The sequence below is a fragment of the Mytilus galloprovincialis genome, chromosome 5, assembly GCF_965363235.1.
Source record: "Mytilus galloprovincialis chromosome 5, xbMytGall1.hap1.1, whole genome shotgun sequence".
Taxonomy (NCBI): Eukaryota; Metazoa; Mollusca; class Bivalvia; order Mytilida; family Mytilidae; genus Mytilus; species Mytilus galloprovincialis.
In genome coordinates, this window is record NC_134842.1 from 37,038,312 (window position 1) to 37,110,400 (window position 72,089).

The window sequence follows — 72,089 nt, forward strand, 5'->3', positions numbered from 1 at the left end:
TATGTGCAAAATAAAGAATGAAAAACAATGTGTCTGTCTTGCAGGGTTTATCTGGTTTGATGGGATGATTGTTACAGAGTCCGACATAGGTTGCGGACTCATTGGTTGATTATATTGCGAATAGCTGAAGACGGCCCCGCTTTGGCAGTTAGTATTGGAATAAGTCCTAATAGTTGACAGCGTTATATTTTTAAGAAAACTTATTTCCATATTTTTTTTTACAGCTATAGTGGTTGAAATCAATATCGTTGTCATCCCAACAAATCTGTCTACTCACCATTGGTATTGCAGAAACATGTATATTACAACTGCAATGCTCAGGTTCCTCAACTAAAACTTTCCACCATGAAATAAATATTTTGTCTTTGGAAAATTTTATCACAGTAAAATTTATTTTCAAAGGCTGGAAAGATGTGTAAAATATTAAAACAAAATTAAAGAACCTTAGTGAGCGCCTCAGATACCCCACGTCTCCACATTGTCACTGGAGAAATAAAATAACTGTCAGATAAAAAATGGTATAAGAAAAAAAAATGAATCATAATTTCCTGTCGATGTGCACATCTTCATAGTATGTCCTTATTATCTACAAAGTTTCATGAAATTCTGTTGTTTGGTTTCAGAGGAGTTGCGATTACAAGCTGTTGCAGTAGTATACTACAGCAAATATGTTCATAGGGGCGTAACTCCTAGAAAAAAAAAGAAACGTAGTTTCCTGTCGATATGCACCCATACCAAATAGTCAAGCAAATAAAGTTAAAGGCCCAGAAACTACGTTTTTATACGATCGCAAACAAATTTTTTGAGACGTATAATGGTATCATGTCGTCTGCGTCGTCGTCCGAAGACGCATTTTGTTTCCAGACAATAACTTTTGTTTTAGTGAATGGGTCTTTTTTTACCAGAAGGTCCAATACCAATAAAGGAAGGTTGGGATTGATTTTTAGGGTAATGGTCCCAATAGTTTAGGAATAAGGGGCCAAAAGGGGTGCCCAAAATAAGCATTTTTGTAGTTTTCAAACAATAACTTGAGTTTAACTGTATGAATCTCTTTGAAATTATACCACAAGTTTCCATATCATGAAGGGATGGTTAGTATTGACTTTGGGGGTTATCGCTCATATTTTTTTAGAATTAGGGGCAAAAGGGAATAAAAAAAGGGGGAAAACTAGGTTTTTCTGGTCAATGGACAATTAAGACAATTTAAAAGCAGTGTAAGGGAGGTAATTCAAAAACATTTAACATGCAATGTTGGGTATGTTCTGATTTACCTCCCTTACACTTCTTATAAATTATGTATAAAGAAATGTCAGGTTTTGGACTAATTGCCAAAAACAAGTGGGGGGTATTCCAAATTTTTAAAAAGTTTGAAGAAGAAATCTTTAATCGCACAATTTTGCGCATTAGATTTGCAAGATCTTTACATTTATTTTGTATCAGAAACTCATATTATGTCAAAAACTTGATCACAATCCAAATTTAGAGCTGTATCAAGCTTGAATGGTGTGTCGATACTTGCCCCAACTGTTCAGGCTTCGACCGCTGCGGTCGTATAAAGCTGAGCCCCGCGGAGCACCTAGTTTGTGTATATTGCACATAATGAAAATTTAATTTGTGCATGCTGAATGGTCACTATCAAAAATTTCAAGCATATTACGGATGAGAACATACAGATAAGTATCAATTATGAAAGTTATGCATCGTATATATATACATCCAGCTGTATGAACACCCTGTATAAGCAACACTGTGTATCATCGCCACCGGAAATTGGGTACTAACGAAGCGGAGAGAAATAGAAAAAAAAGTAAACAAGTTGAAAATTCATTCAATTTAAAGCAATTCCACTCATTTGATGAGGGTGCCGCTTAAGAAATGACTTTCTGATATATAATTCTTTAAATTATTAGGCCGATAAGTACAAAATTAATACAAGATTTTGTGTAATACTCCAAAACTTGCCACTTAGTACCGGAAAATTTCGAGGTCGGTCGTCCTCTGTCGCCCCATTCTCAAGATATTGAACTGTTTTTCATTATTTTTCTAGACACGTTTTTAGATTATTATAGTGTGGCATCATATTTACTGAAATTTGTTGTCCAAAACATGTTTTTTAAAGAATATGGACAAAAATATTGTTTGTTTGTTGTACGGCGAATTGCATGACGTTGTACGGCGAATTGCAAAATAACAACTTTTGTCTGTACGGCGTCTTGCAATATATTATAATTTTAAGAGGAAATTAATCACTGTTTAGATAAAATCAAGTGACGATATTTTGTTCATATTAAAGCTTTATAGGCTCACAAATATACAAAATGTCTAACTTATCAAATATTATTAAATATATGCCGTTAATTTAGTTCAGAAGGCCTCTGTTGCGTACCGCTTTTCGATTTTGTACAAAAAGTTTTTTTCAACCATATTATCCTAAATACATTTATATATCGTTATACTACTAACGACTGTTGTCTTATTTGTTGTTAGGTTGAAATTGTGTAAGTTCAATAAAATAAACCGTCCATTCATCTTTGGTTGGTGCTAGCTTGGTGTTTTTTTTTAGATAAAAACAGTGGAGATGTGGTATGATAGCAAATTTAAGATAACTATCCATCAGGATAAAATAAAGTGGATGCAAGCAATTATATGCTATCGTACGGCCTTCAACAACGAAAACTCGTACCTTATAGGCGGATATAAAAAGCACCGACAGAAAAATGTGGAAGGACTCAACAAGAAAACTAACGGCCCAACTCATATACAGTGTAACACTGAAACAATTTATGAAAACAGCAAATAAGATCGAGATGAAGCAACGAAAATCACCGAACCACAGGATCGAAAATTCGGACAGAATAAATTAAGAAAATACTTTGTTTTCGTCGAAAGTAAGGAGAAACAAATCGTGAATTGCATTTCTAATTAATTTTCTTGTCAGTTTCTTTTTGAAAATATATAATTTGTATACATCTTAAATACTGTCAAGCAAATGGTATTTCTATCTAATGCATTTTATCTAATGCATAATTAAATTGGGAAGGGGGAGGGGTCCGTTAACATGTTAACAACACCTCGATTTTGGCAAAAACTGTTAACAACAAATTTTAAATGCTGATAAGAGTTAACAGCAACTTTAATTTACCTTTTTTTCCAAACGAACTCAAAAGCAATGAAAAGAGGAAGTGCATATATCTTCAATGTATTCAAAAGTTTGAAAACCACTGTACAAAGTCGCAGAAAGGCCAAGCTCCATAAGGAATCTTATATAAAGCTGACTAATTTTCAGAAGACACACGCAAGTACCATATTTTTTTATTGACACGTGGACAGACAATTAAACAGATGGAAAAGCAGACGGAGTGATTGACTCCAAGAAAAAGGACTATGTCATGAATAATCGAAAATGCTTCAAACAGTAAAAGGGAGGCGTCTTCTGGTTATGTATATTGTTGATGCCCGCGTCACACTGTCCCGATTTTTACGCCGATGGCAACACGATAATGGAAATTTTCAAAATCGGGGCTGATCGTATCCAGATCGGGCTATTCGTAGTGCCATCTTTAACCATCTTTAACCATCGGCCACTTTTTCTAGCTTTCGGGGACAACTTCGGGAAGGGTTCTAAATTTTTTAACATGTTAAAAAATCCCCGAAGGTGCGCCCGATGTTGAGGGTTCGTATTGAGTTCGTATCACCATCCTCAATATCGTAATGTCACCGGGAATGCATCTTTGCACATCGTATTGCATTCGTGTTTCAATCGTTTCCATCGGGCAGTTTCGACATTACGATGTCTACACGAATGAATCACGAAGGTACCCGAAGGTCTTACGATGGCAACACGACTTCGTGAAGACCTCGTAATCCCGTCGTGTTGCCATCGAATAAAAGTACGAAGGCGACAAGATGGAACTACGAGGGCAATAAATCCAGCTAAATGTAAGTTAAGCTATTACAGGCTCAGGATTTACAATTACAAGTAAAATATTATTTTTTGTCATTTTTTTATATCAAGTAACATAATTAAAGGTGACAAAGAATTTAGAGTTTTTAATTTATATTAGACAATGTCGGAACATATTCAATTTCTTCTATTCACAACAACAACAACACGAAAAGACAAAAACGTTAGTTATGATAAGAACGATATGTTCAGGCCTTTTCCATCTGGATTGTTTCATATCATTACATGCTGGGGTTCCTTTAAATAAAAGCGCCTCGTACACCAACACTGCAGGTACACGTATATAGGGAAACCAACTTTTTATTCATTATTCTGATTTTTTATGTATCGTCTGAGTTGTTGTCACACGAATGTTTACTCCATAACCATTTTGTTTTCTATATGTCATATTTTGCCGCCTTTGTTGCTTTCCCCACATCCTTCCTTTTGTCTATATTATTGTGATATTCTCCTGGAAAGAGCTCTTTTTGAATAAAAGGGATCAACGAACCCATTACCTTACCTTTAAGATAGATCAGTAAACATGGGCATAATTATGGGTGATTATTCAGACTAGTGCACACATTTTTCAAACAAGGCAATGCCGAGCGTGGCATCCCCTCGTATGTAACATATTGGGGACAAATATGGACACTATATTTGTATATGACACATGCAGAAAATGGTAAATTGAATATGCATATTTGATACATAAACTATTTTTTTAGAAATCAACCAAAACATTTAGTAACTGGAAATACCTTTAATATTGTCGTTAGAACCAGCAGGTAAAAAAATGAGCAACCAATTTCCTGTGTATTATACTATTTCAAGGAGAAAAAACAAGTCCATCTGCATGACCTTGACCTTTGGCCTTGAACGTAAAAAATGTCAGATCATAACAAGGAGGAACAGTATACCAAATATGGTTAAAATCTTTTGAAGCATATTGGTTTTAGAGTGTCCACAATGGTGATATTGCCTTGTATTACAACTGCCACTGTGACCTTGACCTTTGAACTTTAAAGTCAATAGCGCTTAAGATATTCTTAACGAGTAACACCATACCAAGTTTTGAGCATTTTGGTTCTAGAGTGTCCATAACAATTTTATTTACACGCAACTTACATGAAGTAGGCGAATAATAAACTAAGTTTTATAAGAATTAGACAAAAAGATAGATTACCCGCCATGCATGGCAGACTTGTACAGAAACGATATGTTGTCGAAATTCTGTTTGTATTTTTTAGACATCGTATGGCCATCGCGCCATCATCGTAATCCATCGTGTAGCCTTCGTAATCCATCGTGTAGCCTTCGTGATCCATCGTGTAGGCTACGGCTGAGATATGAAGCTTAAATACCCTCTTCGGTTAACCTTCGTATGTCCATCTTTTGCTATCGTATACAATTTCGGCACCATCGTATATACTTCGTTATTCATCGTACTTACTTCGGTCACTTATTGGTATTTTAACGAGATCGGGACCAACTTCGTACGAACTTACAATTTTAGCATTCGGGTGTCCATCGTATATAAAAATCGGGACAGTGTGACGCGGGCATTAGTAAATGTTTTATGTCAATCAGTCGTAGCAAACTTGGGTTATCGTCATGACGTAGGAAAGTGTAACAAACAGAATAAGTGAATAATATAGGGCGGGGGCTTTTATAAATTATGGTTACATCTTAGACCCCGTTCACACTAGCATTTGTTTTAATCGATCTAATTTGAATCGATCTAAATAAAACCAGTTAGCGTTCACATTATCTTTAATCATAACGATCTCTATCGGTCTAAACCGATCCACTACGTTCACACTACAATTAAAAACGCAATCGATCTAACCTTTTTACCCGTGAAACTGTAAACATTGTGTATAAATAGAACTGATTTATTAAATTCATCTATTGATACGCTGACACACACACTTGAAAAAAAATGGATAAAGTTATTGTTTCTCCTGAATCAGAAGTTAACATTTTGGTATAGGTGTTATTGCCGTTTTCTTTAATTTTGAAAAAAAATATCTGTAGTAACGAAGTTACAACACGACGAAGTATTGCGGTTCCTGAAATGAAAAAAAAGGTCATCATAAGAAAAGAAGACACAGATTTCGCAAATCTATGCGATGGCGAAGACAAAATGTTTTCAGTTTTTTTTCAATGTCTGTAAACAGAGAAATATGGGTTAAACAATGAACCTCTGAGATAGTTTTGGCGCTGTACATGCGCATACGTTATTTTCGATTCAATCGTACTAGTTTAAACCGATCTCTGCGTTCACATTTAAAGTAAGATCGGTTTACTTAAGATCGATTCAAACTAAACTACCTGTTTTGGTGTTTTAGTTTAGACCGATTGAAGATCGATTCAAAGCGTTCACATTGGCCTTTAAATCGATCTTAATTGAACCGGTCTAGTTTAAATCGATAAAAATGTCCTAGTGTGAACGGGGTCTTAGTCAGGGTATTCATACGACTCATTTCTTACATGATTTTATTAAAAGGAATTACGAAGGTTTACTGATTTTTATTTTAAATCATTTAAACAAGTGTATAAATCAGAAGTAATATGTAAGGTGTCACAAGTTGAAGCGCTCTTTCATCTTCAAGTCCCAATTAAGAACTCTGAGCTTGGTCCATCTTTAAATTTCTGAAGTCTTAGACTATCAAATTTGACATCAATTTGAGAACCAAGTCCTCATTTTTCGGCCTCTTCTATCAGGCCACACTATTCAGTTATTTTACGAATTGCAAATTGAAAAGGTACTTTCTTTTTCACCATTCCGTCCAGGTACTCTGGGTCAATATAACTTATCAAACATTCCATATACATCTGAATTATTTTCATCATAGGACTGACCAGGGTTTCAGCTGGATAAGAAGTGGCCTTTCCTTTTAACGTTTTGGATACATTACAAATAGAAGGCAGATGTAACTACATTGGTTATACGTATAAAGAGGGGCATGAGATACCCCTTAACATGTTTAACACTGTCGCATTTGTTGCACCTGCATGACATCAACTTGAGTCCGTAACCTTTGCTACATTTGTATATAGTTTTGTATTTATTTCATTTTTTAAATTTTGGTTCATTTAAATGTTTCAAGAAACAAACATTGAACTTCTATCCCCTTTTTGTAGTTAAATGATTGCTCACTTAGGAGACAGCTTCAGGTATATCAATACACAGTTACAAGTTTAGTTTCGCATTATAGTCATGGTGAATTTTCTAAATATGAAAGTTTTTGTTCAATTGAATTGGTTTTTAGATATTTGGATAATAATATAGCCTTCCTAGTGGGTTTATATGAACATTTAGATTGTTTTTAGCATGTTTTAGAAGCCATTTTTCAGTTTGAACGTCCATACGTTCCTATCCGTACCGCCATAGATTTAGAAATTTTGTATTGTTTTTTCACAAAGATTTGACGCTCGATCTTTTCAATTCAATTTTATGGGGAAAAACAGCAGAAATGCATATGATTTTTTTTTTACCTTTTGATACTGATAGATATATGTCTATGGTTTCAGGAAAGGTATCACTCTTATTGATTGACATTTTCCTTTGGATCAAATTTTTGAGATCTTTGTGACATGTTCAACCCCCTATTTTGCAATATTTGGTATCAAATAAATGCTGATTGTTGCCATGGTTACAAAAAAAATAATTATATATTTCACCATTATTACTATAGGAAATCAAATCTATGGACGATTCTCTTTCCATAAATATACACATGTATAACTCAAATAGTAAGCCTTATTTATTAGGAAGGAAGGGAAAGAGGGTGTTAAAAAATTATGAGTGTCAATTCTAAGTTTTTTTCCTATCTGTGAATTGACACCCCACCCTAGTGCATAATTTTCTCGTTGCGTTGGGTTGCTTCTTCTATTTGGTCGGGCTTCTGTTTCTCTGACATTTTCTTCATTTCCATTCTCAATTTTATCAAGGATTTACTATACTCAAAGATTTTTTTAAAGACATGTACAGTTACATACAAATGTATATGCTGTTTATGTCACTCCTTTGCGGAAGCAACGTAAAGAAAGAGATGGACAGCAAATTTTAATGTGCTTTTTGCAAATAACAGTTAAGATCAGTTAACAGAGAAAATAATGTCAAAAGCAGTGAACACTTTAAGTATTAAATAACAGATAACAGGAATCTCAATTTCAAATAAACAGTTAACAACATTGCAAATTTTAACAAAACAGATTACAGACAGTGGGTCGAAAACAGTTAACAGTTTTTAAAATTTATCAGTCAAATAACAGTTTTAAACAAATTAAAACCTTGAAATGGACAAAAACAGTTTAACATAAAAGGGTACTTTTAGATATTTGAATTTAATACTTTATTTTCTTTGAAAGGACGGTAAATAACTATTCTAAAATTAGCAAGTTGCCATACAGTTGAAAACAAGTTGCCATACAGTAAATTTGTCAACACGAGCAAGTTGCCGTACACTAGACTTTATTTTTTATGGTCTATATTCTTTAAAATACATCTGTTTGACAACAAATTTCAGTAAATATGATGCCACACTATAATAATCTAAAAACGTGTCTGGAAAAATAATGAAAACCAGTTCAATATCTTGAGAATGAGGCGACAGAGGACGCCTCGAAATTTTCCGGTACTAAGTGGCAAGTTTTGGAGTATTACACAAAATCTTGTATTAATTTTGTACTTATCGGCCTAATAATTTAAAGAATTATATATCAGAAAATCATTTCTTAAGAGGCACCCTCATCAAATGAGTGGAAATGCTTTAAATTGAATGAATTCTTAACTTGTTTACTTTTTTTTCTATTTCTCTCCGCTTCGTTAGTACCCAATTTCCGGTGGCGATGATACACAGTGAGCAAGGGATCATCTTTCAGATTAGTCATATTTCTATGTTAACCATACGATATGAAAATAAGTAGATGTGGTATGATTGCCAATAAAACAACTATCCACCAAAGTTCAAATTTCAAATTCAATATGATAAATAAAAACATCATCTCCTTTTATCACCACCCATAGATTGATGATAAGTTATACATTTATTTGCCACGGTAAGATCAAATCAGTGTTCACAAACAAAATTGTCATTCACATTTTTTGCCGCAATGACGTCACTCTCCTATATTGTTTTAATCAAGAACTCCTTATTAGCTTACCTTTTGAAAAAGCATGTCAAAAAGTAATACAGAAGTTAAAGTTTGCCAACATCACCGGCTAATATAGCGTACCTGTGTACTGGGCGGAGTTTTAAAATTATAATCCAAACTTTTTCTTAACCTAGTAGTAGTATAGATTTTTTTATATATAAAGTCTTTAGTAATGTTTGAGACTGCCCGGCACGCTGCGGTGTGTGTCCTAGAAAAATCCCGACATGGTGAAACCAAATTTTTTCCGGTCCTCCGCAAAACATGCAGTATTAAGGAATTATATCATACACCGATATATAAGGTCGGACTACTAGGCCAGTCCCGATTACTTTTGACAGTGGTGTATCTAGGGGTGAGGGTCCAGGAGTTGGAACCCCCTTTCGTGAACGATCAACACTTTTGAATGGGGAAATATAGTTGGATCACCCCTCCCCCTTTTTTCTGCTGGGTTGGGAACACCTTTTTAAAATGGCTGGATCCGCCCCAGATTGATTAATTTTTATCTTCATGGAAAGGCGGAAAACCGTGAGCAAATTATTGAAGTTAGTGTCGTTTTATTTCTGCGTGAAACAAATAATCATTTTAGTGAAATAAGTTGCTACTATAATAACACTTTCTCTGATTCAATTGTTTTAGTTTGTATGCTGATGTTTCCTTTTTTTTTATATATAAATTCGGTTAACATATTACTAGATACAACAGAAAATTGCAAATTAACAAAATAACAATTAGCAAAATAAGTAATAGAAAAATATCATAAAAATAGAAAACTGTTTAATATAAAAATTGGAGGGGAAAAATATATCGCATACTCGGGAATAAACCCCTAAGAATACTAGGAAATAAAGATATTTCAAAAAGAGATTCATGACCCGTTAATCTTAATATCCCAATATTAAGTTAATAATTTTGACAATATAAACAGTAGTATTCTTACTACAGTCATGGAAAAAAACATGTTTACATTTTTTATTGTTTAAACGGAGCAGAAAGCACACACGTTCGTTAAGTATTGTTTCTATGTAAAATGAACTGAATGTACTTTTCAGCCATTGTAGACGGCAGCTCGAGTAACTGCTTCGCTATACGTTTCGAAGATGTGTCATCGAGCATTATAAACGGCAACTGTTTATTTTCAGCATTTAACCCCATGCGGTAATATTCTTCAGCGTCTGTTTTGTTTCTATAAAACAAAATATAAATCTCTGCTAGGGCATAATATGCATCAAAATACTTTTTATCGCAGTCTGGTGCAGCATCTAAGTACCTATGAAACAATTTAACAGCCTTTTCTGGATGTTTATAACGTTGACTATATGCAATGCCGAAGAGAGAATCATGTTGATCATTGTCAATATCATATGATTTCTGGAAAGAGTCCATAGCACGAACTCCTTGTTGTGTGATAGTATACAATGAACCTAATCTATTATACAAAGTAGAAAGAATTTGACGTTTTAAATTGGAGTTAGCACTGGCTTTGCTTACTTTGGCAGCTAGTATTTCCTTTGAGCGAATGGATATTTGCAGACTTTCAAATGTGGATACAAGTAATTCATTCCTGTTGTGTTCTAAAATATTTTTAAAATATTCGGATAATATGTCATCCGGTCTCCGTGTAAGGTACTGACTTATGAGGTCAAACGTATTTCCAGGAGGCCTATATGAGTTATACAAATGGCTTTCGCACATCTCTGCTTCAGCATAGCCATGGAAAGCTGGTTCCAAGAAATCACAGTCGTTATCTGTTTCAACCTTTGATTTTGCATATCGACATAGCAATGAATTTGCTTCACGAAACATATTAAACGCTTTCTTGTATTTCATAGCGGTAGGAGAGTTTGGAAAGGCGGATACTGTAGAATTTGAGAAATCAGAAAGAGGACTTTTGTATACAACAGCTGGATCATGGCCTTGTCGAACTTTTTCGTCCATTAACTGAAACATTTCCATTCTTTGGTGTAATGTTGATATTGATCGATGTTAGGCACTGGAAATAAATGAAATTTTAGTACCAAGCAGTCTAATTTCATGAACACAATGATTTAGAATAATAGACTGATATGTGTGTCCAGAATTTAAAAAAAAGTGAGTGCGAAAATTGCTTTCCCGTGTGTTGTCATATTTTTCGTCTGCAAAGTTTGAAATCTTTGGTAAAAACAAGAATAATTGGTTGGAATATTCGTTCAAAAAAAGTTCAAGTTCTGATAAAGAACGTTCTCCTATACTTTTTAATATGTTTTAATGCCCTTTGGATTGTGTTGCCTAATTGCAAGCTTTACACTTTTAGTCGAATGACTTACTATTTTTCTATATCTCGGATGCTTACTTCTTGATATACTTATTATATAACGTTGTCTTTCGTCGTCATTGGTTGCAAATTAAAATTTAACCGCAGCGCTGTGACTAGATGAAAACACAATTCTAATGGGTCATGGTTGTATAACGTCACGTGGCAAATATTTCATGCATGCTCAGGACGAGAATAAATTAACAATAAATTATGGAACGCCACGACTGCCTTATGTTAATAATCAGCATTATACGCAGTGTTCACAGCATTATATGAAGTGATCACAGCATTATATGTAGTGCTCACAACATTATATGAAGTGATCACAACATTATATGAAGTGCTCACAACATTATATGCAGTGTTCACAACATTATATGCAGTGCTCACAACATTATATGCAGTGTTCACAACATTATATGCAGTGCTCACAACATTATATGCAGTGTTCACAACATTATATGCAGTGCTCACAGCATTATATGCAGTGTTCACAACATTATATGAAGTGCTCACAGCATTATATGCAGTGTTCACAACATTATATGTAGTGTTCACAACATTATATGAAGTGATCACAGCATTATATGCAGTGCTCACAGCATTATATGCAGTGTTCACAACATTATATGAAGTGCTCACAACATTATATTAAGTGCTCACAACATTATATTAAGTGCTCACAACATTATATTAAGTGTTCACAACATTATACGTTTTTTGTTGTATGATGAGATTGATGTATGATGAGATTTATGAATGATGAGATCATTCGGTAAACTTCGTTTTTTAGCGGAAATTACCGAATCCATATTTGGTAAATTACGGTAATGCCCAGCAAACAAATTTAAAAAGTTATTAAAATCATGTTATCATAAGGTAGCATACAATATTTAAAACTGATTGAAATAAGAAAGGAAAAGACGAAACTGAGAGGTGAATGATTGAAGTAGTTCTGTTCGTCGTAAGAAATACGAATGGCAAAATGATAGTTAAATAATAAAAAGTTTATTTAATGAAATATCGTAGTAAAATTTGTATGATATATTCTCGAGTTCATTTCCTACTGAAGAAATTTAGCAAGGTGCCATTTTATAGTCCGTACTCAGTTTTAAAAAGCTTAATTACCTTTTAAATAAAACAGTCAGCCTTCTATAACACATAGGTGCCATATTACCCTAGCTTATATATGTCATGATAGAGTCATTTTTGGCATCGATTTTCAGAATTTGGCATTTTTACATGAATAAGTATCTAACAGATATGGAAAATGCAGTTTAAAGCATTTCACTGTAGGTGTTAAACATAACTTTACATCAATTATTCCATTTTTTTTTACAAGCTTTTTAGCACGGCAAGTACTAAGATTGTCTTCTAAATATGATCAGCAGTCTTATATAGAAATTTAAACTCTCATAGAAAAATTTACCCTTTTAAGACCCTGTTTAACATTTTCATTTAAAGTTATCATCTGTTATGAAAATTGAGTTTGTGGGGATGCATAAAACATTTACTACGTTTGTTCGTCAGTTTGCACGGTACATACATGTATATATATAAAAGTGGTATGCTTGCCAATGAAACAACTTTCCACAAGAGACAAAATGACATCACAGAAATTTTAAACAGCTAAACGGCCACAGTACGACCTTCAACAATGAAGAAAGCCCATACCGGATAGTCAGCTATAGAAGGCCCCGAAATGATAAACGAAAAATATTCCTAATTTATGTACAAACAAACGATCGAAAAACTAACATGTATATAACACATTAATTAACAAACGACAACCACTGAAATAAAGGCTCCTCCTGACTTGGGACGGCCACATATATGCAAAATGTGGCGGGTTTTAACATGTTAGCGGGATGTTGGTATCCTCCCTCTAACCTGGGACAGTGGCGTAACAGAACAACATAAGAACGAACTATGAAAATCAGTTGTAAAAGGCTTGTTAGTTTTCTCGTTTGAATTGTTTTACATGGTCGTATCGGGGCCTTTTATAGCTGACTATGCGGTATGGGCTTTGCTCATTGTTGAAGGCCGTACAGTGACCTATAGTTGTTAATGTTTGTGTCATTTTGGTATTTTGTGGATAGTTGTCTCATTGGCAATCATACCACATCTTCTTTTTTATATTAACTCGTTAGATGGGTACAAATATAAATACATTTGATCTAACAAGAAAATAGAGTGAACGTGCATGTTGGCGGGTACTTGTATATCCCAACAATAAAAAGACACTATAAGTACTGATCTGAAAGTATATATAACTAATATAGTACCATGCTGTTGATTAAAAATAACATCACTCCAGACCCTTTTGTTTTCCACATAATTAATATTGCCAATAATTAAGAAGTTCCGGGTCGAATCGATACCAATAATATATTCACCTGTTAACTATTACATTATCTGTACGTTCCGCATCTGACAAGAGTACCACGAAACGCTGTATTTAAGATTTTGCTATATACACGGGTCGTAATCACAGGGTTGAAACTACTTAATTCAATCATTGTCACATTGTTCCCGATTGTTGTACTTTAATCAGTATGACTTTCTAAGATGACAATACGAATAATAAAAATCTGGACTTAAAATAAGTCGTATAGGTACAGCATGTACAGTTTTCAATTTGTTAGACGTAAAACAGCGAATCAAAGATTCAATTTTATTCATAACTCATAAAGGACAAAACTGTTGATTAAAAAATACTCCTTTCCAGAGACTTTTGTTTTCCAAACAAAATTAATAATACCAATATTAAATTGACAAGTTCCAGGTCGACGGGTTCAAACAGAAAGATGTTAAAAGCAGAGAAAACTTCATCTTATAATCGGCATGACTTTATCAGATGACAATACCAATACTAAAATAAGGCTTACGCATAGTTATATTCTTTAATTCAGTCACAGACCCGCGATATCACGGATGTGTTCTAGTAAATATATAAATATATATACATATTAAGTTGTGAATATGGTGAAACTATAATCCTCAAAATAAGTTTAAAATGCCCTGGTGTGGAATAAACTTGGGTTAAATTGATCATACTTCTTAATTTACTTATTTCAATCCGTTTTAAATATTGTATACTGCCTTAATGATCACATATATAAATATAAATGTTTAAATTTGTTTGCTGGGCATTAATTTACCGTAATTTACCAATTATGGATTCGGTAATTTCCGCTAAAAAACGAAGTTTACCGAATGATCTCATCATTCATAAATCTCATCATACATCAATCTCATCATACAACAAAAAACGTATAATGTTGTGAACACTTAATATAATGTTGTGAGCACTTAATATAATGTTGTGAGCACTTAATATAATGTTGTGAGCACTTAATATAATGTTGTGAGCACTTCATATAATGTTGTGAACACTGCATATAATGCTGTGAGCACTGCATATAATGCTGTGATCACTTCATATAATGTTGTGAGCACTACATATAATGCTGTGATCACTTCATATAATGCTGTGAACACTGCGTATAATGCTGATTATTAACATAAGGCAGTCGTGGCGTTCCATAATAAATACTTAGATATTTTATTTGATAAGGGTCCTCCGGGATAATGATGAGGTAGTTATTATAACTGCCAGTGACAGAAAACTGAATGTGATTAAGATAGAGACATTACGTTTACATTGAAACTGGCCACTAACTGACTATCAAAGAGATTTTACAAGCAGAGAGTAACTATCATCTCTACAGGAGACACTTGATTTATCGTTCAAATTCCGATAGGATGTGGCTGTGTGCTATACATCCTGCACTATCAAAAGGGCACCCCATCTTTGCAGAGGTCCAACTTCCGGTCTAAGTAAGACCAACAGAGACCAAATATCATTTAACCTAGTCAACCATCATGAGCAAGGAGGCTTAAAACATTAAATATGGAACGACTAATTGATACATCTTATAAAAATAGAAATTTTGAAAACTCCTTTTTTTCTAAGGTCTTTAAAGTGAAGATGGGGGAAAAAATAGATTCCGAAGAATCGGTCTGATTTCAATTAGATAAATTGCATGTATACATATGGTTTGAAATTGAATAAAGTCTTATAATACGTTTGTATTTAATGATCAAAACAACCTTTTCACTTCTTAAATTAAACTTTAAACTTACTTAAATTAAAAATCAAAGCTGATCTTTTAATGGAACGAAAAGAAAAGCAAAGCAAATTGTTTCTTCAATATTTGCATGGCTATGTGTATAGTTTATTTACACCCAACGGTGGTCTGTGTAAATTTTAAACATATACATGTAGTTGACATGAGTTGGTTTCAAAATCACATCAACAATTTTTGTTTATATCAAATGAAACGGATCTGATAATAATATCAGAAAATATGTGTATAGCGAAATTTTTTAGCTCAAAGTTCGACATAGCTATGGAGGAGAAAAAGGGTTTGATGATGAATTCATACATCTGGTTTATATCTAACCAGCATAGGTCTTCGGTTGGTATCAACGAATGGGACACGACAGACTTTAATGGGATCATAGTACTTATAAAAGAAACTGTGACATAATGCAAAGAAACAAAAATATACACGGAAACCTTATTGATTGAGAATTTTGATAAAACAGCAATCAAAACAGAACAATTTTTAAGAAGTAACTTCGAAACAAGCATCTAACGTACTGTGTATGAACAAAAAAAAGTGATTGCACACACATTATAAAAGACAAAAATTTTAAAAACAATTAGTATTGAAATCCGACAGAGTAATATTCCTTTTAAAACAATGTTATTTAGCATTGATATATTCATAAAAAAAAATGTTTGAACATGTATAACTTGCTCGTCCTGTCTTTTAAGTTTGAAATATCATCATTTAATCATACAATTTTGGTCCAATTTAATACAGTAAATTTCATATTTGAAAGAATTTTTCTGTGGCAAAATAAGTTGTATAAAACCTAGGAAACAAATGTTTACATTAAATGTTTAATACAAATTAGTTTGGCATGTTCCCTGTGTAATACATATATGATTGTGAAGTTGTGTAGTGTACATCTATCTGTTTACAAACTAGCATAGAATTAGTCCGGCTTACCGGCTGTCATTACCTTTGTGGATTTAAATACAGATATTATAATTATTTATGCATCACATAAACTAATCATATATACCAGGAATGAGTTGTGTACGTCATCATTGTTTTCCGTCTACAAACAACTATCATAAATGTAGACATGGTCAGAAAAAGGGCAATGTAATCCGTTTAAAAATAATGAAAACGAATAAATTCATGATTAGTTGCTCGTAGGCCATTTTCAAAAATCCCGACAAAACGGGGAAAAATATACTAAATTTATAAATCGATATTTTAAAGGCATGTACAGTCTCTTGTAAAGAGACTCATTTAGTAAATATTGCGGTTGGTCACACTTACCAACAGCTATTTGTAAATTAATCTGTAGCTTGCCTTGCAGAAGTTTATCTACAGTCCTCATTTGCTTCAAATGTATAATGAACTGTGTAACACCGATCGTCATAGTAGTATTTAAATCACTTCCTTTAAAAAGGTAGTTTGTATTGACGTTTTTAATAAGGATTATTCAGTTGACTGGTTCCTTTAAAATTAAATGCACAACAACGGGTTTTATTCACCAAGATGTAAGTGTACAGGTATATATATATATGCATAATGATATACCTTGACTACTGCTGAATCTATAAAATGTTTACGAAATAAAATGGAGTTAGATTTCTTCTTATATACCCAAATAGAGTTATTTCTTTTCATTTAAGAATTGAATGCTTCTTTTTGTAAATTTATTGGGGTGTAAAAGCGTTGACCGAAGTACATTTTGTATGAAGTGCAGAAGCGCTTCATTCTAAAAATGTACGCACGGTCAACGCTTTTACAACCCTATAAAGTTACAAAAAGAAGAAACTACCTGGACAATATCAAGTTTCAAGCTTTAAGGCAAAAAACTACCTACGTCATGTCATTATTTATCCTAATCAAAATGCGAACTTACTCGTGTTATGTTGCAAATATGGGTTTTTTGTAAAACTTTTATTTTGAACATGATATCTTTGAACATATAGTCCTTTGTTTAGACCCCTTCCCCTTTTATTTTCCAAATAAAATTTTTACTGCATAGATAAATAGTTAAATTAAATTTTTAAACACACTGTACTTGTGTTTCAACTAATATCCTGTGTTGGACTGATAGAAAACCTAGTATTCTGTTCCTCAAAAGATTGATACATGTCTGAGAATAAAATTATAAAGTCAAGCAGATACTTCATAGTAAATAAGAGAGATATTCAGGATAAAACAGCCCAAAGCCAACCCATTATTATCTCTGATAGTAAAGGAAACAACATAAAGAGAGCTATAACAACTAAAGATTTCCTAAACATAAAATTCATCACAAAAAAAGAACAAAAAGTACAGCAAGCTATTGATTGGGACGAAAAAGAATTACCATCAATCTGTCATCAACACAAAGACATCACATTTTATATTTGGCTAGGAACTTGTAATTTAACTGAAATTAACAGAACTACCAGATACATCTCTCTTGTGAACCAAAACGACTCATACGTCAGATATCTAAGAAGAAAATTCATCGAACTTAAGGAACTCATCACTAAAATAAAACCAAAATCAAAAATCATCTTCTTAGAAATACCGCCATACTCTATTCAGCGTTGGAACAGATCTCAAGGCCACACAAACCCGGACATTTTCAGTGAAGACGACCAAACACTTCAAAACAAGTTATACCTTTTAAAAATCTTCAACCAAGAAATTAATCAATCAGCAGAAAAATCACCAAAATTTGATCTTGACATTCGAAAAACATCTAAAAGAAAAGGCGGTACTGACGAATACTACACATTAATCTATACAGAACTGGCGGTGTACATCCAAATTTATTACTAGCAAAGCTCTGGATGAGAAGAATAGCAACCAAAATTCTCCATCAATGTTATAGATAGAGTAGAATAGTATACTATACATATATAAACTTTATACCAACAATATTTATCTATTCCATATACAATTACATTCATATATAGAAATATTAACAGCTTTTATATGACACCAGTCTATATTGTATAACCTGCAAATATAGAGATATATATATCTACATACTCATTAAACCCTGATATCGGACGATATAAAAGTTAACTGGAAAATTCTAATCAAAGCTAGCTTTCAGTGGGGACGCCCCGCTGATTGCACATTAACCTACATAGAACTTCCTTGCTAAAAGAAAACAACAATATCTAAAGTGAAAAATGAGTATCCAGACTAGAACATCAGCAAGAACCAAGAGCAAACCTCAGCCCTATACACCAGCTAAATATGAAAACTTTAGTATCAATAAAACCAGGGCCTTGGACAAAAAACTAGAAGCATGTTATAGAGAAATGGACATAAAAATTGACAGAAACATCAAAACTACATCCTAGAGCTATCAGCAGCTGCTTATGAAGTTTTAAAGGGGGAAATAGACATATACTTTGAACAACACTCAGCATACAAGCTCTTGCCCAAACACCAGCAAGATAATCAAGGGCTATGCATCAGAACTTCACATTCGGTCAGAAATAGAAGTAATAACACACAACTCTATCGTATCAATTTATTTCATACTACATCAAAGGTAGAGGTTAATGGCCAATGTATGGAACTTTTCCTGACACACATTGAAGATATAAAAGAAAGAATGAAATCAAGAGGGAACTATAAGATCTACAACAAACAGATAGAGGAACAGATAAACATATAATCAAGAGAAATGAAGCTGATATAGAAATAAGTGGAAACAGAATGAATCACTTGCAACAAATAATCAACCTAAAACCAACCACATAAATAGAATACTAGTATTCAAAGGGGCAGAATGTATACAAAATGCAGACAAAGAATTATTAAGTAACTGGAATAGAGCCATTGAATGGTCAGAAGATGAACCAACACCCAGTCAGGACACAAGTGCAGTCAACATGTCTACTATACATAACTACTGCGACATATGCAATCAGACAGCACAACCAGAAACATCCATATATTGTATTGCATGCAGTCAACTGTTTCATTATACATGTGAAAACATTGATCCTGTAAGGATAAGCCAAACTGAAGAAGAACAATATTCATGTAGGAGTTGCTCTATTATGGACATGGACGTGGTAAATATATCAATGAGAAGCAATAACTCAATTATAGATACAGAAGAAACAATACCAAAAGTACTTGTAGAAGAACAAGACTCGACAGAGGATTATAGCGAAATAGGCCATATAGTTAAAAATATGCCAGACAATACATCTAAAGACAGTCCAACTAGAAAATTCTAACATAGAAGTACTAGACATGCTAGAAATGAACAAAACAGCTTCATACAAACAGCATAACCAAATGGTACAGAACAGCAGGAATGAACAAATAGAAAATGTAGATGAGCCAAAAAACATCAAGGCAAAACCGAAAAGACAATATAAGTGCAAAAATATAAATGAAACTACTCAACAGCTTGAAGATCAATTAGCATAATGCAGAGCAAGACTAGTCACAATGGAAGATACCAATAGAGACTATAGAAATACAATCAAACTACTTAGGATGCAATCAGAAGAAAGCACTATTGACAAAAGTAACTTAAAAACCTACCAGACAAATTGTGGCTATAGCAACAATTCGCAGGAACAGACTATAAACAAAGTCGATATGATGCTGAACAACTTCCGACTAGAACATGTAGAAATGGAAAATAGAGACCTAAGAATAAAACATCAAATGGAGATGAATGAATTACGACACAAACTGCAAATAATGGAATTACAGAAAGAGGTACACGAAGTAAGAATGTGGCAAAGACCAGGAAGTCATGAATATTATCCTTATAATCAGAATATAGACAATACTAGGAACTCAAACCAACACCAAATGGGTGATCAGCATACTGGTGTACAGCTTATAAATCAGCAATCCAGGATTCCTAACCAAGCCAATCCACTATTCATGACATCTACGGCACCTCCACACTATAGCCAAATACCAACGGAGCAGAGCAGAATAAATCCTGGCCATATTCAAGCGCCAATGTACCACAATAGCAGAATACAGGCTATACCTGTAAATAGCCAAAGTAGCCACCATTACCCTGGCTATAGAAGTATACATGTACCAACCATGCCAACCAACTGGCAGTATCAACACTAACATGATACAAAATGCACATTTATACAGACAACAATATAGGATGACTCCACAACCTATACCACAAAATATATAATCACCACCAAGGATATAGTCAACAACAGACAAGCAGAAAGGAACAAAGTCAAAGAAACATCAATAAAATATTTTATGACCAAAGAACAAGCATGCCAGTAATAGCTAAACAAAGTCATGCAGAAGAAATTGAAAGACAAAAACAATTGCAACATCTAACAAAACAGGAGGATAATATTAACCAAATCGACAAAGAACCAACAGAAGAGGCTAGACTGACAATCAATCTGACAAATTCAGCTGCCGCAAAAAATGATAAAGTCAAAGTACATACAGAAGTAAGCCATCAAGTAGATGTCACGGTCTTATAACAACGGCTTCTAGTGGGGACGCCCTGCTGGAAGCGGACTGCCATCAGAAGTTCCCCTCTCAAAGGGGGACCAATGTTGGTGGTCCTAAGCATCTAAGGGGACTAGTTCAGGCTGACAATCTAGAAGCAAAAGGAGATGGGAATAGAAAGAAACCAAATCATTTTTTAGGCAGCGGCCGATCAAACAAGATAAAAGGGAGGATATCATTATAGGTACACTCAATGTACAAAATGTGAAATCAAACGCCCGCTATATCAAAAACTTGTTAAGGGATGTACATGTGTTATGCATTCAAGAACACTGGCTTTTCAATGCGGAAAAGAAAATCATAGCTGAAATTACTGAAAATAGCGGATACATAGCTAAAAGTGTTGATGATAATGACGACCCTGATTTAAACGTATCAATGAAAAGGGGATATGGTGGAGTAGCCATAATCTGGAAAAAAGAAATTAATGAAAATATAAAGGAACTGATAGACGGTGGAAATAGAATACAAGCCATACATATTCAACAAGGAGACAAACCAATATGTCTTATAAATGTATATATGCCATCAGATAACAAAAATGCAGACATCGAATACAAAGATACATTGGCTCAAATTGATGAAATGATAGAGAAATATAAAGACACACACGAAATTATAGTATGTGGAGACATGAACGGGTCACTTGATAGACGCTCGACACCTCATGATAAAATCCTAAAGACATTCTGCAAGGAAAAATGTATAGGAAATACTGAGAAATGCCCAGTAAAAGAGACATCACCAGAATGGTATATCGAAAGGACAAATTGATTACTTCCTCTTCAAAAGTAACTCAGAAATCATTAATAAAATCAAACAAATTGATGTCCTTGATACTGACCCAGAGAATACCTCGGACCATGTACCTGTTATCTTGACACTGAATAGCCAACTGAAAAAAGTCAGGGAAAAAGCAACAACTATCATAGCAAAACCTAAATTGACGGACTGCGACCATCAAAGGAGTAGGTTCAGTAAGACCCCTTTTTGGCCCCAAAATTAAGCAGTTTTGAAAAATTGTGAAAATGTCATCTTTTAGCTATTTTTTGGAAAGTAGAATACTTCTGCTACATAAATATGTGCTGTTTTTGACAATACAATGCACATATATCGTGTACTAGCATCATAAAGTCATGCTAAATTACTGAAATCTTCACAATTATAGCATTTTAGTTAAATTTTAGACGTTTTCCGTCTTAAATGAAAGTGGCCGCATTCGTGTTCATTCATAATATTGAAATGTAAGTTGTATTTGATGATAATACATAACATATATAAAGGTTGAGGATGAACACGGATGCGGCCACATTCATTTTTGACGAAAACCATCTGAAAAGTGACGTTTTTTGGCATATTTGATAGATTTTTCATATTTAAGCTTCAATCCGAGCGTTTTTAATGACCGAATCAGCTAAAATCTTTAACATAAACTAATCGAATCAATTGAAATAGACACTTAAGTGTTTAAAAAGTGTCCTAAATATCTCGTTAGATGAAACTGAAATTTGGGGCCAAAATCGGCCCTTACCGGACCTACTCCTTTATAAGGAAGTCATCAATAAAGATCTACCAAAACTCATGCAAAAATCAAAAGGAATCATTGAGCAAGAAAAAAGAAATCTAGAAAAATTGCTACATAAAGCCGGAGAAGCGGCAATCCCAAAGTATAGAAGAAAAATCAAAATCAAATCAAAGGGAAAGGCGATATGGAATGAACAAATAGATAAGGCATCAAAGCAATCAAAAAATGCATATAAAGTATGGAGGCAATATGGAGCACCTCAAGAAAGAAGTAATGCGCTCAAAATCAAAATGACAGCTGCAAAGAGAATACTTCGAAAAGCACAAAGACAAGCCTATGCCTCGCAGAGAGAATCAACAACGGGAAAAATTATGAAAGCTTCAAATGCAGATACAAAACTGTTTTACAAGCTTATCAACATGCAAAGAAAAACACCACTTACTAATACCAAGATACTGAAACTAAATGAAAAGACTGCAGAAGATGGACCAAGCATAATAAACATCTGGCAAGAACATTTCCAACAACTAGCTACACCAACAATAGAGGAAAATTTTGACACTGAAAAACTAGAGCTAGTAGAAATACAAAATAATATAATAGAATCCATAGAAAGGGAAAAAGGTCAAGGCATAGATCTTGTTAATGTAAAGGAAGTAAATAAAGCTATAGAAAAACTGAAAGCAGGAAAAGCACCCGATGAAGAAGGAATTTCGGCAGAACACTACAACATGGGATGGAAGAGTTAACTCCCTTTATAGTACATCTGTAAATTTAATCTTAACATATTTGGATGTACCAATCGTCCTAAAGACAGGGATTCTAACACCAATCTTAAAGAAAGAAAAAGACAAAACATTACCATCTAGCTATAGAGGAATAACTGTAACTAAAACCTTTGCAAAAATATTACAAAGTATATTGAAGGATAGAGTTGACTCTGTATTTAACAACATGCAAAACTCCCTGCAAAGAGGCTTTACAGAAGGAGTATCATCATTATGTGCAGCATTCCTCACATCAGAAGCAATCGAAGAAAGTCAGAAATTAAAGATACTGCTGATCTTAATAACTCTTGATGCAGAAAAGGCATTTGACAAGCTAAACCATGAAATACTATTCAACAAACTGTACCATTATGAAATAAAAGGAAAACTCTGGATATTACTGAGAAACTTGTATAAAGGAATGAGCATTAAGGTTAAATGGGAAGGGCAATGTACAGAAGATGTAATCGTGCTACAAGGAATTCAACAAGGTGCAAAACTATCTACAACGCTATATAAATGCTACAACAACGTCATACTGGATAGCATATTAAAAAGTCGACTTGGAGCATGTATTGGTGATATACAAGTCCCTGCACCAACACGTGCCGATGACATTGTTGTCCTGGCAAATAGTATTGCAGATGCACAAGGAATATTAGACATAGTACATCACCATACAAGCAGAGATCTAGTCAAAATCAATCCAACTAAATCTGAAGCTGTTCTATACAATGCAAAAGGCTCAAACATATCAACATTGCAATTTGAAGACAATGACATCAATATAACCAATGAAACCAAACATCTAGGTATCAAAAGAAACGAGCAAAACCGTGCAAATATCTCAGAAAAAATAAGAACCGGTAGGGCAACAATATACAGCCTTCTTGGAGCTGGGTTACATGTCAGAAGGGGATTCTCACCCATGGTCGCATACAAGCTATGGAGAACATATGCAGTACCAAGAAGCATAAACGGACTTGAGGTGATGAACTTACTTGCAAAAGAAAAGGATATGCTGGAACTGGCAGAGAGAAAAATCCTCCGACAAATTCAAGGGCTTCCAAATAATACAGCAAATATGGCTGTCTATACCCTGGTAGGAGCAGAACCTATTGCCATCAAATTAGACAAAAATATACTTACCTTCTTCATGAATATTGTTCGAAATTCAGGAACCATAGAATGTGAAATTCTGCGCCGACAAATAATATTTTCAGACAAAAGAGGAAAAGATTTTATCAACAGAGTAGAAAAAACTCATGTACTCAAACGTACATATTCCAAGCCAAAAGAGCTAAGTTCGACCCGAAAGTTAACCCGATGTGTACAATCTGTGAACAGGGAAATAAAGATCTAGAACATTCTATTCTACACTGCAAAGAATTAGAGCAAATAAGATCTAAATACTGCTCAAAAATTTAACAGACAATGGATGAAATTGATACCTCAACATACAAGAAGATCATACAACAAGGGAATTTACTGCAGCTCATAATGGACTGTACTAGCAAGGACATAAACTGTTACTCAACTGTGTATGAAAACATTGAAACTCTGGCTAGAAGTATGTGTTATGAGATGCACTTGCTGCGCACACAAAGGATAAAAAACTTGATCACAAGTACAGTATAAGCAAACTTTTAAAAAACAAATAGTTCATTACTAATAGCATATCATCTTACTATTTATGACTTATAAGTATTTAAAAATAAATCTTCTCATTTTAAAATTGTAAGATATCAGTTATAATTTTAAAGAATAATGACAAGATCTCCATAAACAAATTAAACTGTGCAGAAAATTTATGTATATATAATAGCTTAAATTTTTTCCAAACCCCAACCATTTTACATAAGTCTTATAAGATAATTTTCATTATAGTTTCCGATGTATGTATAGCACTCTTAACTAATGATTATAAGTAATTTTAATTTGAGACCATTTTAATTCTTATTTGTAAATATATGCAGTTGTTTCTTAACATTTTCTTACAACCCAGCACATATGAATTTGTATATATATATCTTTTAAAATTTTATGATGACAATCCTATGAATTAATTATGATATCTATCATTTAGTGATCATTATAACCAAATTCAGTCATCTGTATATAATTAATTGTTTCCTTATGTTTTAAGGTGTACATAGTTACTAAAACTATACCCTTTGGGTAGTGCTCCACAATTAAAGGAGGAATATACAAGAAACTGAACTGAACTGAACTGTCATGGTGGGTGATTTGGTTGTGTTTGAAAAAACGTCTCGTTAATTATATTGTGATGTAAAGCAACTGAAAAACTATAAATATTTGAACTAGATCTTACAAAGATTTATACATGTATTTTTATTAAAATATTGTTTCTCCAATAGCCTTTTGCATCCGTGACAGCTGTTTATTCGGGACAATTATATAATTTTTAATGTAAACTTTCTTGTACGAACGTACATGACTTTTAGAACGCACCTACGCATGTGAGATTTCCGCGGGGTTTTTGGTGAATGTAAACAGAAAGATACTAGGACCGAGAATAATGAACACAAACAGAGAAAACGTTATTTAAATGGTATCTTTGTGCTTCTGAAGGTTATCGAAATGATAGTTTTAAACATATACTCAAATTTAAATACGTCGGATATCTTTTTTAAAGATAGTTCTTGTTATAGTTGGTCTTTCGTTCGATCAATCCAAATACCCCTCATTATGTTATACGGCAACATAAACATTGACATATGTCTATCTATAACTTCTGTACCTGTGTTACATTAAACGAAGTAATCAGACCTGTTGCTCACTTTGTTTAATGTTACTTTAGTCAACAGATCTTTGAAATTTTGAATGAGTCAAGCGTTCTAAGTTGGTTGCATGATTTTGTATTATTATTTATGATTTAGTATATAAGGGTATCCGTTTCATGATTTCCCATGCGCAATATAACGCCCAAGAGATCTTTTGCTTTCCTTCCTATGAAAGACAAGGATTGAATAGTTGTAAGTGATTGAAAAAAAATTCCCTCATATCACCATATGCTACATTACCTAGCATTATAAATGGGCATCTTCCTGTTTATACAAATTTTGTAGACCGAGACTCTTAATTATTATTGAGCAGAAAATGTATGCTATAAATGCTATATAGGTTATTGAAGGTGACTGTACTTGTGGAACCAGACCCTCCGCTTTTGCCAAAAGACAGATGATGAACCCGAAATACATCAGGAACTGTGAATTACCTAACATAAAGATATACCTTTTCTAGAATTGTATGCTTCAACTAGAGGCGTTAGTTTGTAAAGAGTCGCCAAAATAGTTATTTATTTAGCAGTCAAGAGTTTTTCTAGCCATTACACCGTTTCAAAGACTATGATATCAGATATGTTTCATTAAGGTGGTACCCAACACTTTCACTAAAATTAATTTGGCTCGTTTAATTTTCATAAAATTTTGTCAAAGTATTTACTTTCACACTTTAACAAAAATATAAAAATTTTAAAAAATTTGAACCAACCATTTTGTCAGGAAAATTACACTGGTTAAATAGCAATTTGACAACCACCAATTTTGATAATTGAGAAGCTTAATATTCCTTTCACAACACAACGTAATTAAAACGATTAGCTGATTTTACAGAGTTATCTCCCTGTAGTGTTAGGTACCACCTTAAGTGTAGCAAACAGTTTTGATTATTAACCTATTCGTTATCATTTAATGATTATAGAGCAGAGATCAGAATTAAAAATAATCGAAAAAGAATAGTAATAGTTATCAAAAGTACCAGGATTATAATTTAGTACGCTAGACGCGCGTTTCGTCTACATAAGACTCATCAGTGACGCTCATATCAAAATATTTATAAAGCCAAACATGTACAAAGTTGAAGAGAATTGAGGATCCAAAATTCAAAAAACTTGTGCCAAACTCACTGTGTTTATTCTGAAATACTACAAACATTCTTTTCGAAGATGAAACAATACGACCGATAAACCTTTAACGTATGTTTCATCCAAATTGTGTGATCACGGATATAACATTATATGTTATTCAGGTCTCATACAGGGTATATACTGTGACATTCCCGGCTTAGAGTTTATATCCCCTGAGCCGAATATATACTGTGACATTCCCGGCTTAGAGTTTATATAGAGGGATATAAGCCCTAAGCCGGGACTGTCACAGTATATACCCTGTCTCAGACCTGAATTACACATATATTACGGATTAACCCTGACTTAATGTTATTTTCCTGTGAAGGTATTTGTTGAACATTCACAATCCAGCATGTATATTCATTACATGTTTATTGTCTTTTTAATTTTTTTGAGTAATCCATTTAAATGCACATTTTTATCTTGACAAATGTTTTTTTCCGTAAAAAAATGATTTCAATAGTTTTTAGATATCATATATTGTGTTTGTATGTGTGTGTGGCTTTGTTTTTTACAACACATATATTGAAAAACCCAACCTGATGTGTTCGGCATACGTGAAGGATTTTCTAATTTGCTGTGAACATAATTTTATTGTGTATGCAATAATTTATAAGAATACTTTCAATATTAAGTTTAAGTATTAAAAGTGTAAATTGCGTGATTTTGTATTAAAAATGCATTATTGACTGAAGCACGTCATTATTTTCCCTCTGTGAGCCTCTGACATTCCTTAGTGTTCTGTATAGCTTTTGACTACGTCACATAGTAACCGGTGTTATGATGACGTTATTGAGGTTCTAATTGGGTGGAAAAAAGTCGTATATACCCCGGCAGTTTCCTGAATATATACTGATATCTCTGTGTTGTTATCCAATCACAAACCTCGACACATTTGTAATCCGTAATATAAAGTGGTATTTAAGGAATAACAGTACTGTAGTTGAAGAGTTGCCACCGTCAATTGTAGATTTGACGGTCGCAAATGCAGTTTTACTGGCGATGCGTAGCAACTCTTCAACTACAGTACCGTTTTATTCCAATTCTAATGCATTTTAGAAAGAAATAATACGATAAAACTTGGAAAAATGTCTAAATTTGACAAATAAAAAAAATCCGCGAAACTTTATGAATGATTTTGGCGCAAAGACGTCATGGGTAAACGTGACGTCATACAAATGAAATCTTACAAACTGGAGGTTATTACGTTACCTGTACGCTTCAAATTCGGATAAAATAACTTTGTAACGTAGAATTCGAGGTAGGTGTTGTTTTATTTTGGATTATATAGTAGTAATCGAACATTTGTTGATTCAATCATTTCAAAATGGTTGTCCCTCCTTAGTTACGCCTGGTCAACTGTGGATTTGACGGCAACTTTTAGCCAATGAAAAAAGTTGTTACATACAAATTGCATTAGAATGTTTGTTATACATTATTAAATCTAAACTTTGTAAGTTGAACTCAATCTGTATTGATTCAACCCCGGTATACAATGTATGTATTTTTTTACTAATGAGCAGATAAAGACATTTTGTACATCACGTAGTCATTATATTTACACCCAAGTTCTTTTGTTATTCTTCATAGATTTATATTTCTGAAACAAATGTAAATTGAATAGATCTTTTGTTAGTATTCATTATTTTTTAAATAACATGAACATTATCAGAAATTCACTTCAAGTTGTTTCAAGATATTTAAACAAAAAACATTTTCCAATATCGACAATTTTTTATGAATCACCTATTCTATCAGTAAATTGCTTTACTACATCTAAATGTGGGGACTTGATGTTATACTTTTAAACATAGAACGTTTTTCCGGTTTAGTACAAAACATGCCCAGTGGTAGGAAATTAACCGGGTGTTGTATTGCATAAACCAATTCGAGTCACAAGTATTCTTTTAAATGTAACAAAGTTGTATTTTGCACATGTTTTTGCAAAAAGGGCAATAAAACAAAAACTGATATGATAAAACCATTGGTGTTTATACCCAAAGACCTATTGTATTTTGCCTTTTAACAATCCAACATTGCGGAAGACCCAACTACCACCATTAAGAGCAATACCACCGTGTAGAACGCCACATGCGGGGTGTCGGCTATGTTTGACATGGGGTGGCAATTTTGAAGCGACAAAAAAGTAACAAGGTAAGTTCAAGCATCAAAATTTCTTATTTTTAGATCTTTCAGTACCATATAATGTATTGCACGGAAGGAACCGCAACATAATCTATTTCCTGAAAGCAGAAGCAATCGTTTTCAGTGCTCAGTTTTCTCAAACACCTCGCCCTAGTTTTCCGTGTTGCCGATTTTGAGCCTTTATATGCAAATTTCGGTATAAAAAACCACTTTACACTGCTACCCTCCGTATCATTTATATAGAATTGTATTTCTCTCATTGACTTATACCAAATACCAGTTTCTTAGTTAAAATCAATTGGTTTTAAAACTGTTTTTCATCAAAATATAAAGTGTCGCTCGGGGTGTCAGATTTTGCGTCGCAAGGGGTAGAGGCTTGTCATAAAAAGAACAAATTTTCTTATAAATCGATCTCTATCTGATACTTTTTAATTCAAACACACCTACACTGTAATGATGACAAATTACAAACTTAAGGTATGTCATTTGGTCCATATTTTAGTCTTTTAAGTAAGGTGCATTTTTATTGATAAACATAGCAAATAAAGCCTCAAAGTAGAAAACTAATTGGATATGAATAGAAGTGTAATGTTGTTTGTTTTATATTATACCTTTGAAATACAAAAATATTGACAAATGGACGTAAGAATATGAAAATTACACGTATGAATGAAGAAGGGTGTACCCGATTAATTATCAAATCATTAATGATTTAAATTGAGTTGAATAGGAATACACTTAATTAAATGCTATGAAAATATAAATCTTTAATCTTTCCATGATATTGTTTTCAATTTCGTAAATGCAAATGTATATTCGAGATCGTAAATGATTTTATATAATCTTTATTTAGTAACTGTATCAGTTTATTTTCACAAATTGATCGACGCCCAAATAGATTAATTGTTGTTTAGACATCATGTAAATGCATAAACGTATTTTGTGATTTTCCACCATGTTTTGGTTTATTGAGTTATAGCCTTGATTTCTTTTACCATGATATATATAGTGACTGAAAAGGAAAAGAAATCGTTTACCAGCTTGAAAACTAACTATTTTGAGCCAGTTTTTACTATGAATGAAATCAAAAGCACATGTTTTATAAGACCAAAAACAGGCAAAATGAAAAAAAACCTTATTTTGTCATGGTAAACAAGATGTGTTTGCAATAAAATGTATCACATGAAGACTAATTTACATGCAAATATGTGTTTTTTTTATGACAAGCCTCTACCCCTTGCGACGCAAAATCAGACACCCCGAATAACAGTTTTAAAACCAATTGATTTTAACTAAGAAACTGGTATTTGGTATAGGTCAATGAGAGGAACGATACGGAGGGTAGCTGTGTAAAGTAGTTTTTTTATACCAAAATTTGCATATAAAGGCTCAAAATCGGCAACACGGAAAACTAGGGCGAGGTGTTTGAGAAAACTGAGCACTGAAAACGACTGATTCTGCTTTCAGGAAATAGATTATGTTGCGGTTCCTTCCGTGCAATACATTATATGGTACTGAGATTTCTAAAAATAAGAAATTTTGATGCTTGAGCTTACCTTGTTACTTTTTCGTCGCTTCAAAATTGCCACCCCATGTCAAACATAGCCGACACCCCGCATGTGGCGTTCTACACGGTGAATACTATGAGTTTAATTATTATCGTGAATATTAAACAAGTCTGCATACAATCTGAGAATAGTTTATAAATACAGTAACATTAAACATAGTTTAACCCTGCCGCATTTTACATATGTCTGTCTCAAGTGAGGAATCTGGAATTAAGTGCGGTCTTTTGATGCTGTTTATCACATTATATATTTTTTTTCGTTCATTATTTTGTACATAAATCGGGTGGTGAGTTGTCTCTTTTAAATTGTTTAATATTTGTCATTTAGAGGACAATATAGCTGACTATGCGGTATGAGTCTTACTCATTGTTGAAGGCCGTACGGTGACCTATAGTTGTAAGTGTCAGTTTGTTTTGTTCACGCATCGTTCATCCATTATGTCTGTTTGTTTTGTTCACGCATCGTTTTGCCGTTATGTCTGTTTGTTTTGTTTATGCATCGTTCTCGATATAATGAGGTTTGATGCGACTGTCGTACAAGTTAGAGTTTTCGCCCTATAAAACCTGGTTCAATCCACTACTTTTTACATAAGGGACTAGGGATTAGGGACTTTTCGTTTGGAATTTTCCTCGGAGTTCAATATTTTTGTGGTTTTACCTTTTGTCATATGGTTTATTATGGAGAGTTTTCTTATGTGCAATCTGACCTCATTTTCTAACAGTTATATAATGAGTCAAACAAACTGACGATCAAGTAACGAAAACAACAGAAGAAAAGACTTAAAGATAAACAACACTTGACCAAAAACATGACTTAAAACTAAATACTGATCACGATCCCCATATTTCTATATATACGAAATCTACAAACATTGCTATCAAAAGGATATAAGGTATGCACACAACAAATGGCAATCTAAAGTGTCTGTAGATCTTATTAGTCATTTGCTGATCTTAAGCAACACGGTTCCCACTAGTAGAGCATTAACTTCTTGCCAATCCTAAACTTCTCAGTCAATGTCAATTTTTTGAAAGCTCGAGTTAATCTAATTCTTGTTTCTGTTTTTACTTCTTTGATAAATTGAATATGTGATCCGTACGATTTTCATTTGGAGAATATAACTGTGTGCGCTGTATTACATAGGAGTCTTCTATTTGATGTAAATGACTAGTTTGTATTCTGCATATCTAGGTTTACCTTTACAACTACTTTTGCTCATGGCATTTGGTTTGAATACGATTCGATTTTTAGATAGATAGATATTTATTAATTTGCAATGCTTCCTTGGCGCATCCTTGCTTTCTAGGTGCGCATTTCACCACTTGTTTAATTGCCTATTTGTATAATAAATACGTTTACATGCAAGTTTTGGTTCTCTGAATAGTTTCGCCTGATTTGTGACAATAGCTGCATAATAAATTGTAACTCAAATGATGGTCAAACAAATTGGATGTTTTGTGCTTTTATTTTTTTTTCTTTAAGTGTCAAGTCTACAACCACGAGAACCATGACAATGGACTAGGACAGTCATCCGACAATGGTTATTAAAAACAATGTAATTTAAAAAACATGGTACATTCGTAATTCAACTAGGCGAAATACATTTACATTCAGACTTCCAACATTTTTTTTCAAATTGAAAAATTAACAATGCGTTTATCTTTTTCACCATGTTTGAAATGATGGAAATTCGTCAGTATGAATACAGAGAATATCTCCTCCATTTTTATATGATGCCCAACAAAAGATCTTTTTAGACGTAATTTTATCGCCACTAAGTCTACCATATTCGCTGCATAGATGATATAGTTCAGGGTTTATCAGCTGTATATCCAAAGTAACGCTTTGATCATAAAGTGTCAAATATTTTTTGGGGTTATACGGCAAATAATCATGGTCAGATTGAATTTTTACGATGAACCGCATCGTTGATTTCGTATCAGGGGAAGGCCCCTCACATATACCTATAAGTGATGGATGAAAATGTCGAGTGCTAACAACGTGACATCCTGGTTTGATTTTTGGTACACGGGGTTGTGTGTCTGTTGTTCGAATTTCAAGTGTATATTTATCTGATAAGAGCGGGCACATATGCTTATGAAGTATCCAGTGATTTGTTTGACATTCTTTGGAACAATATCGAGCAATCCAGCAATTGGTACATGCTTTCAAGTTTGTTGACATTTTTTGGCAACCACAACATGTCTTTTCGGAATTCACTGTATCTCTAGGAGATTGGATCGGTTTATTATTACAAAAGCTGAGGTTTCTGTCTGTTATGAGTGGTGGGGTTGAATATACTTTAGTTTCATCTAAATCTGTTGGTTCTGCATGATAGCTTATCTCATGATTAAAAGCCAAAATATCTGGTCCACTATGGTTTTTAATTGTATTTCCATCAATAATAACTGAAGCAGAATAATTCATACCGACTCTTATGCCGCCACACTTGTTAGAAGAAATGTCATTGCTCTCAGCAATAACAGAAGATCTTTCCTGTATAAAAATTCCCCACGCCCAATTGTTAGATATTTTATTGCTCTTTAATAAAAAGCACCCCCCTTCTAAGCAAACTCCAGATAAACCATTCTGAAATATAATGTTGTCAACTGCAGTGACCTTAGTTTTTGTAGTACTTATTTCTTTATACTTGGTTTTTCCACCACACCAGATACCCTCAGCTTTATTTTGAGAAATCGTATTGCCTTTTAAAGTTGCTGTTCCATTGGGACCTATAGCTACGCCATGCAGTATGTGACTACATATTCGATTGTCAAGAGCTTTCATGGTCCCTCCATCTCCAACGACTATTCCTATTATTGAGTTGTGAACATTGCAGTTCGAGATGTCCAGGAAAGAATTTTCACCATGTAAAAAAATTCCACAACCGCCATTACTTCTTATATCACATGAGTTTAAAACAATCATACCGCCTTGTGATAAGACGATGCCCGAGATATTTTTTTTGGCTTCCATATTAATGAAACTTAAAAACCTTTGGTAAAAGATGTCGATATTTTCTTCAAATTTGAAGTCTTCTTTTTGGATTTGGTTCGAAAATTTACATCTATAGAAAGTTCCAATTCCACCTTCTTGTACTTTTACTTGACTACCTTTAGAACAAAACAATATGTTTTCAAAATGAACCGCTATTTCTCGTTCTCGCTCGAAATCAAGTTCAAATTCAGATTCTAAGGGTCTTGAAATTTCAATCCCATGTTCTATTTCAATTTCAACGCCGGGTTCAAGTCCTATAACTTGACAACTCTTTGTTGTTTTGACAAGTTGTGAGAAGATATAACGACCTTTTTTCAGCATGTATGTTGTAAATGGTCGATCCAAGATAGACATAATCCGGGATTGTAAATCGGTGAACAGATTTTCACATTCTATGATTGTCGACATAAGTATAGGATAATATACTTTCATTTTATATTCAAGTAAGCATAGCTCATGTAAAAAGGCTGCAATAGAAGCACTTGCTATACCCGAACCTTCCATTTTAGATGGCAATTCGCCTTTATTCCTTAGTTCGGCAATGGCATATGATTTCCATACATGAGGTTTCCAGAAATTTGGATTTATTTCGATCGAATCATTAGCATCGTTAAGAGCATAAGTATATTCATGAAGTTTCAGGTAAACTAAACTTCTGTTTGACAATATTTTATGGTCGTAGTCTTTCTTTGGACAGGCCCGCAACGCTTCAGTATAGTATTGTAGAGCGTCCTCGTATCGGTTTTCCTGAAATGCTTGATTACCTATTTCTCTTAATCTGTCTGGTTTAAGAGGCACTATCGCAAAACTTTTGATATTTGCATTATCCTCATCCTGTAATATAGTTGCAATGCAATTTTGGACCTGAATACGATCTCTCTCTAAAAGTGGTATTTTAATACTTGTTAGTTCATTATAAGTATGCGCATCCATATCTAAGGACGCCATTATATTAAGCATTTGATGTTGATCATCCATTGCCGCATCTTGTCTCTGTGAAAGACTGTTGTGAATAGCTGAAGCTTGCATTACTCTTGCAGATTCCAAATTGATCAAGAGATCCGTGTTTTCCTGACTATCCTTGCTGATATTGAGATAACTTTTTAATGCATTTGCATTTGCAGCTAGTTTGCTCCATACATTAAGTGATCCTCTAGAAGCATGTGGTTTATTCTTGTTTTCAAGTATAGCTGTGTGGAGAGTTGTTGTTGACATTAATGCTTTATTAATCATTCTAATTGCACATTGAAGAATAATTGTTTTCTCGTTTCTATCAATGCTGCTTCTTATCACTTCTTGGACTAATCTATGAACCGATAAACTGTCTGATCGGTATCTTTGAAATAATGAAAACCTTGTTAAAATTTCAACAGCGTGTTTAATTCCAACTGGGTCTCTGAGAGTTTCATATGCTTCTTCGTCATTTATTTTGGGTTCTCCACAATTGAAAATTTCAGCAGGCATATCGTCTGCAAATAGGAAAGATGCTACTTTCATGACGATAACAGCAGACGTTCCAAGACCTTCCGCTTCTGACTGAGACCTAATGTAATCCATGTTCAATTGCCAAGTTGTCATTACTGCGAGTCTTTCTATATTTGCTCCGAATGGAGGGTTTATAGTCTTCGATAATAATTTTAAGCGTTTTTTCTCAAAACTGGCTAGGTAGTCTTTGAAGGAACATCTAATGCTTTTGATGTGAGCGGCAGCTTGTTCTAAAGCTAACGGAAGACCTCCAAGCTCTTTTACTAATTTTGATATGTTGTCATTAGACCTTTCATCACACATTCCAGTTCGTTTGATCAAAAACTGAACACCTTCTTCATCATTTAATGTTTCTAAATGATTGCAGTTTTCTGTGCTGACATGGAAAGTCTCTTCTATAGCAATTGGCTCTCGTCTTGATGTTATTATGATATGACCTTTTGTGTCTCGCTTCCAATTTCCTAACAGTAGTTCTTTCATTTGACTAGACAGGTCAGCTTCATCTGCGTTATCAATTACAAGCAACCATCTTTTTGTTATGCGTCCTAACCACATAAGAGTTCTTTTTAAAGTTTCTTTATTGCTTTTTCCTAATGTGCCTACATCAAAAGCAAGTGTTGTAATTGTATCCTCTATGGAGTCGTCTGATTCTGCAGATACCCAGAACACACCACCAGGATAGAACTGCTGAAACATCCATGCAAATTCTATGGACAAAGTAGTTTTACCACATCCTCCTAAACCGCATACTACTTCTCTGTGGTTAACATCTTTATTCTGGACAAACTTTGCTTTCAATGATAGTAATTTGTCTTCCCTACCGACAAAAACACTTACCCTATCTGGTGGATAAAAGAACACCTTTCCATTAGGTCTCTGATGCGAGTTATACCTTTTTATATTTTCTATATCTACTTTTATATCTTTGACGATTTCATTTACAGTCTTCTCGATGTTATCTGTTTGAAGCCTCAGCGAACCAACTTCGCTAGTGATATCTAATAAAACTCTGTCTGTTTTGTCAATACGTTTACAGACATTGCTCATTTCATTTGATATCAGACATAACGAACTGTGAACCGTTTCAGAATAGGAACTCGTCTCCGCTTTCAGTTGGAGTACGAACTTAGCCAAACTTTGAGTATGTTTATTCACTTCTTCAACTATTTCTATACCTAATCTTGTTCCTTGTAAAAAGTTGATACCTAAAATAGACACAAAGGCATGGCATGAGATTAATGTATTCATACCCCCCTCTCTCATCTGTATTGCATGTGTTTAATTTTAATGGGACTTAAAATATAATTATAATTTTCCATTTTTCTCTAAAATTAAAAGGTCTCTTCGTGTACCTGAATATGCCTCTGTGTTTTCTCAGGTTAATCGTTTCGGACAGCAAGATGGAATGACATTTGAAAGACAAACTCAAAACAAAAGAACAATATGCATCTAGCAGCTATGGCTTCGCAAAACTCAGTATTAAAAGAATATAGTTTGCAATACACCATCAAAGAAACATTCAACAACCTGTTATTATGATAGTTAACCATTGAGTGTGTCGCATAAACGTGTTTCAACAGTACTTAAGAACATGATTGGAATCTTGTACAGTTATTCCTTCATCAAGCTCTGACTAAAACTAGATAATGACCTTAGCACTCAAGTCGGTTCGGCAAGTTCATTGTCAAGATACAATAAACGACCAATTCAGAAATGGTATAGTTTTAAGTTCTTATTCTTAAATTAGGTTCTGGAATGATAAAACGGATATTAATTGTACAAATGTGCAGTGGCAAAATAGAATTGTTTTTATGTTTACCATTCTGAAGTTATTAAATGCGTGGTTTAAATAATTATGTGTTAATGAATTGTTTAACTGCTTCTTTATTTATTGCACATTTTTTAATGTTTTTATATGAGGCATTTACAGGGTTTCCCGTGGGTCAATTATTTTTTTCACCACCTCTTTCGCCAAAACGATATGTATTTTTCGTTTACAATTTACCTTTTTTCTACCCCCCCCCCCTTTCCCTCCCTTAAAAAAGATGATTTTGCCCCGTCTATGATTATTCTCTCAAACTTATTTTACAGTCTGCTTTTTAATGAAGAAACACTAAACATTTACTTTAAAATAACAGAATGTTTTTTAACTTAGTGAAATCGAAAAATATTCATTGTATTTTAAACAACTTTTCTAAATGAGGGGGTCACTATACTTTTGATAATAAAGAAGATATAAGTCCTGGAATATAACACAGTTAATGGACATGTTTTGATCATATAATGCCAGTATAGTTCGTAGTAGGGAAAGTTTCTTTAAAAGAAAAATACTGATGTACCCTTTTGTACTAAGAAGTGGTTTTTGCAACAAAACAAAAGCTTGTATCACCTGAAATTGATCCCTCATTTCATGTGTAGTCAGTCATTACATTGAAGGGTTACTCTCATTCGAGGGGTTGTTCCCAACCTTTTGAATAGATTTCTTCATAACGACAGTTGTCTTTTCTTGACCATCGTAAATGAAAAAGTTGAGACTTAAAACTATGCTTGAAACACGTGTGTCGATCAAACGACTTTAAAGTAGTCTCCCTAATCAAAAACCTATATTAAAGTTAAAGGATATTTAAAGTTTTAAATCGGAGATTGTTCTTGCTTTTGAACATTTTTCGTCACAACAACAGCTTTCTTTTCTAAACTATCTTTAAAAGGAGAGGAGACGTCAAAAGTTTGCTTCAAACACGTGCGTCGCAAAGTGGTAAATAAATTAGGTATGTGACATTTAGCGGAAGCCATTTAACCATATCATTTTGTCAAACAATTAAATCAACACCTTTATTAATTAGTCCTTTGTTGTCGATAGGTATAAAATGCAATCAGCTGATTATTGATTTTCTGTCCAAATCTTAATGAGGTCAGGTGAATTCCGAGTATTGTCTGATCGGGTAAAGTCCGAGAAACTCGAAAAAAAGTAAATAAACAAGATGGAGGAAAATAAATCGTTATATTTATTTTTGTCGCCAACTTTTTTCGCCAATGACGAATTTTAATCGCCACAATTATTATTTTTTCGCAAATTGGAAAATTGGCGACCGCCAGCGGAAACCCTGGGCATTTATTTAAAAATAAAGCATCCCTTTTTTTTTAAAGTCTTGAAACAAAGGAATTTCAATGTTTCAATTGATAACCCAATATGTTGATAAGTACCTAAAAAAACTCAATAAAAAAAACGACTACTATTATTTGTTGATTTCTGTGTCATTTTTTCCCTCGTGCAGAGTTGTCTCATTGGCAATGATACTGTATCTTCCTTTTTAAAAACTATATAAACTTTGCTGTACCATTTACTTTCCAGTGAGATAATTCTGCTAGTACTTTTACTTCAGATGATATGTTTAGATGGCTGATAAGTTGTTGCATCAGCTGTATTGAGTCTAAGTACTTTGTTTCTTCCCATTCGGTAAAATTACAGTGTGCCCAAGGATTCCTTACCTCCATTCGTAGCTAAAAAAAAACAGATAATAATATGTGGATATACAGTCTACATGGTTACTATTATTGATGCACAGATTACTTGGAGTTATTTAAGATCATTCATTTGAAGAGCCTGCGTATTTTTGCTGAAGTTGATTTTGGTTCGCAATTTCTATATCATAATCAATTTAGCTCTTGAAAAAAAATACGCAGTAACGTCGGGTCTTATTAAGAGCGTTGAACCTGGTGCCCCGTACTAATCTTTGTAATTATTCATTGAAAGTTTGATGATGGTTAGTTCCTAGGCAACCATTTTGTTCTTATTTAACGTACCCTCATTTTCCAATGGTAGTTAACATATTTTTCCCTTCCATCACGAGTTTCCAGCCTTGCAGAACCAACATTTTATTCATGTTTTAATTCTTAATTTGAATTCGTCATAAATTGTGTGATAAAGTGGCACAGTACTATTTATATTCCGAAATTCGGGTTGCTCTTTTTGTACCCTACTCATGTCCATGTATCTGAACAGTATAATTGGACACAAATACAGTATTTACTGTCCATTTTTTCCCAAACTGAATGATAAATCATGTGTAGAAAAATATGAAACCATTTTACATACCGACGAAAATTAACTTTGAAAGTATTTTTAAGCTGTGTATTCACTGCATGATAAAAGATCTAAAGCGCTCGTGGCCATAGGTTTAGACAAATAGAAAAAAAAATAAACGGCATCATGCATATCCAAATTATTTTTTTGTTATTATAACTATGTAGAATTTTGAAGAGGTGGAAAATTGAGAAAATTCTAAAAAAAAAAAGAAGGCTAGCATTATCCCTATTGGCTAGGAAATACCCAACAAATATTTCCAAAGATCATAGACACATAAAAAAATAACATGTGTTTACAATATGATTATATAAAGACATACAATATTAAGTACACAAGAGCTGTAAATAATAGATTCGAATGTTGAACTCTTACACCACTGTCTCTGGCTAGAAGGTATGGGTTCCGCTTACATGTTTAACCCTGCCATACTATTCTGTATGTATGTGCCTGTCCCAAGTCATCCCGAATCAAGTTGAAAGGCTAAATCAATATGGCTTTTGTAGAAGGTAAAACAAAACATTTCACACTTTTTGCTAAAAGAAGGGCAATAGATACCAGAGAGACATTCAAGCTCTTTTGTAGTAAATAAACAGACAATGCCATGGCTTTAACAGAAAAAAAGACAAATATACAAATAGTAGTAAACAAAACACAACATAGAAAACTGAAGACTGAGCATTTAGAAACCCACCAAAAACTGGGAGTTATCTCAAGTGCTACAAAAGGGATAGCAGATCCTGCTCCACATGTGGCAAATATCCTGCTACTAATCTATAATACCTGTTTGAAGTAAACCTTAGTGTTTCTTATAATTGAAAGTTGTTTTAACAGTAAATTTGCAAAAGCACATAATTTTTCAGGACTTTTTATGATTTTGAAGACTTGTTCAAAATCGACTTCAAATAAATAAATATCATATTTTTACAGACTTCTATATAAATCATCAATTCACACATGAGTCGATAATTTGATTAAAAAGGTGGATCATGCTTCATAAATGTGACAATTAAATTGGATTTTCAAACGATAAAAGCAGTGTGACTGTGCTAATTTTGCTTTGTATACTTGAGAATCATATTTAAATAACTACATGAGATGTATGCGTCATCATTATCTGTTATTTTGATTGGCTAAAAGCAATCTTGCCGCATTCTGCATAATAAAATGAATTGCATGAAACGTAAAAGAGGGACGAAAGACACCAGAGGGACAGTCAAACTCATACATCGCAAATAAACTGACAACGCCATGGCTAAAATGAACAAGACAAACAGACAAACAATAGCACACATCTCACAACATAGAACACTAAAGAATTAGCAACACGAACCCACTAAAAAATAGGGGTGATCTCAGGTGCTCCGAAAGGGTAAGCAGATCCTGCTCCACATGTGGCACCCGTCGTGTGTAACATACATGATGACACATGATTTCACAGAAAAAATGTAGTTACAAGCAGTGGATGCTTCTCTTAGTATTTCATAAGGTTGTAAAAGCGTTGACTAAAAAGCTGCATACAAAATGTACTTCGGTCAACGCTTTTAAAACCCAATGAATTTACAAAATGAAGCAATCTTAAATGATTATTTATGTGCGAATCCCCATAGTTTACAATAATCGAATGGCTGTTATCTAAAATTAGTAACTTTAACACTCACTTGATCTGCAAGTCGACCTAGTTTGGATCTATCAATGCACATGATGATGTTTAGAAGGGCGGAAGAATCACATGTTTCATCAAAACCTGTGTATTTTGCCATATTTGTGCTCAAGAACAGCTTCGACAAATCCACAGAATTCTGTATTTTATAATCATAGTTCTGATTTTTGTTCCTTCCAGAACGAACATCTTTGTTGTTGTTGATAGGTTCATAGTTGAGATTGGCGACGCCTGAGTAGTTTTTAAGATGGTTTGGATAGCACTGTATATCAATATTATGAGATTGCTTTAGTGTATTAAACACCTTAGTCATGGATTTTGAAACATGTTCTCTCAATGCTGGTGCTACAACGCTATGAAGACATATCCCAACAACCAACCATCGTTTCTTGGTGTCATCTAAATCTGGTGCCACCACTACAATAAATACAGAGTTTCTTTTGGACGTTAATTTTAAAATATATATATAGCAAAAATATAAAATGTATAACAGTCATTCATAAAAAAAGTCGGATTTGTTACAGCTACAAAATCTAGTAAAATGAATACTGTGATGATTTGAAACAAATTATATATATTTGATTAATGAAATATCTTTGTAATCTTCAAAGCACTAATTGCAATAAGTATCGAAACATATATTTTATGAAGAATACATACATAATAAATGTATTTTAAAAGGATGTGATTTAGAATTAAGTGGTATGAGAACAGACAAACGATATTGCCATACAGAAATCTCTGTACATTAACCTCAGTTTCAGGTAAAGAGATATGTGATTTTTTTTTCTGAGACAAGTGCTTTTGACCACCCACAAGAACTTGTGGTCATCCGATGTTCAGTACTTCAGTACTTTGATTAATTTTAGTTCCTTGTGTATAATTCGGAGTTGAGTATTACGTCCATTATCACTGAACTAGTATACATATTTTTTTGGGGGCCAGCTGAAGGACGCCCCCGGGTGCGGGAATTTCTCGCTATATTGAAGACCCATTGGTGGCCTTCGGCTGTTGACTGCTCTATGGTCGGGTTGTTGTCGCTTTGAAACATTCCCCATTTCCATTCTCAATTTTGCAAAAACTTAATACTGAGCTTTGAACTGTGCGAATGAGGTCAAGGTAAAACAAATCCAGACTGATATTAACTTAACTTATTTCAACACATCAAATATAGTAGACCTATTGCTTATAGTATTACATATATGGACTTGATCACGAATGCATAACCTTGTTCACTGATCTATGAAATGAGTTTTATGAGGTTTATATCAGATGGAGAACTGTCTGACAGACATGAGGACCTTGCAAGGTACGCACGTACTTAATGTTGTTATCCTGTTACTCATAAAAAAGAATAACAAAACAAAAAATCTTTACTTTTTATTGCAAGTAGTCACTGAACAATAAAAAATAAGGGCAAGGACAATGAACATATGACAAATGGAAACTTTATCAATATAGAATGATGGGATGCCAAAAAATAAAGAATAGAAACTAATTGTGTGTTTATATAAAAATATAGAAATGATACACCTATCATCCAGACCCTTCTGTAGTGTATTAAACAAGATATAGTAAGATAATCACCTTGAGGTTGTTTTGCATTAGCAATTTCTACTATAATTGGCTCAAGCTCAAGTGGTTTGTCTTTTTTAATCTGCTCATACACAGCAATTCTGCTTCCTTCCATTCTGCGACAGATTTACTTCTGATGAAAACAAATATTTATGACATATATAAATTTGAATATAAAATAATTATTTCTCTATTCAAATTCATCAGGAAAGCTCTTCGAACATTTGAAAGAACAAATTGTTAAGGTAGTTCAGGGGTATAGCAAAAATGATAATTGTTTCTTATACTTTGCCAAAATGAAGATTTTACTATGCCTTTTTCAGAAACATAATAAAAAAAGTATGGGCCACCGCGCTATGTTTCAAGGTACGAGATGTTCAAAATTGCAAGCTTACATTGTTCATGAAAAACTCTTTTTTGTGCATAAAAAGAAATCTATGAGACAGAATTTTGAAAAAAAGATATAAGAAAAAATATTTTATTATATATTTTAAGAATAAAAGAAAAAATTGTGTCATCGATAAAAGACACTATAAATATAAACTTAAGATCGTAATGAAATTGGAAAATAATAATTCTCCGTATGAAAACAACGTATAGTGTCAATGACGCGGTTGTCAAAATACAATGAATGCAAAACTATTTTGGGGTTAAAATCAATGGTTATTGTACATATCTGTTTTAATATCTTATACAATATTCTTGGTGCCAACGAGCATACAATATTTAAATATGAATTAAATTACATACCAGAAAATCTTGAAAATCCTCCACACCTTCATGTTAATATTTATCTACATATATACGTGCGTAATACCTTTACATTATATTTTATTGATCAAGCAACTCTTTAAAATTGTATGAATTTTGTCAAGTCCAATTGCTTTATAAAATGCATATAAAAGGAGATATCTGATTACATGAAATGTAAACAGTGATTTAAATTGAATAGCAGACGGTTTTGCTGAATGAATACACATTTATCAAATACTTCCGTAGGTTGTTCTTATTGATTTTCTTCTATGAACCCTGTTTAAATCAATTAATGAGTGTACGTTCTTGATCTATAGGTGTAATACCACCATTGATTTTCCCTATTAGTCTTTGTTAAATTGGCAATTTTAAAAAAATTGTACAGTATTTACCTTTATTTCAACCAAAGAAATACTTTGCATGTGTAAAGTTCAATCCTTTCCAGTGATACAGTGAAAATTTCACACTACATTTCATTGCATATAAGAAAGTAACCACCACCGGAAGTAAACAACCCAATTTTTACACTGTTATTTACTGGTTACCTGCTTTGGTAACTATGTAACCTTAACGTTCCTAAATATTTTATAAGACCATCAAATAAAAAAAGAATGATGCTTTCAGACATCCAACATACATATTTACGACTCAGAAAAATTTAAGTGCATTGAAATGCAGGGTTAATAATCTACAACTGTCAAATTCAAGGGAATATTTTTTAGGCCTACTTTCGTATGCAACCGGATGTGACGTACCATGATTTGGTGGTATTACACCTATATATCCCAAAACCCACATGTTGTTAAACATTTATTGTTGATGTTGTTGTTTCAAAACAAATATACCTGAACAACATCGTTTTGTTTGAAAATCAAATTAAAAGAGGGACGGAAGATACCAGAGGGACAGTCAAACCCATAAATCAAAAACAAACTGACAACACAATGGCTAAAAATGAAAAAGACAAACAGACAAACAATAGTACACATGACACAACATATAAAACTTAAGAATAAGCAACACGAACTCCAACAAAAACTGGGGGTAATCTCAGGTAATAGAAGGGTAAGCCATTCCTAATCTCAGCAATAGAAGGGTAAGCAATTCCTAGTCCACATGTGGCACCCGTTGTGTTGCTCATTTTATAACAACTCTGGTAAATAGTCTAATTCGGTAGGTCATATTCATGAAAGGGAAGGGAATAGTTGATACGATTTAAGAAACATATCCGATATAATCTATGAAACGGTTATTCCATAAAGGTCAACACGTGATGGCGTCTATAAAATTTACAAAGGGATGATTTCAACTTCATCATTTGGAACGCTTGGTTTAATAGCTTCCTTGTGAGCAGCAACCCTCTATCAAGAAAATCATGATAGGAAATACAAGCACGGGAATATCGTATTAATTGGGAGATATATACCCTGTATGCAAGTGCTGCTTGAATGTTGCTACTGAGAATCATAGCTAAGTAACGCCTGCATATCGAGCTATCTCCCAGTTTATGCGAAACCACAGAGCTTTCGTTTCCTATCGTGATATTCTTCACAAAGGTGATTATTAGAATGCTAGTGAAAATATTGACGTCATCTATCCGGAAGTCTTACAGACACCATCATGATTTGTTTGACCATTATGAATATCTGTATCACAAGTTGACACGGATTTGTTCTAACTATTGTAACCACCATCCAGTTTCCTTTATCATTTTGCTTATCATGACTTGCTCCTCTCTAAAATACATTTTTTGAATTGCCCTAAAAAAAAAAGTTTTGTCCACCAACCGAAACTGTCGAGTGTTCGATTTTCAAACTTGGAAAATAGAGTGATGATGTTTAAATTAGAACACGCATATCTATAATACTAAAATAACGAAGTCCAATTTGTCAGCCGTCATTGGGTTAAAACGACAAACCAAAGAATTCAACTTTTTATTTAGCTAATATAGGACATTGGTTTTGATTAAAAAGGACACTATTCCAACCCGTTTTGTTTTGCACATAATTAATATTGCCAATAATTATAACAATAAGTGTCTCGCATATTTAAACGAAAAGTTAAGAAAGTCGAAGAATAATACAGATACAACACTAGATCACGACATTTCAATTTTTTTGTTTCTTTAAATAAAGGGGCACTAGCGGTCAAATTCATGTGCACCGATTTTAATCCAATTCTCATATTTTATTAATAACAATGTAAAACATTAATCCAAACTATTTAAAAAAGTCTACAATAAACAATAAACAGAGCATGGGGATGACAAAACGTAGCGTCGTTTAGTGTGTAATTTAGTCTAGACGCCATCTAATAAATTATCGAGTTGACCTCTTAAATCATCCGATGACCATATAAGTGATGTAAACATAAATATAGACACAAATAGATTAAGCAAACTTGTGCTGTTGGATTATTCTAGGTCAATTTAATTTCATATTATGAAAAATAAATGTTTATCATTGTTTATACTTGTATGAGAAAGAATTTTTGTGGATCGAATCAGTCAATCAAATGATTAATCTTTGTTTCACTTTCAATGTTGACATTCTTTTCCTTTAAATATCTTTACACATACAAATCACATGTTATTCATCTCAGTCTAAGGGTTTAAATGAAAGTTCACATGAATGCGGATGCAATGAGATCTAAATATTCACTTGCAAGTGAATAAGGCATAATCAATGTGTTTAGCTTATTTTGACAAAATTGAACCGTACTGGCTGCTAAAATCGATATAATTTCACTATTTGCATTTCATTATCAATTGAACAAAAAAAAAATTTAAGATTTTTTATTCATATCGTAGCTAATGCCCTTTAACACAGTGAACTCAACATAATTTTTCCTTAACACTATCTAGGATTCGAGTGTGCTTTCAAATAATTTAAAATCAATACATGAAATCGGACGCATTGAAAGCTTGCATGTGTTATCCTTCAAATTGTATCAACTTAAAAGTGCATTTAGTATGACCGTGCTAGTTTTATTTCATGATCTGTGTTGCATAAACATTAACTCTACCAATTATATATTCATTCCATGATCTTTTCACTGGACATGTTATGTATAAACAAGGCTTTTATGAAAATGATAGGTATCGAAGGTCTTACTGTTATATTTGGTTACAGCAGTAAAAATATATATCAAAATATTAAAGTAACTTGTGGAATAGCATAATATGGCCAAGAGTAACTGTAATAGTAAAGCCCTATTTCATTTTTAGTCCTGGAACTGTTTTAATGATAAAATATGTTTTTAAGTATTTAATCGTTTTACATATTATGTCTGTAGTATAAAATACATTAAGTTAAAAGATAATTAATAAGTTTGATTATTTTCACTTATAGATAACAGCATATGGTGCAAATTTGTATATATACTAGTGCAAATAAGTTTGTTCATGACAAGTGTCAACAAATGAAAGAAGCTCGTAATTACTAACGGAACCGCTTCGTCATAAATGCCGACACATCGAAATGGCACATTTGCATATCAGGAATATCACGTAAAGCCGGAGGTCATTTCTGGGTCTATAGAATTGTAAGTAGCCATTTTGTTATTGCTGGTCAAATATGTTGATAAAATGTTTCTTTTGGTAATACAACTTTCTGTATAATGCAGACATACATTTTCGCTCAGTTCTGTACTTATAACATATGACTAACCTGAAATACGCTAACTGATTCTGTTCATTAAAAGTAAATAAAATTAGATTTCTCCGATCGCAATTAATTGTTCCAATTCATGTCACATTGTGTATCTTTAAGGAACTATAAACCTGTATCATTCAGTATTTGAATATAAATGTAATATGATTCAATGAATTCTATTTATAATTCAATATTGTGTAAAACATAATTTTGTATTGCTTTACAATGACATAAAAAAATAGATAGGATAACATTTTGAATGGGTAAAACGGGATTCTACTTTTATCAAGATTTCTAATGGAAAATGAAATCAAAACTATATATCCATATTTCAATGTATTTGGTTCCCTCGGATGTCATTGCATGGAATTCAAAACTTGACTGTCGATATTATTGAAATATATAACACTTTGAACGTCTGCACCACTTTTATACTCATATATATTTGTATTCAAATCAAAATATCATTTAGCCCTTGAAGATAATTTTTTCAATTATAGTTGCCGTCAGGTTTGAATTGGTACCGTATTTTGTGTGGACATTTTTCAAACTATTAAACGCATTCATTCGAGATGACGTTTTACATTTAGCGGAATCATTAATTTTTCAAAAATGAATTTTATGTGGCGGCGACTATACAATATGATTGACCTCGAAAATTCATTTTGAAAGTTCAAACATAGCTTAACATTAGAAAAGGTTTGCTTTTGAAAAACCCTTCTTCCGATTGTTTAAAAACATAGATGTACTTTGAATATGGGTGACTCTATCAACGTCGCTTTTTGCAACATTATTAGGGCATATAGCTTTTGGTCCCATATTAAAACAAGACTGCACATTGTGAAACGTTAAGTCTCCTTTATACTAATCTAGAATATTATGATTAAAGAATTAAAGATAATATTGAGGGAATCAGTTAAAACTAACTTAACTATATCAAATTAACGATTCAGGAAAATAAATGCGTCGTCAGGTCAGGATCAATATAATCTATTGTAACAGTTGATGACTACAATATTTGAGCTCGAAGATTTAAGAAACCATAATCAAATCCAGGTCTGGCGTTACAAAAAAAAGATTTTGATAATTGAATAGATAAATACATTCGGGATGATGAAATATCAATTAATCAAAATATTTGGGTAGGCACTTAAATTATATACTGGAGATAAAGGTAAAATCACAAAAAATACTGAACTTAGATGAAAATCAATTCGGAAAGTCCATAATCACATGGCAAAATCAAACAACAAAACTCATCAGAAACGACTGGACAAGAACTGTCATATTCCTGACTTTGGTACAGGCATTTTCAAATGTAGAACCCTTGCCCCTCCTCTTACATTATACTTAGCATTGTTGTTTTAACAACAATATTGATATACACATTTACAAAAATCTGTTAGATATGTCTACCACTTTAGATCTGTACCATGTGTACTGCGCAACAAATAAAATGACAATAAGACTATAGGCACTGTGGAAGAACCAGGCATTTGTTGAAAGCTATTTCATGGTAAAAGAAGTTTCAAATTATCACTTCTCTTACTATCCGATTTTTTTCTGACCTGTTGATTATATTTATGTACTGAACGTGTGGTTCAATTGATCTTTACTCCTAATATATGAAGGTAAAAATTTGTTTATGACGTAAATTTTTCTTGCTTTCATCTTAAATTCTCATTCAACGTCATGAAAAAGGCGATTCTGCCTGATGGCGTCACAAAGAAAGAACATATTCCCGCACCGTCACCCCCTTCTTGTTCTTGAGTGGTATCAGCCAGTCATATTTCGAGAATGCATCGATAATGCTCAGGATAAGTTTATTTCCCTTGTTGTCCCTGGAGAAGTCACTCATATCAACGGGGTCGGCTGCCCAGGTCTCATCCACACCGACCACCGCTACACAGCGTTTATGAAACTAGCGTCGAACTGGTTTGTGCAACTCCTCAGCTAGCTCATCGGTCCAGCGAACAGTTTTTAAACACCCAGACCGAATCTAACTTTGGTACCGATGATGGGTCTGACGATGCTGCAGTCCAAGCGTTTGTGTGTGATAGAGTTGGGAATGGTGTTTAGCGAGGCTAGCTTAAACCATTGTGGTGACGTCAGCCTATTCATTTACAGTGGATTCTTTTTCTAGAATCAACGCTTCCTACATTCGTCGCTGAAATGGACTCACCAGATTATATTCTATTGTTTCCTTTGTGTGCCTAATATCATTAAGTTTGAATTGACTAATTTCCTGATTTCTGTTCACAAATGGAATTATTTTTAAAAACTTACCTTTAATTTTTGTAATTTCTATATGCCTTCACTGGGAATCGAACCCGTCCATAAATTGTGTAACTTGTTACTGACATTAACATATCGACGAAACCTCTGGGCTACCAATCGGTTACGATTTAAAAGTATATTTTATATATATAAATGAATATATTATATACATCGGTACAACGGACACACATGGCTTCTACCTTTATATATACATAATAGGTAATCGTATAGTATGAGTTGGTAGCCACGAGGTTTCGTAGTTACGATAAATGAGTTAAAGCTAAGGACTTGTCTGTTTAGGTTCGAATTGTAAAAACAGATAACATTCGGATGCCTGATGATATGAAGATCTTTCAGGGCAGACGTGTTGTGTTATAATATATTTGTATTTTTTTAACCATTTAAATGTGATATCTAATTTATTGTAATAGATCGTTTGACACGATTACATGGTTATTTCAACTCACTCACAATACCTTCTAATTAAGAATAGGCGTTAATTTTCAAAAGATATTATCACAATAGTTTAAGTGATAGATACAATGGATAAGCGTTGATTCATGAAAAACAAACCATTCGCACTGCGGGCTCATGGTATTTTTTCGTCACAGATGGTGTTGCGTGCTGTTGCATCCTTGTGCTGGGCATAACAAAGATCGTGGTGATATGCTGCCTGGTCAACTTGACTAATGAGTTTTGACCCAGCCTTCGGGTGCCATCGGGAAGAAGTCGCTTGCTAAGTCTAGTCCCTCGCCCGGTGAAGTTGTGTCCGGGTAGATTTTGCATTTCCATGTGTAATCGTTTGATTAGATTGTTCATGAACCCTGTACCGGTTGTAGCAACAAACTGAGACTTCTTGGCATCGCACACCTTGCAGTTGCCAACCTTTCTCCGTCGCCCGTTGCTGGTCATTACCTCACTTGTGTTAACTGTGTCCGTCTTTCTATGACTTTCACGCAGAAAATCTTCGCTATTTTATTTTAATAAATGAACGTTGAAAACATTTCATACAGTGCCAACGCCTCCATGAGGAGTAATCACTACCTCCTTCTTCAGCGATCAATAAGACGGTTGATCATTGGGAAGTCGGACTGTGGTAAGACGACGCCGCTGAACAACCTATTCCTGTGCGATGGATGGCTCCGACTACAATCAATTGTACATCTACGGATAATCGCTTCACTAACCTATCTACCAGCTGTTGGAGCAAGCGCTGGAATAAAGGTTCCCTAAAGAAGATATCCGAGACCTCCTACAGTGCTAGGGCAAGTCATCCTACTCGTTGATCGATGTGGTCAACACCTTACCACCACCACGACAACCGAGAGCTCGAGGTATCGAGACTTTTTTTTCGAGCAAGGGAGCGATGTACCAAACCCCCAAGTTTTGACCCAGCCTTCGGGTGCCATCGGGAAGAAGTCGCTTGCTAAGTCTAGTCCCTCGCCCGGTGAAGTTGTGTCCGGGTAGATTTTGCATATCGAGACTTTTTTCCGAGCAAGGGAGCGATGTACCAAACCCCGAGAACTTGATCCCCGCCGCAAGACCATGGTAAACCTCATGGTGTTCGAAGACTTGATGCTGAGAAAACAGAACACGTGTGAAGACAACGTCGATTGTTTCTACCTGTGCCAGAACTACTTCACACCAGAACTACTGCCCCGCCAGTCCATCCGGGAGAATGCCAACTTCCCCTGCCCCTTCCAGCAGAATGATAAGAATATCGACCACATCCGACGCGATCACTGCAACGATCTCACCAAGGAACAGTACAGTTTAACGCTCTGTGTCAGCATTGCTGGTCCAAGCCCTATGGATTTGTAACCATCGATTTTACAAGCACCCAGGCAAATGGAAAATATGCAAATTAAAAGAGTTCTTTGAGGTATAAGATAAAGAATCGATCAGCCCGAAAATTTCTTTATGGAACTGAAGTATGAAGAATATCTAAACACAGAGGAACCCTAGCCCTGCAATTTCGAATGGCCCTGCAGATGCAATTTTGAGTGGGTTCCATGTTGAAAATGCAGTTGCGTGATCCTTCGACCGATCTAAAGCGGTGGAGGTGATTTCAACGCATGGAACTCCACCAGTATGGTAAGGTGGGGCGATTTTCTCAATTCCAATGCCCTGCCAAGATGATTTGAGACTACCAGTGCACATACCCATGACAATTGAATCTTTCGAAGAAAAGGGATCCGTATCAGCTGTGTAATACCTTCATGATTAGGGGCGTTCACACCAACGCTTAGGGGCGTTCAACATCATTCGATCCTATTAGATAAATGACGTTTATCAAGATTATCGACCCTAAGCAGCGTGAGGCATAGTCAGGGAGTTGCAGGACACCAAACGGAAGATTCAAGCCAGTAATATGCAGCATAGCCTCGACAAGATTGAAATTAGCCGGGACCTTTACAAGGTGTTTAAGCCTGTGGTTGAGGCTTAGCAAGGGCAGCTTCAAAGATCACCAAAAAGATCGTAGACCTTCCAGCAACAGTGCCAGCCCTCCCTCCTCCACCGCCCGAGTTTGCCGACCCACTTCTTATTGCACCACCTACAGAAACCGTCCGCGGAGCTCGAGCACAGCAGCATTTGCAGCTCGGTATGACTACTTCCGCCGACCACACCTTTGGATTGCGATCTGAAAACGATGGTATCTTCATCGGAAGCTCACCAGTTACTTTTGACGGCGATAATTTGTTCATGGATAGTGTGAAGTACAAAGGAACCCCTGGCCTCTGGGAAGTCATAGTGAAAAAGAAACAAGAATTGTTCGAGCACGACGACCTTGACGACGGTGCAGAGATCCTAAAAAGTTCCGGTGCTATGTATAAAGGCAATTCCATCTTTTCAAGAACCCCGAAGGCGAATAAGAATTACAAGTGGAAGGGAATCGTGTCCCACATCTACCAGAAGTATAAGTTTGGCAGTGAGCAGCTGCAAACCGTGTTTTTTTTTCCACTTCAAGCAGCTTCTTGATCGCTTGGAACTGTGTGCTGCAGCATATATATATATACCGAGCAGGAAATAATGGTGTGCGCAACGAAATTGTGTCGATTATCCATGCTATGAAAAAGGGTAGATATATCAGCATCGAAGAATATATGGCGCTTCACCATAGTATCCTATAAGTAAATGTTGCAAATCAAGAAAAGGTACGCCTGAAAGTACGCATACGGTGGTAGAGGACTGTTTGACACCTTCGCCAGTTTGGCTGGACGCATGTTTACTTCCTCTGCCACTAAAACCATACAAAGTAAGGTCGTGAGTGCAAACACCAATGCAGCCTTGAGAGGTGTTGAAAAAGGGGCCCAAAAGCCGTCGACCATGTGGTTGTTAAAGTGGCCCGCCCCTGAAAACGCAGAATGTCCACTCAACAGTCCAATGTTCAAAGCAGCAAACCGCAGCAAACCCAGTTGAACAACCTGGTCTCCGGTTCTGGCATTGCTACAATCTACGACTATAAATAAATACATAATGTCCAACATACTTATAATCACCGAAGGGTTGACCTTCGACGAAAGTCTCCAAGAATACAAGGTTCACAAATACGAACCTCAAGCTGGTGCCAACCTGAATAATCCAGGTGAGATCCGAATCAACATCGAAACCCAAGACTTGTTCCTCCATCCCGCTGAAAGTTATCTGTTGGTAGAGGGGCGACTGTAGTACATATGCTAATGCAGATCTAGTGTCTCTCATTCACAATGGAATCATGTATCTCTTTAAGACTATCAGACAATTAATGCAAGCTCTCAGGCCAGCTGATAGAACATATTAACGACCCAGTCGTTGCCATCACTATGCTGGGAATGTTGATTTATCCCAACAATTTCTCCAAATCCCAAGGTTTCAACTAGTTGTGGTACAAAGATTCATCTACCGAAGCCGAGGCCGAAGACACAGGGTTTGCAGCACGTCATGGGTATATTATCACCAAGCCCGCCAATAAAAGGATCGTTTTCATTCATCATACCCCTGAGACATATTATCGGCTTTGCAGACGATTACAACAAGATGGTGTATGGATTCAAGCACGAATTGTCACTTATGCGCGACTCGGACGACAATGCCATCCAGCTGCTGCCGTCAATGACGTGGTGAAAATCAATCTGCGTACTTGGCATAAATCAATCTGAGTAAGATCTCTTGGTTTGTTCCTCACGTCCTTTCTTCCGATGAAAAAAATGCGCGGTTGTAAAAGACCATCCAAAGCAAGAGTACGATCGATTGTGGTTTCCGAATACGACAGTGTTACCTTAACCTTACAGTTCCACTGGCGTTTGTCTGCCAAGAGCGGTCGGGAGAAACCGAGATACATCATCGTAGCCTTTCAGACCGGTAAAAGTACGATCGGACTCAAAATGAAGCCGTGTTCGACCACTGCCGAATCCGAACTATCTACGTCACTCTCAACACAGAACGATACCCAGCGGTAGACTTTAATGCAAGTTTCACACAAACCAAGATCGCCAGAGTGTACAAGAATGTCGCAGAGTTCTATCTACTTCAACATGGACCGTTTTATCAGAACTGCAACATCAACCCCTCCGATTTCGTCGATCTGTATCCACTGTTTGTCATTGATGTGAGTCACCAGTCCAAGCGGTTGAAAGAGTCGACCGTTGACATTCTGATCCTGATCGAGTTCGAGCCCAAAGTACTTGCAAACACCGCGGCATTTGCACTTGTGATTTCCGACAGAATCCTGCAGTTTGAATTCGATGGTCAGAAGATGAACGTCGTGTACAAAAAGTAAAAAAATGGATAAAATTCACTTACAAGTAACTCCTCTTTGCCAACCGCCCTCCCAAAGTCTATGCGATCCTGGTGAAGGTAATTAAACAACTGATAAGTATGACGGTATCGAAGAGTGGAAGCAAAAATATGTGACAATGGTGTACCATAAATAAATGGATAACACATGGTTGAAGCAATTGCGAAAATCACCAACCCCACGCATGGGTTGTCCTTCATCGTTTCTGGAAACGATAGCCAAATCCTTACCCGTTTCAATCCCCACTGCAACTCAAGGAATCAAAGACCTACGAGATGGCATTGGTAAACCTGAAAACCAATAATTCTATCCCTAACATTTATGTGCATACAGGTAATCATTCCTTCCGCTACTCTCCCGATGATGGTGCCAACTGGTTTTCCATCGCAATGAGCACAGGTTCCTATGACATCGAAGACATCAACAATGAAATCCAGCAACAACTACGGCTCAACAAACACAAAAAGAAGATCATCATCGATGCCAACCGGGCGACCCTAAAAGCAACGCTGACCTTCGCCAAACTCTATCAAGTAGACTTCAAAGTTGTCAATAACATCAACCCCGTCTTAGGATTCAAGTGACAGATTTACACGTTCGATATGATCGCAAACGGTTATACAGAAGGGGAGCACATTGTAAATATCATCAGAATCAACAGCATTCTGGTGAATACTGATATCAACCATAAAGTTATGTAAATGGTACAGAGCAGTCTTCAATCTACAGCTTTTTTTTTCTCGCAGACGGTCCTGGTCTGAAAATCATTCAAAACCCCAAGCACCTATTGGTAGTATACATGCCAGTGATCTTGAGAACCAGCAATCGCAAACATATCTCAACGATCAAGACGGTAGGTTCATCGATTTCAGAGGTGAACATCTCACTATCCGTTTTCATCTTCTTGCGTTTGCACAGTGAATCCATGACCAGTGGCAACGGTCTCTACCTTAAATCCTCAAACGCCTGGATTACCTATGTGTATGGACTCTACTTGGAGCGTGGTCTGCAATTCCACGACGGAGCCGTTCTGATCTTATATTTAGATACTCACAGTCCCTTCAAAAACATTCCCATCCTCGGTATGCTCATATAAAAAAAATGAACGATTTAGATTCTTGGTACCGACAGACTATAGTCAATGTGTGTCGAATCAACTCGATGCAGAAATTTGAAGGTATCAAACTATTAGTACCTTGAATGCCTATAAACGTCTGGACAAAGCTGTATCTGTAGCACTGGGTGTTTGTTCTGTGGTCAGTTTGGTGTTAACCAGCAGTACCCTGGGTTCAGCTTTGACCGGTACAAGTGTTATAGCCACCCTTCCTCTGGGGTTTCTAGCTTGCGTGAATGCTACCACCGTAATGGGTCTCACACTAATTTCTAAGCATGTAACAAAAAAAAGAAACACCACGATACCTTGCGATTGCCCCAGTCCAAAAAGTCCTTGGTTGAGCAATGTGTCAGCTCTGCTTAAGCTAATGATAAACAGATCTATGATGCCGAGTTTGGGAAAGTCGTCACCTGCCTCAAAAACTTCATTGCCATAAAGATCAGCTGCAGCAACCCGTGTCCAATTTCAGCGAGGATCTGTCAAAATGTTCCTTTTAGGTTTTTCCCACCATCCCCAATCAATCAAAAAACAATCGAAAGACCTGATTTTGCTAGTAAATTAAGAGTTATGACATATCAATATAGTTATTAATTTGGAATGCTTTTTTTTTTTTGTTATTTTTGTAACGGATATCACCTGCAGGCAGATTTCGCATGTCATTTGGCAATATAAATAAATTTTTTGACTGCCTCGTCCAATAAAATTACGGAATATTAAAAAGAGTCGTTATAATAGTATTTTAAAACTACACATGATCGTACCTCTATTATTATTGCATTTTGCGATAATGGAGTCGTCTATCCTCTGCCGATCTATTGATCGTGATTTTTTTTCTTATATCTATGCGTCTGTTTGTCTTTTTATTTTTTAACCATGGCATTGTCATTTTATTTTCGATCTATGAGTTTGCCTGTCCCTCTGCTTTATTTTGATACTCTTTGAGCACGTACATAATAAAAACATTCTATTTAATCCAGATTGATGTTATTGAGTAAAATAATACGTTAGCGCAGACTTACTGTTTTCCGTTGTTTTTCAATATTAATGCACTGAACTTGTAATCAATATGATCAGCTCGACGGATGCGACTTGCGGAACTTGATCTGTTTACTCGTTTGGAGCACATGAGATCACCGTCTGTTTTGGTGGGTTCATATTGATTAATCTTTATTTGTCTATTATAGACTTGTTTGTATTGTTGTTGTATATCTTTTTTCATCGCGTTGTCAGTTTATATCGACTCACTGTTTTTTTTCAATAATGACCTCATATCCTTACTTTACCACTATTAATAAGAGTCAATAAAACTTTTTTTCTAGCGTTCAACAAAACAGGATGAACAGGAACTTCACATAGTTTTCCCCTATTTAAGTGAATGTACGGGTTCCAAAAATTCTAAAAAGGTGCCCATTTTTTTTTTTTTTTGTCAATTTAAAGATATAAAATTAAAACAATATAGAAATAAAAGCGCCTCAAATGATAGATGAACATACAGACAAACTAAGCTATAAATGTACAATGATTGACAATTGTGCGTCTCTCCTGGCCGACCTCTTCTTATTTTGATATGAGTTCCTTCGGACACTTGTTAAAAACAAGAGGATCATAGAAGTCAGATTATTTAATTTTACTTTCAGATAAATTGATGATGTTTTTTCCATAAACAATCCAAACTTTTCTGATTGGGTTCCATTAATATATCACCCAGAACTCGAAATAAAAGAAATAACAGACACGGCTTCCTGCTCCTCATTTCTAGACACTTTTTGTGTTTCCTTGGTTCTTATAACGTGACTCTGTACTTTAAAAGATCCTGTCAGTATGTTATTGTTCTATTATATGTGATTATATATTTCTATTATAAATTAGAAAAAACGTTGAACCACAAACGTCAAAATTAGTTAATCACGTAGTAGATTGAACCATTTATGGATCTTATAAATTCTATAGAACTTTTGGACTATTTTAAATCTAGGTCTATTTCGGAAATAAATTCTTACATACTTTTGATTTTTTAACCCTGTATGCTAACATTGCTCATTTGAAATTTTAAAAATTGTTTTTATAACATTGAACGACAAAAATATGTGACGTATCAATTTTCTGACGTCAGACACGCGAAGCAATGAACATATTTTTAATTTGAAAGATGCTATTGTGTTCTGTTAAATTATTTCTTTTAAAATTGTAACACCGTGATGACTGCTGTACCCATATTTTGACTACGTTATTTATTATGTTTGTTTAGTTCATGCATCGTTGTAAATATAACGGAATTTGATGAGACTGTCGTAAAAAGTGAGAGGTTATGCGCTGTATTTAGAATTCTTATCATGGACCAAGTTTTCAAATTGGTCAAAATCGGGGTCAAAAATTAAACTTTGTTTGATTTCAACAAAAATTTAATATATGGGGTTCTTTGATATGCTGAATCTTACCATGTACTTAAATTTTTAATTTTTGGGCCCTCTTATCAAATTGGTTCACATTGAGGTCAAAAGGGTCTAAAATTAAACTTTTGTTTGATTTCATCAATTTTGAATTATTGGGGTTCTTTGATGTGCTGAATCGAACCATGCATTTATATTTTGGACATTGGACCATAATAAGTAAATGTCCAATTTAATTTTTTTTAAGTTCATAGACCACATTCATTCTGTGAAACCTATGCTGTGTCAAATAATTTTTAATCAGAATCCAAATTCAGAGCTGTATCAAGCTTGAATGTTGTGTCCATACTTGCCCAACTGTAGGGTTCGACATCTGCGGTCGTATCAAGCTGCGCCCTGTGGAGCATTTTATTGAAATTGGGGTTATCTTCCTTTGTTCATGATCATAATTGAATCAAATTCAAGCAATGCTTTAGACAATGCAATGTTTAATTTTGCCACCCACTGATAAATTAAAGAAATTTTTACCCTTCATTTCTAAAAATAAAAATAAGTCTTTGAACATTTAGTTATCTTTCTTTGTGTATAATGGTAGTTGAATCAACTACAACCTATGCTTTATACAATGCAATATTTAATTTTACTTCCTAAATTAAAGCAATCTTTACGATGCAGTGCTTACAGAATAGAGAATTACCATTCTACGGTTATGCCCAATTACAAATGAAAAAAATGCTGAATTTTTCGTTTCGGTTTTCTAACTTGAGTTTGTCTTAATTTAGTGCAATTTCTAAAAAATCAATGTCATTATTTAAGTATTTTTTTTAAATTTGAGTTATCTACCTTTGCCCATGATTATAGTTGAAACTTACTGAAAATCTGAAGTTACAATGCTTAAATGAAATTTAAGTACATTAGGAGTGATCTTTTCAAAACTAGACTGTATCAAAGGAGATTATGTGTGATAAAAGTCAGGAATATGACAGTTGTTGTCCATTCGTTTTTTATGTGTTTTGTCATTTGATTTTAGTGACTTTTCGATTTGATTTTCCCCTGAGTTCAGTATTTTTGTGATTTTACTTTTTAATATATAGTTTAATGTTGTCGTAAACATGAAAGTATCACTACGATACACAATACATTTTGCTAATACAATTCGTCTAGATAAAACATGCTTAATTTAAAGTACATTCAAAATTGTTAATATACCCGACGAATCAGGTATGCCGTTTTTAAACATACACATACAAGATCGATTAAAATCCAAAGGTATTTTACAATGTCGTGATATGCTCCTTTAAATAATTTATGCCTGACACTGGGATATTGTAACTGACCTTTATTTCTACAGTTTTGATATTATTCATTTATCTCCAATAAATCAGTAAAGTGTTTACACTATGGTTGACAAATCTTTAAAGTAAACTTTCATGTTTAAAAAGAGAAATTGCATATTAAATTTAGTATCATTGATAAATTGTGAATACACCAGATCATTCTGGCGACTCAATGGTCAATGTTTCAAGAGGAACATTGATATATTTCATCTATTAAGTAGCTTATAATTTTTTACGTTGTCAAGCATTTATCGAACGCACAATCAGGTATAGAACGTATTTGTATGGTGTTGTTTTTTTTGTTGTTTTTTTTTTTTTGTATCAGTATATTATGGTGTTGTTTGCGATCATCATATAATGAGTCTTTACTTTCATTTTGATTTTTGGGAACCCACTCTGCTGATTTGATTTTGTTTCAGAAATATAAAGCAAATACAACAAATACTTCCTGATTCCCTCGATTTTAGTTTGTAACACCGATTTGTTTTCTCTTCATCGATTTATGACTTTTGAACAGCGGTATACTACTGTTACCTTTAATTACGATGTATGGGCGTATAACTTCATGGCATGTTTTAATATATATATATTAGTGAGATTTCCATTTTAGGTTGACATATTAGTGTATCTTGAATTCTCTTGGAGTTGATGATAATTTTTAATCTATATAGATCCGTACTATAAATTTATTTCGTTCTGTTAGGTGCAAAAGTGACAAGAAAACTTTATTTTATAGAGATTTCAACAGTTAGTTCAAAATGATTTTATTTAATAAATAAGGACTTTATTTTTATATCAACTTTTAAACATTTAATATCTCTTCTAATATAATCAAAGTATGGCAGGGATGTCTGTAGTGTAGTGAATGGTTAACAATTATTCATATCATATATCAAGTTCTAAATAATTGAACAAAACTTAATGTTCTTCAAAACACCCCTTTCAGATATGAGATAACACACAACAACGCAACTGACATGGTGTACAATCTCTATGTGAGCCCAATTAAGGAAGAACTATAAATGAAAATTAAAAACCCTTGTTTAGAAAAATCTGTCTTTAAAGAAAACACGCAATTTTAAGTTGTTCAACCTAGCATTACAATTCTGCCATATACAGGCATTTTGGAGAAATATAACTCATAAGAAAATGAATTTTCTATATTTAACTCTCAGTCTCTGTTACATACCAGTGTTAAACATTACATTTCATTGCATTTAAAGCATACAATTCATATAACTTGTATTTTAACAATTGTAAAAAATACATATACATATATAACTTTACCACTTCTACAAACACAGCTTCTAAATTAAATTCTCACACAAATTAAGATATTAAATAAGTTGGAGCTTTTTTGAAAGCTGTGGACTGCGTTGCTCTATCCTAATTGAATGTAATATGTGTCCATGTGGTTGTTGATTTATTATTAATTTTGGAAGTGTGTTTTTTAAGTTATTTATTCAAATAAAATGTATTTACTTTGAAAGTGTGCGTTATGGGTTTGCCTCTTTGGAGATGTGCGTAGATTGGGGGAACTTATAAAATACAGATAAAGCATTTTTGTTAAAATTGTATAGGCAAATTGTATAGCAAAACAAATCGTTCATATAACAGATTGACAAAGCAAATAAACACGTATTAAAATTTAATATTTCAACATTGAATTTCAGTAAAAAGTATATTCATGAATTACATACAGTTGATCGGACCCGAAATACACATAATTAACTTTTCCGCATTTGATGCCTTATCCTGAGACGGGAGAAGTCTGTTATACTTTATCTCATCAGAAAATAGATGTTGCTGTATCAAAGCTGAATCATATAGCACCCAATCAGAATATATGTGGAATATGCTATTATTTCACGAATGTCGTTAATGTCGACTGAAACTAATAGCTCCTCGCCGTGATGCGAAGCAATTAAAGAATGTATGATACTTTCGTGTTTCCAAACGACACAAATATATATATAGATATAGATATATAATCAGCAGAATTGACAAGATCATAATGCAAATATAAAATGGATAGTATGTTTAAATGAAGTGAAAAGTTGTTATTATGTGTCCATCCGGACAAATGCAAAGTCTTGCAAATTTTTACTAAACCCGCATATAAAGAAAGATAACCGGACAGTTAAAAACGTTCAACATTGAGCAATAAAAATGTAACCTTATCTCAAAAAACTGTGGCACGCAAAACGATTGAAATATAGAAATCTATGAGGTGACATAATTAAATCCTTTCAGTTAATCAAAAGTAGTATATTACCAAAGATTAACAGAAGGCTCAGGTAGGCGTAACACAATCTCCACAACAAGAGGCAACTAGATAAAACTAGTGAAAAAAAACAGAAGCAGACCAGACATAAAGAAATACTACTTTACTAACCGAGTATTGGAAGTATGGCTACCATACATCTTGTGAACTGCAAAGAACGTGTAGATGTTTGAAAATCGTCTAGCCAAGCAGTGGAAAGAACCAATGACATATGACTGTATTGCTGAATGCCTTTAAAACACCAGTAGTAGCGCACGTGTAGTTAGTTGTACGAAAAAGGAGATAAAGAATAGAGGAGTTAACTTACCTCCTGCGTTTTGAAACACCTAAGCAGACTTGAGTAGAGTTATGCACATTTCATACTCATCTTTATAACGTATAAGATTGAGAATGGAAATGGGGAATGTGTCAAAGAGACAACAACCTGACCATAGAGCAGACAACAGTCGAAGGCCAACATGTATACATGTGGATTCAGTTTAAATGTTTTTTACTTTTTTCTAAAACATCTTGCATTGTACATACTGTGAAATAAAAACAGTCATTCAAACTGTGTAATTAAGAAATGTGCTAAAAGTTTAGATCCCGTGTCATCACGAATAATAAACGGTAATTGTTTATCTTCGGCATTTGATCCCTTCTTGTAACATTCCTTAGCTTTTGCTATGTTTCCAAAAGAAGAAATATAAATATCTGCCATAGCATAATATGCGTCACAATACTTCTTATCACATTCTGGAACAGAATTTAAATACATATGATACAATCTTAAAGCCTTTTCTGGATGGTCAAACTGATCATTATATGCAATCCCATAAAGGGAATCATAATAATTGTTGTCGATATCATATGATTTTTGGAACGAATCGATTGCACGAATTGTCTGGTTTGTGATAGTATATAACGAACCTAATCTATTATACAAAGTAGCAAGAATTTGACGTTTTATATCGGAGTTAGCACTGGCTCTGCTTACTTTTGCAGCAAGTATTTCCTTTGTGCTAATGGACCTTTGTAAACATTCAAATTTTGATACTTGTAGTTCATTTCTCTTATGTTCTAAAATATTTTTAAAATATTCCGCTAATATATCATCTGGTCTCTGTTTAAGGTACTGACATATAAGGTCGTATGTATTATTAGGAGGCTTGTTGGTATCATACAAATGATTCTCGCACATCTCTGCCTTGGCATAGCCATGGAAAGCTGGTTCCAAGAAATCACAGTCATTGTTTGTTTCAACCTTTGCTTTGGAATAGCCGCATATTATTGACCGTGCTTTATAAAACAAATCAAAAGCAGTCTTGTATTTCATAGCGGTAGGAGAGTTTGGAAAGGCAGAGAAGGAAGATTTGGTGAAAGCACAAATAACACTGTTGTACGCACCAGCTGGATCATGGCCTCGTCGAACTTCATCATCCGTTAAATGTAACACTCCGTTTAATAACTCCTCCATTTTGTAGTGTTATATTGCACACTTACTGATGTCAGGCACTGAAATTCAAAACAATTATGTATCAAGCAGACTAATAACATAGCCATATGGATAAAAAGTAACAGGCCGAAATGTATAAGAGGCGCGAAAGATACCATATATGCTGTAAAATAACGTCATTAAGCCTTTTGCAGAACTGACTGTTATTATTTTTTCGTATGCTGTGCTGTTACAACACTGACCTATGTTATAAAGATGATTGAGCACTCACAAACATTGTTAACTCTGCCACATTCTTCGTGTGCCTGTTCCGAGACGGGAGTCAGTTGTTTAGTTGTTGTCGTTGGTTCGTGTGTCATTTGTTTTTCATAAACTATTTTGTTATAAGTTAGGCAGTTAGTTATTATCAATTGAATAGTTTCTTATTTTTCAATGTCCGGATCTTTTATAACCGACTATATAATGTATTTGTTCATATTTGAAGGCTGATGGTTGACTTTAGATGCTTATATTAACTTCATTTGAACTTTGTTTGCAGGTTGTCTCATTGGCAACCATACCAAATCTTTTTTTTTCATACAAGAAGAAAAAAATTTGAAACAGTTTATTTTATTTTGAAATACTATTTGCCAGGCCCTTCAGGTTGTGTTGCATAATTGCATGCTCACATCTACACTGTTAGTCAAATGGCTAAAATTCTTTTTGTTTATATCTCGGATACTAAATTCTTGAATAGAATTATTATATTGTCATTAGACGTCATTGGTTGCACATAAGCGTTGAATAGCAGTTCTAAAACATCGATGTTCAAGACGAGAACAAATTACAGAAAATAAAAAAACAATACAAAGTTCCAGCACTAAAGGTAGTCCGGGAAAACGGGACGTTAAAACTGCCACATGAAAACAAGGATATTGGATACAGATTTAAAATGTGCCTGGCTACTTACGAAGCCCTAAAAGTTATTGAAGAGGTTTTAAATGTACATAAAACACTCATTATCTCTGCACGAGACATCGGATTTAACATTCCCATTTTGACTGGACGTGGCTGTTAAATTATACATTCCGCACAATCTTATCTAATATCAAATCTCCGAACTCGCTCATTTTTTATGCTTGGTGGCTGAACATAAAGAAACAAAGATATTATTTTTTATCGATATAGTCATGAAAACATGTTAAAACATGAATGAATTACTTTTTCTATCTATTTAGCTCTGTGTATTATTATTTGATAACTAGTATTGGTGTGCTTTCTTCATGTTCTTTTTATACAGTATTGGGATAGAACGTAATACTTCCAATTTGGTATTTGAAGTAATTGACCTGAGTACAATTTTCGATTAGATGTTTAATGTAATTTTGGTAATCTGGCTTGGTATGTTTCATATGTATTACCTGAATAATTGTTAAATGTGAATGTGCATCTCTGTGTTTGCAAACTGAGATACAATCATAATTTGTCAAGCATATTTGTTGTTGCCTTTAAACATTTAAATACAGTTATTAAGATATGATGTATTATGAACTATGAACTGTTTTTTATTTATGAATCGAATCAAATATACCAGGATTAATTTGTGTAAACCGGGCGTGTATGATGTCTTCAAACAGCTAATATAAAAATAAACATGGTTAGAAAGTGTAATCCTTTCCATTAAGATAACGAAAACCGCACATTATACTGACAAATTCACATGATCTTTTGCATATCTGCCATAGAAAAAGTCCCGACAACGACGAAACACTTTATTGTCAAAAATGATCTGTATATTATTAATGAGACTCGCGGCTGGTCAAGTCAACAGAGTCTCTTGATGCCTTACTTAAATCAGTTGAATATGCTCTTTCTCTTACACACTTAAACACCTACTCACACTTAACAACATATATTCCTTACCTTACATAAGTTTATAATCAGTCTCCATTTACATAAAGTATTAATAAACACAAATTGCCATCATTTGATCGTTTTGTTTATCCTATCCTATCATTAAACAAAAAAGGTTTGAATTGACTATCCAGTTGACTGGATACTTTTAATTCAAATACACAACAGCGGATTTGATAAAGATTTAAATGTACAGGTATGAATATTTATAGATATATTTCTCCGTGACTGCTGTTGAGTCGATATAGTGTAAAAGAAATAAAAAGGAATAATATCTACTGTAAAAGCAGAAATTTTCGTGGGGGATTTAATTTCGTTTATTTCGTGGATAAGAATTATCCACGAAATTAAAACCCCAACGAAAATTTAACTGTATGATTTATATTATTTTATGATCTGACAACATCTTATTCACAATTATATAACTGATGAACATAAATGCATACATTTAAATAAAAATAGGTTAATTGATTAGACATCGATATTCAAAGGTTTTCTTTAAGTCAGATGATAATTCTTATCCTTTGTTTGTACAGTAATTAGTAATGATCAATAACTGTCAATCAATGTATTCAACAGTCTAATGCGTCTGTAATGCCCTCAAGTGGTAATATATTTATTAAACAATCATTGTCATTGGATAAAACATCAAAGGTGTGTAAAAGCCAAAATAGCGTGTGCAGGTTATAACACTTGATTAGTGCTCACTGTTACTATAAAATGCAATTATTGATTTTTCCCAACGGTGAAAGTTCAGATAAGTTTTATTGAATATTGTAAAGTATAAAGTTACATTTACATAATTGTTTTCTAATCTTAAAATCCACGAAAATTAATCCCCACGAACTTACTTTTGGATACAAAACCACGAAATTTTAACCCCACGAAAATTAATGTTTATACAGTATTTCCTTTCTTGCCTTACAATGGACACAGAAGAATTAGACTTATTGTTCACTGTTGGTAAGATTTATTTTGAAGGCAGATATACATGATTTATAAGAAATAACTATTTAAGCGTAAAAATGTTCCTCCGTTTTGTCATGAACAACGACTTAGTATGGTTCAGTTGAGTGTTGATCAAGCATTCTCAAGTGTCTGCATGGTACTGAGATATGCCGTCATATTCAGGTAGAACTAAAATAATAAAAAGAAATCTTGCTCAGATAAACATTTCTTCAAAGGAAAAACGAAATTCTGACATTACTTGTTCAACCTAGCGTTATAAATCTTCTATAAACAGTCATATTGAAAGAATAACCACTCATTTTACTTTTACTCTTCTCTCTTAGTCGTCTCTGTTAATGAAGTCCTGCTGTTCTTTTTCATACTTTATGTACCAATTTTTTATCTTCTTTAATTTGTTTACCGTATTAAATACTAGATACTTGTACATTTGACTACGTTGTCATGTAATGTGTAATGAACGGGATGATTTTTTAGTTGATGTGTTCCCTCAGTTTTAGTTTGTAACCCGGATTTGTTTTGTCTCAATCTATTTATGACTTTCGAAGAGCGGTATATTACTGTTGCCTTTATTTATAGTGAGTATCTCGATATATCCAGTTGTTTTCATACACGATGATTTTCTCTGGGCATGTCGGCTACAACTTAAAACTTACCTCAACGAAAAAGCACAAAAGTGCTGAAAGTGACGTTAAATACCAATCAAGCTATGAAGCAATTTTAAGAAGGAAAACAAACTTTACCTTATAGATTTTACTGACAGTTGGTCTTAATATAGTCCTCCAAAAATATTAAACAATATAATGTTATAGAAAATTGTGAGACATTTAATGCCATCTTAATTACGTATACGTACAGATATATTTAGTGTGATTTAAACAAATGGATTAAATAGATAATTCGTATGAAGTCTTCGCCGGAAAACACTATGAATATATATATTGAAATACGTTTTGTTGAAATATATTTTTTCACTGTTTTAGGAAATGTTGCTTGTGCTGTATTTGGACCTCTCTACCAAGACATTTGTTTTGCATGCACACGTATAAAATTGCTTAATACAAGTGATATGATCATAATTTAGATAAAGTTGTTGAAAGTTTAGAAACTAATAGATTAAATCTAATAAACTGGTTTTCTATAAATTTATTGAAGGCTAATCCTGACAAATTCCAGGCTATAGCCATTGGGAAAAAAATAAATAAACATAGTTTGATATTTAATTAAAATGGAAACAAAATTTCTTGTGAAGAAAATGTTAAACTTCTTGGACATCTCCAGATGACAGTTACAACAAAAGGACTGAGCAATCAAATGTGAAAACGAAAATGTATGCATTGCTTTTCACTGAAAAAGTCTTAAATGGACACAAATAAATATTTAATACTGATAAAGCAATACACCCTTTGGGAACTTAACGACAGGATTGGCATTTTAAAGTTACGATACGGACTTGGACATCAAATCTTTGACTAACATACAACTGCATGTGATCGAATATTTTTCAATTGATTCAAAATGTTATTTGTGTTGTTACTAGTTAAAAAATATTATAACGTGTTTCTTTTATTAATCATTCGTCCTGTAAATTCAGAGTCGTTACACTTTATAAATGTTGTAATAGGGAATATGATACAATAAGTAACGGGTACCAGATCATACAATCGACTACAACACCTCAAAATAAAGATCTATGGCTTCTAAAACATGTCTCTAGCTAGTTGAAACAACCACCCATCCTATCGATCAAATTCCTGATTATGACTATAAATTTATTTAGTGTCGTTTTTCTTAAAATCATTTTCTCCACAATGAAAAGCATGTACCACGTCAAGGATACAGTTGTTGTTTTCCAATCGTTTGATTTGTTTAAGCTTGTGATTTTGCCATTTGATAAGAGACTTTTTGTTTTCAGTTTTGAATATTTCTTAAAGTTGGGAATTTATTTCACTATTTTTATATATTCTAACGCATTACTCTTTTCAAGTTGTTTTTGTGGAAGGAACAATGCATTACATAAAACCAAGTTTATTTCTCAATTTTCTACCTTAACAAATAAATGTACCCTGTCAGGCATATGACATATGTTATCCATTTCTTTAATGTGTTTGAGTTTTTGATTTGGCCATTTGATAAAGGACTTTCCGTTTTGAATTTTCCTCTAAGTGCAGTTTTTTTTTGTGGTTTTACTTTTTATTAATAAAGTCCGTTTAGCGTGAATTTGCATAAGTGTAACACATGAACCATGGAGCAACACGATCCAACAAAACATGTTTGATGCTTCGAAAGGTAGAAGATACTGCTCTCCATCCATGATCAAACTAAAAGTTAATACAAATTACACATTTAGAAAGCTGTAAAATCTCCTCTGTCGACTGTTTGCAACTTACACTTATTGTCAAATTGAAGAATCGAGACAAGACGGGATAGGATACAAAAACATACATCTCTATATATAAGAGCTAGGTCTAAGAGGTAAGTGCTCCTTAAGAGACATGTATACGTAATACGATATGTATTCTAGTATTTTACTTTACATTTTTTATTTTATAAACGGAGCCGAAAGCACACACGTTCGTTAAGTTTTGTTTCTAAATCATATTGCCCTGTAGAATGAACTGAATGCACTCATCAGTCATTGTAAACGGAAGCTCGAGTAACTTCTTTGCTACACGTTTCGAAGATGTTTCTTCATGCATTATAAACGGCAACTGTTTATTTTCAGCATTTAACCCCATGCGGTAATATTCTTCAGCATCTGTTTTGTTTTTATAAAACAACATATAAATCTCTACTAGGGCATAATATGCATCACAATACTTTTTATGGCATTCTGGTGCAGCATCTAAGTACCTATGAAACAATTTAACAGCCTTTTCTGGATGTTTATAACAGTGACTACGTGCAATGCCGAAGAGAGAATCATGTTGATTATTGTCAATATCATATGATTTCTGGAAAGAATCCATAGCACGAACTCCTTGTTGTGTGATAGTATACAATGAACCTAATCTATTAAACAAAGTAGAAAGGATTTGACGTTTGAAATCGGAGTTAGCACTGGCTTTGCCTACTTTTGCAGCTAGTATTTCCTTTGAGCGAATGGATATTTGCAGACTTTCAAATTTGGATACAAGTAATTCATTCCTGTTGTGTTCTAAAATATTTTTAAAATATTCGGATAATATGTCATCCGGTCTCCATGTAAGGTACTGACTTATGAGGTCAAATGTATTTCCAGGAGGCCTATTTGTGTCATACAAATGGTTTTCACACATCTCTGCTTCAGCATAGCCGTGGAAAGCTGGTTCTAAGAAATCACAGTCATAATCTGTTTCAACCTTTGATTTTGCATATCGACATAGCACTGAATTTGCTTCACGAAACATATTAAACGCTTTCTTGTATTTCATAGCGGTAGGAGAGTTTGGAAAGGCGGATACTGTAGAATTTGAGAAATCAGAAAGAGGACTTCTGTATACAACAGCTGGATCATGGCCTTGTCGAACTATTTCATTCATTAACTGAAACATTTCCATTCTTTGGTGTAATGTTGATATTGATTGATGTTTGGCACTGGAAATAAATGAAATTTTAGAACCAAGAAGTCTAATTTCATTAACAAAGTGATTTAGAATAATAGACTTATCTGTGTGTCCAGAATTAAAAAAAAAGTGAGTGCGAAAATTGTTTTCCCGTGTGTTGTCATATTTTTCGTCTGTACAGTTTGAAATCTTTGGTAAAAACAAGAATAATTGGTTGAATATTCGTTCAAAAAAGTTCAAGTTCTGATAAGGAACGTTCTCCTATACTTTTTAATATGTTTTTATGCACTTTGGACTGTGTTACCTAATTGCAAGCTTTACACTTTTAGTCGAATGTCTTACTATTTTACTATATCTCGGATAATTACTTCTTAATATACTTATTATATTAAGTTGTCTTTCATCGTCATTGGTTGCAAATTAAAGTTTAACCGAAGCACTGTGACTAGACGAAAACACATTTTTAATGGGTCTTGAATGCATAACGTCACGTGGCAAATATTTCATGCATGCTCAGGACGAGAATAAATTAGCAATAAATACTATAGATATTTTATTTTATTTGATAAGGGTCCTCCGGGATAATGATAAGGAAGTTATAACTGCCAGTGACAGAAAAATTAATGTGATTTAGATAGAGACAATACGTTTACATTGAAACTGGCCACTTACTGACTATCAAAGTGATTTTACAAGCAGAGAGTAACTATTATCTCTACAGGAGACACTTGATTTATCGTTCAAATTCCGATCGGATGTGCCTGTGTGCTATACATCCTGCACTATCAAAAGGACGCCCCATTTTTGCAGAGGTTCAACTGCCGGTCTAAGTAAAATATTATTTAACCTAGTCAACCATTATGAGCAAGGGGGCTTAAAACATTAAATATGGAACGACTAATTGATACATCTTATAAAAATAGAAATTTTGAAAATTCCTTTTTTCAAAGATATGAATCTAAGGTCTTTAAAGTGAAGATGGGAGAAAGAATAGATTCCGAAGAATCGGTCTGATTTCAATTAGATAAAATGCATGTATACATATGGTTTGAAATTGAATAAAGTCTTATCATACGTTTGTAAAATGATCAAAACGACCTTTTCACTTCTCAAAGGAAACTTTAAACTTACTTAAATTAAAAAATAAAGCTGATCTTTTAATGGAACGAAAAGAAAAGCAAAGCAAATTGTTCTTCAATATTTGCATGGCTATGTGTATAGTTTATTTACACCCAACTGTGGTCTGTGTATATTTTTAAACATATACTTGAGTTGACATGAGTATGATTTTAAAATCATATCAACATTTTTTTGTTTATATCAAATGAAACGGATCTAATAATAATAACAGAAAATATGTGTATAGCGGAATTTGTTAGCTCAAAGTTCGACATAGCTATGGGGGAGAAAAAGGGTTTGATGATGAATTCATATATCTGTTTTATATCCAACCAGCGTAGGTCTTCGGTTGGTATCAACGAAAGGGACACGACATACTTCAAAGGGATCATAGTACTTGTAAATGAAACTGTGACATCATGCAAAGAAACAAAAATATACACGGAAACCTTATTGATTGAGAATTTTGATAAAACAGCAATCAAAACAGAACAATTTTTAATAAGTAACTTCGAAACAAGCATCTAACGTACTGTGTATGAACAAAAAAAGTGATTGCACACACATTATATCAGACAAAAAATTAAAAACAATTAGTATTGAAATCCGACAGAGTAATATTCCTTCAAAAAAATGTTATTTACCATTGATATATTCATAAAAATAAATGTTTGAACATGTATAAATTTCTCGTCCTGTCTTTTAAGTTTGAAATATCATCATTTAATCATACAATTTTGGTCCAATTTAATACAGTAAAAAGTAAAAACACAAACATACTTAACTCCGAGGAAAATTCAAAAAGAAAAGTCCAAAATCAAAAGGCAGAAATCAAAAGTCCACAGTAAATTTCATATTTGAAAGAATTTTTCTGTGGCAAAATACGTTGTATAAAACCTAGGAAACAAATGTTTACATCAAATGTTTAATACAAATTAGTTTGGCATGTTCCCTGTGTAATACATTTATGATTGTGAATTTGTGTAGTGTCAATCTATCTGTTTACAAACTAACATAGAATTAGTCCGGCTTATCGGCTATCATTACCTCAATTTGTGGATTCAAATACAGATATTATAATTATTTATGCTTCACATTAACTAATCATATATACCAGGAATGAGTTGTGAACGTCATCATTGTTTTCCGTCTACAAACAACTATCATAAATGTAGACATGGTCAGAAAAAGGGCAATGTTTTCCATTTAAATAATGAAAACGAATAAATACATGATTAGTTGCGGAAAAAATATACTTAATCTATAAATCGATTTTTTAAAGGCATGTACAGTCTCTAATAAAGAGACTCATTGAGTAAATATTGCGGCTGGTCACACTTACCAACAGCTATATGTCCATTAATCTGTGGGTTGCCTTACACAATAGTATCTACAGTCCTTATTTGCTTCAAATTTATAATGAATTGTGAAAAATCGATCGACATAATAGTATTTGAATAAAAAAGGTAGTTTGTATTGACGTTTTTCATAAGAATTATTCAGTTGACTGATTCCTTTTTAATTAAATACACAACAACGGGTGTTATTCGTCAAAATGTTAGTGTATATGTATGCATATGCATAATATTTTACCTTAACTACTGTTGAATCAATATAGTTTTAACGGAATAACAAGGAGTTAGCTTTCTTTTGATATACCTATATGGAGTTATTTCCTGTCAGAAAGTAGACAGATTCAGGAAACAACCTTAACAAGTTTCAATAAAATGTGGTTCACGCATATAGTAATTACCTATGTCAAGTCATTATCTACCCTGATT

The 72,089-nt window shown here is 33.8% G+C and overlaps 2 long non-coding RNA genes across 2 annotated transcripts; both read right to left on the minus strand.

The window, feature by feature from the left end:
- Nucleotides 1-10,061: 10,061 nt before the first annotated feature.
- LOC143075735 (uncharacterized) lies at nucleotides 10,062-17,018 on the minus strand. The gene is made up of 2 exons (XR_012978400.1): nucleotides 16,820-17,018; nucleotides 10,062-11,096 (listed from the first exon to the last, which is right to left on the minus strand). It is a non-coding gene; the product is annotated as an uncharacterized LOC143075735 (long non-coding RNA).
- Nucleotides 17,019-32,392: 15,374 nt separating this feature from the next.
- LOC143075736 (uncharacterized) lies at nucleotides 32,393-42,899 on the minus strand. The gene is made up of 4 exons (XR_012978401.1): nucleotides 42,778-42,899; nucleotides 41,189-41,607; nucleotides 38,782-38,944; nucleotides 32,393-36,648 (listed from the first exon to the last, which is right to left on the minus strand). It is a non-coding gene; the product is annotated as an uncharacterized LOC143075736 (long non-coding RNA).
- Between the last annotated feature and the right edge of the window lie 29,190 nt (nucleotides 42,900-72,089).